General features: G+C 44.8%; 4 protein-coding genes and 1 long non-coding RNA gene across 8 annotated transcripts; 3 read left to right on the top strand and 2 right to left on the bottom strand.

Annotated features, from left to right (window-relative positions):
• Positions 1-1,273: 1,273 nt before the first annotated feature.
• Positions 1,274-6,359, top strand: pvalb9 (parvalbumin 9). 3 transcript variants are annotated; one of them, XM_029685101.2, is made up of 6 exons: positions 1,274-1,565; positions 2,419-2,486; positions 2,934-3,066; positions 4,330-4,439; positions 6,003-6,057; positions 6,215-6,359. In XM_029685101.2, the coding sequence occupies exons 2-5, from the start codon at positions 2,426-2,428 to the stop codon at positions 6,026-6,028; spliced, it is 330 nt and encodes a 109-aa protein (XP_029540961.1). In that variant the 5' UTR covers positions 1,274-1,565; positions 2,419-2,425; the 3' UTR covers positions 6,029-6,057; positions 6,215-6,359. The 3 variants fall into 3 exon arrangements, with proteins under 3 accessions (XP_029540961.1, XP_029540959.1, XP_029540960.1); XM_029685099.2 differs by having other exon boundaries at positions 1,276-1,565; positions 6,003-6,359; XM_029685100.2 differs by lacking the exon at positions 1,274-1,565 and adding an exon at positions 1,867-2,077 and having other exon boundaries at positions 6,003-6,359.
• Positions 6,360-10,488: 4,129 nt separating this feature from the next.
• Positions 10,489-27,199, top strand: LOC115144231 (vacuolar fusion protein CCZ1 homolog). Of its 2 annotated transcripts, XM_029685102.2 has the most exons (17): positions 10,489-10,632; positions 12,104-12,175; positions 12,256-12,352; positions 12,538-12,635; positions 12,751-12,844; positions 13,661-13,741; positions 13,873-13,920; positions 14,051-14,134; positions 15,297-15,472; positions 16,173-16,254; positions 22,327-22,388; positions 23,829-23,940; positions 24,453-24,486; positions 24,720-24,837; positions 26,536-26,694; positions 26,822-26,949; positions 27,056-27,199. In XM_029685102.2, the coding sequence occupies exons 2-17, from the start codon at positions 12,162-12,164 to the stop codon at positions 27,109-27,111; spliced, it is 1,443 nt and encodes a 480-aa protein (XP_029540962.1). In that variant the 5' UTR covers positions 10,489-10,632; positions 12,104-12,161; the 3' UTR covers positions 27,112-27,199. The 2 variants fall into 2 exon arrangements, with proteins under 2 accessions (XP_029540962.1, XP_029540963.1); XM_029685103.2 differs by lacking the exon at positions 12,104-12,175 and having other exon boundaries at positions 12,220-12,352.
• A 3,452-nt stretch (positions 27,200-30,651) lies between these two features.
• dlgap5 (discs, large (Drosophila) homolog-associated protein 5) lies at positions 30,652-44,983 on the top strand. The gene is given in 17 exon segments (XM_029685104.2): positions 30,652-30,787; positions 31,030-31,274; positions 31,521-31,696; positions 37,223-37,294; positions 37,497-37,536; positions 37,660-37,707; positions 37,850-38,008; positions 38,139-38,226; positions 38,229-38,426; positions 38,650-38,817; positions 38,938-39,026; positions 39,136-39,296; positions 40,117-40,480; positions 40,684-41,639; positions 43,916-44,093; positions 44,231-44,274; positions 44,464-44,983. Coding segments are annotated over 16 exon segments (3,099 nt in total). The 5' UTR covers positions 30,652-30,787; positions 31,030-31,033; the 3' UTR covers positions 44,581-44,983.
• A 162-nt stretch (positions 44,984-45,145) lies between these two features.
• Positions 45,146-46,961, bottom strand: LOC115144600 (uncharacterized). The gene is made up of 2 exons (XR_003865844.2): positions 45,776-46,961; positions 45,146-45,551 (listed from the first exon to the last, which is right to left on the bottom strand). It is a non-coding gene; the product is annotated as an uncharacterized LOC115144600 (long non-coding RNA).
• Positions 46,962-51,604: 4,643 nt separating this feature from the next.
• Positions 51,605-60,082, bottom strand: pms2 (PMS1 homolog 2, mismatch repair system component). The gene is made up of 10 exons (XM_029685105.2): positions 59,558-60,082; positions 59,278-59,417; positions 57,833-57,919; positions 57,619-57,721; positions 57,296-57,479; positions 54,809-56,346; positions 54,386-54,553; positions 54,196-54,296; positions 53,851-54,020; positions 51,605-52,076 (listed from the first exon to the last, which is right to left on the bottom strand). The coding sequence occupies exons 1-10, from the start codon at positions 59,569-59,571 to the stop codon at positions 51,933-51,935; spliced, it is 2,649 nt and encodes an 882-aa protein (XP_029540965.1). The 5' UTR covers positions 59,572-60,082; the 3' UTR covers positions 51,605-51,932.
• Positions 60,083-60,948: the final 866 nt, after the last annotated feature.

The following is a 60,948-nucleotide window of genomic DNA, read 5'->3' on the forward strand; positions in this document are numbered from 1 at the left end:
TAGCCCGAACCATGAAAAACCGCCCCAGACCATTATTACTCATCCACCAAACTTTACAGTTGGCACTGTGCATTTGGGCAGCTAGCGTTCTCCTGGCATCTGCCAAACCCAGATTTGTCGGTCGGACTGCCAGATGGTGAAGCGGGATTCACCACTCCAGAGAACGCGTTTCCACTGCTCCAGAGTCCAATGGCGGCTAGCTTTTGTCACGCCCTGGTCTTAGTATTCTGTCTTCTCTTTATTATTTTGGTTAGGCCAGGGTGTGACATGGGTGAATTATGTGTTTGTCTTGTCTAGGGGTTTTGTAGATTGATGGGGTTGTGTTTAGTATAGTAGTCTAGGTAAGTCTATGGTTGCCTAGAGTGGTTCTCAATCAGAGGCAGGTGGTTATCGTTGTCTCTATTTAGGCAGCCATATTCTTTAGGTCTCTTGTGGGTGATTGTTTCCTGTCTTTGTGTTTGTTGCACCAAATAGGGCTGTTTTTTTTCACGTTTCTTGTTTTGTATATTGTTCTATTTTCATCTTTCATTAAAAAGATGTATAAAGATAACCACGCTGCATTTTGGTCCGCCTCTCTTTCACCAGAAGAAAACCGTTACAGCTTTACACCACTCCAGCCAATGATTGGCATTGCATATGGTGATTTTAGGTTTGTGTGCGGCAGCTCGGCCATAGAAACCAATTTCATTCATCTCCTGACGAATAGTTATTGTCCTGAAGTTCCCTCCAGAGGCAGTTTGGAACTCGGTAGTGAGTGTCGAGGACAGACGATTTTTGTGCGTTACTCCTAGAAATTTCCACTACGCAATAACAGCATTTAACTGGGGCAGCTCTAGCAGGGAAGAAATTTGATGAACTGACTTGCTGGAAAGGTGGTATCCTATGACCAGGCCATTCTAATGCCAAAGTTTGTCTATGGAGATTGCATGACTGTGTGCTCGATTTTATACACCTGTCAGCATGGTGTGGCTGAAATAGCTGAATACACACATTTTTAAAGCGTGTCCACATACTTTTGTATATAATGTATCAAATAATCTGGCCCCATCAGCTCCCACTTGGTTTTTGATAGAATAGTAGGGGAATTAATATTTTGGGGCTACTTGGGAAATGCCCATTTTTATCTTCTAATGGATCTGTCAATGAGTGTTTCTATTGATGATTTGTTAATATTATTTATCAATGTTAAATACCTACATAATTTGTTACCAATAAGACTATAGGTCAAATATGTTTATTTACACGTGGTGGGGGGGAGAGCGGGTGAGAGAGAGAAGCGTGAAACACTTGTCTGCCTGCTATAGAAAAAGGGCGGTACAGGTTTCAGTATTTACACGCATCAACCAGTCAAGGCAAATATTTAAATAGTAGGTTAACGGTTAATTAGTTAGGTAAGCAATTCGAAAGTGGCCTGGCTGTGAGAATTTGATACACGGACAGGTAACTCAAGCATCGCAGATTTTCTGTTTCCAGTCCATATATAAATATTAATCGGCAGTCATCAGTCACCACAAAACCTGACATATTCTGGGTTGGACACCGGCGCGGGCAAGATCATCAAAGCGGTGAGTAGGATAAAGGACTGATCGAGTTTTTGGTGTGATGTGTGCGTGTGGTTACTTTGCCGACCGAGTGAGTGATGCTCAGGTAGCCTAGTGCGGCTCAGATCATACACGGCAGAGTAAATTGCAGGTCCATTTACCTGGCTGACACTCTTAGGTGATTTTTCTCGGGATTTGTGTTTTTAACAGGATTTTTGTTTTAAGGTTTTCCAGAAGTAGCAAATACATTTCTTAATCCACTTTGTAGTCACAGTTACGCATCTGCTTCCATAAATATTGTTGCGCGTTTATCGATAGTAACATTTTTGCCAGGTAATTTCAAATCGTTTACATCAGACGAATCGTATCGAGCAGCCAGATTACGCTAAAGCAGACAGAACAGGGACATCAACATCAGTCAAATTGACATCAACAGATTATCAGAGCAAGGAGAGGGAAGAGGTTGACAGAGAAAAACAAACTAAAACATTCGGTTTTAGAAATCAAAGTCTCCTAGGGAGAGAGAGGGAATTCAGGTAGGTTTGAACGTATTATGTGTTGTTCAATTCAGTACTGTGTTGTTTATTGTGGTTACTTGAAATTAATTGATTTGAGAAATATTCAGAAGAATATTCTTAAGAAATTGATGTGTAGCATTGTATACATTTTATTTTACGTTAAGATACATTTCGTAATAAGGCATTATTATTGGCATAGCCTACTGTACATCCTTACGTAATCCAGCTGCTTTTTTCAATGAATGGAGTCTGAGATTACTGACTGATATTCTCTAAATGAATAGACTGGACCTGACTCTTTTGAACAGCCTGTGTGTGTGTGTGTGAATAATTTACTCCGTTGTTCCTCTGTCCAATAGGATTAATATGTCACTCACTTCTATCCTTTCCGCGGAGGCTATTGAGAATGCCGTCAAGGAGTGCCAAGGTGGGTCTTACCTCAGGACTGCCTGATAGAGAGAGAGCCAGAAGGACAGAGAATGAGAGGAAAACAGAGAGAGGAGAGAGATGGTAGGGTTGTAACAGACTATGATCATGTACTGTAGAGAGTTATTGTTAGTCAGAAGAGAGTGCTTCCTACTCAGTAGTAGGCTGGCAGTCGCCCACAGACTATTGCACTAGAATTTAGCATCCTGAGGATGGGTTTAGTCCATATGCTGGGGTGAAAATTACTCTTTAAGAAGAGTGTCTGTGTGCCAGCCTGTAAAGAGAGAGACACGCAGGGATAAATCTCCAGTCTGGACTGCACCACGCTATCTTTTAAGCTCATCAGGGAGTCAACCTTGCCTGAACTCTAACCCGGGTGTGTATGCGCGCTGTGTGTGCATGCATTGGTACATTTATGGGTGCATGTGTTCTCCCTCACTCCCTTCAGCCCCAGACTCCTTCAGCTTTAAGAAGTTTTCCCAGCTGTGTGGCCTGACCTCCAAATCTCCCAAAGAAGTCAAAGATGTCTTCCAGATCCTTGACGAGGACAACAGTGGCTTCCTCGAGGAGTCAGAGCTCAAGTATGACATTTGGAGTAATCCTTTAGATGGAGGGACACTTTCCTGTGCTTCCTGTAATGATAATACATGGGCGTTTTACTGACTCCTTTATTCAAAGTGACTTACCGTTTAACACATAAATTCATTTGGCTATATGTGGCCCCCTGGTGGGTTTCAAAGCTACAACTGTTCCAATTAGCAGATGCTTTTACCCATAGCAACTCACAGTACAGTGAGCACATACCATACATTTTTATGAAGATTACTTGATCCCTGTGGGAATTGAACCCATGACCTTGGCTTTGTCAGCGGCACTCTCTTACCAGGGAATCCACACAGGACCACCAGCTGTGCTGGCGGCTGCCTGGTGAGCCATCAGAACCACAGAGAGCATTTCAAAATGTATGCTGAGTGACAGGAGACTTAATAATTTTAATACAATTACCTATTTTTGTTGCAAGCGCAACAAATGTCAATGAGATCAAATTCTACAATTCCACTCCCCTGTCATTTTAATGGAAGGCTACCATTAAGCCTTAGTATAATCCATGGGTAAAAAAAACTATAATTATTATATATTTGCATTATATAATGCACTGTCTACATTATATAAATGTGCCAGCCAGCTAACCTTAGGACACCAACTGTATGACCCAAGTGCATTTGAGTTCATGGATGGATGCAGTATAGCAGAGTTTTCACTCAATCCACTTTCCCTCACCTCCTATGAGAATGCATGTAGAGACTGTGCAGCAAAAAAAATACTATATTGTTACAAAGCTGTCAAGAGACCAGGGAGTAGATCATTTGAAGTTTCGGTTATAAAGCCTAGCAATATTACTTTCAATCCTTGTTAAACTGGAACCAAATAACCTTTATGCCTAAAAGGGCTGTGCTGGAACACAAGTTTGTGTGTGTGTGTGTGACAGACGCATGGTACAGTATGTGTAAGGCTCACATAATGCTTGTGTATATATGTGTGTATTATGATTGTGTGTGTGTGTGTGTGTGTGACAGACGCATGGTACAGTATGTGTAAGGCTCACATAATGCTTGTATATATGTGTGTATTATGATTGTGTGTGTGTGTGTGTGTGTGACAGACGCATGGTACAGTATGTGTAAGGCTCACATAATGCTTGTATATATGTGTGTATTATGATTGTGTGTACTCTGTTTGTGTGTGTGTGTGACAGACGCATGGTACAGTATGTGTAAGGCTCACATAATGCTTGTATATATGTGTGTATTATGATTGTGTGTACTCTGTGTGTACTTCCCTAGGTTCTTCCTGCAACGGTTTGTCCCCGGGGCGCGGACGCTGACGGACGCTGAGTGCAAAGGCTTCCTGTCTGCAGCTGATGATGACAACGATGGCAAAATCGGAGTAGAAGGTGAGTGGCTTTCTGCAATCACCTGCAGGCTAGGCTATTATCATGAGCCAATTGGTAAGGCTGTTAGTATTTCCTTGTAGGGATTTTGATGAGCAGGAGACCAAGACTCTCTGAGATCCACTATACATTTTGGGAGTCTCTTGGTTTTGACGGTTTTCCAAGAGAAAAGATAAAGAAGGCTAAAATTTGAATCAAATAGTTTAAAGTTCTTTCCTGACTATTGCAAATCCTGTTCTTGTGTGGAAGACTACTATTGAATCTAAGCCAACATTCACAAACTTGGCAATGGCCATGACTAGGCCTTTCTTCATATGTATGACAATGTATGGCTATGTGTATTTTGTAATGTGAGATTAACGTTATGCTCTTTAGAGTTGTAATCCGCCCTGACCACTGTCAACTCAGATGTATGGCTTTTAGTAAGGGCCCTGAGTTGGCAGAAGAGAGTATGGATAGAGGATGAGCGGTAGAGACACTAGATGTTTCAGGTCAAGAGGAAGGCATTGGGACAGCCCTTATAGAGTATACTGTATATAGAGCAGTGTTTGTGCGCTCATGTGTCTATATTCCCGTATGTCTTGTGCTAGGTTTTGAGGGTGACAAAAACTAATTGTGGAATTATACAGATGCTCTTAATGGCAATTCTAGTTGGCCTCATTGGCAAGTAGAGATCCAAAAGTCACAGCCTCCAGTAGACCTAGGTTAAAATAGTGTTAGAAACCTTTCATATACTGTTAGCGTTTGATTGAGCCTACATGGAGTGCCAGATGGGCAAAGTTTGCACTTTTGGGTCTATTCCATTGATCCCAATACCCTAGACAAGCTCAATCAAACACAGCTAAAGCAATCAAAAGATTTCAAATACTATTTGAACCGTGGTCTGGGCCTCCAGATGCTATATTAATGGCTGCCAGCCAGATTTGAGCAATATCTAGGGCTGCATAGACTGGCTGGGCTGGGATTGCATAACCGGATGAAGGAATCAGACAGCGTCTAAACATTATTACAATCTCTGGTTCCAAACCAACTCTTTGGTTCAGGGTAATTTTGTCATCTTTTTGGCACTTCCCTCTGTTGAAGGAATAACAACAACAACAACAAAAACATTTTTACAAGTGTTTGTATTATGTAAGGTTTGAATTCTATGTTGTTCTGCTTAATCCCACATATTTTTGACAAGGGAGCAAATTAATTCTGTGAAAACACTCATGTATGCACCTGATGGTATGCATAAGATGATTACAAGGTTGGTTTGCGAATGAGCTACAAACTGATTTACATTAACATTTTTGGTCATATTGCATATTGTAATCCAAATTGCGTACATTATGCTTTCAAACCAGACAAAACACAGCAACCAAAAAACTAATGGTGAATTCTCATTAAAGAACCCATACTGTTACATATGTAGGCCAAAGAGGGTTTAGTTATAGGCTGTCTGTTCAAGTGATTTAGATAATGAGCAACATTTCCAAAAGGCTGTTTTGATGTCGCTCATCTCTGAATGTTCATATTCTAATCCATATTTGGAACTCATCTCAGAATCTGTCTCTCCTGCCACAGAATTCCTGATCATGGTCCAGTCCTGAGAGTTCCATGGGAGCTGGGAGAGCAGCAGGTGTTCATTCTCCTCTCCTTCCTCCAGCCTCAGCCTCCAACTTCCAGACTGTAGTCAACTTCCTCAAGCCTACAGCAGCCTCCATTCCCAGGAATATGTTTTTCTTTGTCCTTGTGCTTGAATTGTGCCCTTAAATTGTTTTTTTCTTTTCTTTCAGAGCCCCTCTCTTATTCATCCATGAAACCATTTTTACTTGCCCTTTGATTACGTTCTAGGAGGTTGTATAGCTGCATCGCCCCATATTTCCTTCCAATGCACACTACATTGTCGATCAAAAAGATGAATAAACACATTGTAACTTATTGTGGCGAATTTCATTTTTCTTTCAAACACAATTGCTGAACATTTGCATCTGTTAAATTCCTGTATTGTAACCATACAACAGATGCCATGTAAGGAAGTGCTACATGTTACAATGAACTGAATGTGCACATAACCCTTGAGAGAGTGCATAATTAAATGTAGAATTTCTGCTAATCCTGACTGGAAATCAATTTCATGCACTATTACTTTGTTACTTAGTGTTACCTAAATGTTAACATACATGGAGAGCTGCTATGTTAGTTGTAACATTGTGTAACACCGTTCTGTCCATCCGAATCACATTATGAATACACTACAGCTTGTATGACCCGGCGGTCTGTCTTAGCTGTGTAAAGCTCACATCATGTTTACAATGGTTAGCTTCATCGCTAGCTCAGGTTGGTTTCCCAGCAACATCCCTCCTATACATAGAGCTACTTCACGTGAAACGAAAAACAAGATACCATTGAGGTGCCCATTCAGACAACTGGGTCGAAGGAGAAAGTGAAAACCTTGCCTGCTGTTTCTGGCAATTAAGTGTAAAGGGAGTTGTTCTGTTTTATTTTCCCTCAGTGTTTAGAGTAAGTATCTAGTAAAAGTGAGACGGTGACCTTACCAGTCTGTCTCTAGCTATATTGGGTAACACCTTGTGTCGGCTACACCACATTAGGTGTGGTGTGTGTGTGTTTTGGGGACAGCTGTCATAAAGGGCTAATGATCAACACTGAGCATAAAATTATTCCATTGAATTTACAAGATTGTTTTTATATATTCCTTTGAATATTTAATGATTAGGTTATTCTTGTATTAATAGTTTACTGAAAATACCCTTGTTTATTCTTCAGTTTCATCAGAACAATAGATAGAAAATTTAATAATTCATAAAGGTACCTTGCTCATTGTTTGTCCAGGAATAGGTCTGAAATAACAGTGCTAAAGGGGCAATCTGCAGTTGCTTCATCCATTTTTGGGCTTCTGAATTAATTAAATGTACCCATTGATCTTGAAGAATATAATTTATACAATAAATGCCCCATGAGCTTAGTTCACCTGTCATATCCCATCAGAATCCAAAATATAAGCCTGTTTCACTGGAATGTTTGTAAACAAAGTAAACATAAACAAAATTGGAAACATAACAATACATTTGACTATACATCATGGCTGATCATTCCTTGCATCCATCCCAATGTTTATGAATTTCAGTGTAGTTACACTTCTCCAGCCCTATTCCTCAGCTTTTTACCGAAACGGGTGGGGAGGACACGTTATTGTCTCAACTCCTGATTGACGCTTTAAAGAATTAAAGCAAATTGAGGTGACAAAGGGAGGTGACAGAGTTTAAGGTTACAGTATCCAGGGCCTCTCAATTTCTCGTTGGAAAGACTACCCCTCAGGTTTCTGTTGAATGAATTAAACTTAAAGTGATGAGAGAAAAATGAGACAGAGCCAGTTCCAAAATAATTAGGAATTAGAATACTAGAATGGACAGACAGAGCTAGTTCCATAGAATTAGGAATTAGAATACTAGAATGGACATGAACCTTCTTATGATGGTTTAAAGATCAGCCAATTGTTCAAACCATGGTTTGCCAGTGCTGTGATAACATATTGTGAGAAAATAAAGAATTTGAAGAATTTATCTGCACTGTTTTAGAGGAATGATTCCATTACTTTTTCAAATTAACTGCCAATATACCAGTATTTCATCCAAACAATTCAGTCAATTCACAACCATATACGGGCTGAAATCTGTTGATTATAGGACTTAGACAAGTTGTTAATGGAACAAGTACTGCAATTGTATAATAGCACTCACAGCTTTTGAAGAAAACAAATGTAGACATTTATAATCAGTATACATCAGGGGTTGGAACCTAAATTAGTTTCCAATTGTTTCATTCTGAACAGAACCCTAATTGTTTCAGTTTCGTGGCTCTGTCGCAGCCGGCCGCGACCGGGAGGTCCGTGGTGCGATGCACAATTGGCCTAGCGTCGTCCGGGTTAGGGAGGGTTTGTCGAGGGTTTGGCCGGTAGGGATATCCTTGTCTCATCGCGCACCAGCGACTCCTGTGGCGGGCCGGGCGCAGTGCACACTAACCAAGGTCGCCAGATGCACGGTGTTACCTCCGACACATTGGTGTGGCTGGCTTTCGGGTTGGATGAGCGCTGTGTTAAGAAGCAGTGCGGCTTGGTTGGGTTGTGTTTCGGAGAGAACGCATGGCTTTTGACCTTCGTCTCTCCCAAGCCCGTACGGGAGTTGTAGCGATGAGACAAGATAGTAATTACTAACAATTGGATACCACGAAATTGGGGGAAAAAAGGGGGTAAAATAAAAATAAAAGAAAGTAGCATTTTATATTGCTCCTTTTTCAACCGGTGAAATTTTTATTTATTTCGTTTTTTTAGATTTAGCTCAATGACTTTACCAGTCAGTGCAGATCGAACAGGCAAGCTAGTGGTTTACATGCGTGATGGACAGAAAAGTGTAGCCAATGGTGCAAGACACAACTGAAATTTTGTGGGTGGGGAGAGAGCAAGCGAGGCTTGAGGATACTTGAAGGGCTTTGTCTCTTATGACATGCATTATATGAATTAGGTCCACATAATTATACCTAGGAGGAGAGGCTTCTATGAAGGAATGTTTAATGTCCTTTGAGTTGACTAGCTAACAAGCTTGTGTGTGCAAAGCGGCACCAGAATTAAAAACACATCTTACCTTTTTGTAGTTAATAAATACGTGAAATGTGATAACCAGGCCTATAGTTTCTTTAACTAGCATTGAACAAGTGCATCCTTTCTTCTCTAGCTAATTAAAAATCTCTCTCCTTATCTTATGAATCAAGCTAGTAAAGTCAGGGGCAGGTAAAACACATTTGAAGGTAAGACAGACAATGTCAAAGTAACAAGTTTATTCATTCAAACACGGGCAGTCAAATGTACAGGACGGCAGGCAGGCTCAGAGTCAGGGCAGGCAGAGGTCGGTAATTCAGAGTAGCGGGGCAAAAGTACAGGACGTCAGACAGGCTCAGAGCAGGCAGAGGTCGGTAATCCAGAGTAGTGTGGCAAAGGTACAGTAGGCAGGGTCAGGGCAGGCAGAAAGGTCAAAACCAGGAAACCATGCACAAGCACCAGGGGAAAACCACTGGTCGGTATGAATGAACTGTCAACAGGCAAACAGAGAACATAGGTATAAATACACAGGAGATAATGGGGAAGATGGACAACACCTGGAGGGGGTGGAGACATTCACCAAGACAGGTGAAACAGATCAGGGTGTGACACAGGTAGCCTAATCAATCACAGGCAAGGATTTTCATCTTGCAGGCAAGGATTTTCATCTTGCAGGCAAGGACTGAAATACCTTTCTGAGTGACAGAGTGAGGGCTTTGTATCGGCGCTTTGTTGTGGGACGAGAAAAAAATGGCTGGAATGAAAAATAACATTTTTAACCAGTTTTCATGCTTTTAAAATAACGGTTCTGTTCCATTACAGTATGGATCACTTTCGTTCCAGGTTCTGTTTATGTTCCTTGAAACAAGTAATTATTTTCCAGTTGTTGGTTCTGTTCCCTGAACTTGTTTTCAGTGAACTGGTTCCAACCCCTGGTTTACATATATTTTAGAGGTTATTTATACAAAAAATGTGCATAAAACCTGGAAAATTGTATTTATAATTAAATGACAATATTCAGGCTGCAAACGCTTCCTGATGTTGCACCCCAAAATAAAAAATAAATAAAAAATGTTCAGTTGCAGCATTCTGTTGTATACCACTCGCTGAACAAGGGGTGCAACATCAGGACTTAGAATTCCTAGGCATTAGTCACTCTAGCATGGTGTTGGTAAATTAAGCCTTTATGTTTTAAGAACCGGGGGATGCAAATGTATTACCAGCTGTGCACATCATACTCAGATGACAGTGGAGATCCATAAAGCCCACCAGTGGCTGCTCAGGCTACATTTTCATTAAACAAAGACCAATCCATGATCATCAAGAACAATCAATGTTTTCCTTCAACGTTGTATTGGTATATAGGCCTGATTTATGCACAATCTGGAAAGGCACGGACATCACAGGAAGTTTTATTGTGGAACCATAGTTTAAGTACAATAAATCCCACCGATCAGTTTTTACTGTAACACATGAGATGCTGTCAAAGCAGGAAGTGTGCGCGGATTTTGTCATTGATCGCGGCTTTTCTACTGTATCTGTTACTAATGTTAACAACAAACGAGATTATCTGCATGTGCTGACTTTATACAGTAAAAGGTAAGTCGCGTCGTTGTGTTTATTGTCAAATTAATTTGTGATAAAGAAATAGTTTTCCGAGATCGATGCGAACACAACGTTAGCGGATTGTTGACACTGCTGCAGTGCAACCATACAAATTAGCCACCTAACGTCGGCTAATTGCTAGCTTGCTGTATCTAACAAATTAACGTTTTAACAGTATACATTTAGCTAGTTCGTTTGTTTTGTATCACATTTGTCTTTTCAGATGGCAAAACAATCCCTGTTGTCCCCACCTGGCTACTAAGGCCGATGTGCTAGCTTGTTAGCTAGCTGTGTTGTGGACTTGTTTGAGCGAGTTGGTTAACGTAGGTAGCTAGCTAGCATGCTAACTTGCACTGGGCCTTATTAAAAATAATAGGTTGTAGCAATGCCACCTAGAAAGCCACATAAAGGGAATCAATTAGCCATGCGCCTGAGGTGTGGAAGTTAAGATACATTTATACAGCTAACTAGTATAGCTGGTGTCAGTGGAAGGTAATAATGCTCTGTTCAAATCAGAAAATGCATGCTTATCTTTCAGCCTGATTTGAGACATTGAGCTTTTGATGCAATTTACTGCCTAAAGTTAACAGACCAAATTCCATGACTCACTGATTCTCTTAATCTGAAATGATCAAATCAAATTTTATTTGTCACATGCACCGAACACAACAAGTATAGACCTTACCGTGAAATGCTTACTTACAAGCCCTTAACCAACAGTGCAGTTCAAGTAGAGTTAAGAAAATATTTACCAAATAAACTAAAGGAAAAATGTACAATAAGTAACACAATAAAATAACAGTAATGAGTCTGAACAGGGGGTACCGGTACTGAGTCAATGTGCGGGGGGTACAGGTTAGTAGCGATCATTTGTACATGTAGTTAGGAGTGAAGTGACTATGCATAGATAATAAACAGCAAGTAGCAGCTGTGTAAAAACAAATAGAGGGGGTGGCCATTTGATTAATTGTTCGGCAGTCTTATGGCTTGGGGGTAGATGCTGTTCACAAGCTTTTTGATCCTAGATTTGGCACTCCGGTACCGCTTGCCGTGTGGTAGCAGAGAGAACAGTCTACTGGAGTCTTTTACAATTTTGTCGGGCTTTCCTCTGACACCGCCTAGTATATAGGTCCTGGATGGCAGGAAGCCTGGCCCCAGTGATGTACTGGGCCGTATGCACTACCCTCTGTAGCCGTTTACGGTCAGATCCCGAGCAGTTGCCATACCAGGCAACTGGTCAGAATGCTCTCGGTGGTGCAACTGTTGAACTTCGAGGATCTGGGCACCCATGCCAAATCTTTTCATTCTTCTGAGGGGGAAAAGGTGTTGTCGTGTCCGCTTCACGACTGTCTTGGTGTGTTTAGACCACGATAGTTCATTGGTGTTGTGGACACCAAGGAACTTGAAACTCTCAAATGTATTTGTAGCGTTTTTAAAGCTGAGCTGATATTCTTTTTGTCTGCAGCCACAAAGCATGCTAAATTCACTCTGGAACAGAGGACGTCCAGACACAAACCACACTAATGCTGATGATCAGGTAAAACCCAGGTCTCATTGTGATACATCTTTCCGTCTGTTCAGTCACAGATAGTTGATCAGCATCTTCCTCTGTTGCAGTCCGAGAATGGCTTCGGGAATGCAAGAGAAACAGTACACCCCATCACTTCTCAGCTTTTTCGTCTATAATCCTTCATTTGGGTCACGAGAGGGAGAGGTGAGCTCCATTTGGTTGTTTTTATTTCCTGTGTGTTTCACATGTTCTCACTATGAACTTCAAACACACTGTTCATCAGCTCAATGTTTACTGCTGTAAATGATCCAATGTGATTATCTGGTAATTTTGTGGTCTCCATTCAAATATGGTGCCTCGTGGAAACTGCCTCCTTGTGTGCATTGTAGGAGGAGAAGAAGATTTTATTCTACCATCCCAGTGAGGTCGAGAAGAATGAGAAGATCCGTAATGTCGGTCTTTGTGAGGCCATTGTACAGTTTACCAGGTACACGGGAACCACTAACTAATCAATTATCTTAAAGTAAAACATCTCACATCTGTTAGTTATGTGTATTGGATTCATATCCCCTATCCCAACCACCATCTTTGCTATATTCCAGAACCTTCTGTCCAACAAAGCCTGCTAAATCCCTACACACACAGAAGAACAGGCAGTTCTTCTTTGAAGCAGAGGACAGTTTCTGGATCGTTATGGTACATTAGATTTCCAACTAATTTACACTTAGTATATACAGTTCCTTCAGAAATGATTCATACCCCTTGACTTATTTCACGTTTTGTTGATAAAAAAACGTTCTCACCAAATCCGTGAGTGGTTTCCTTCCTCTCCAGCAAGTGAATTAGGAAGGACACCTGTATCGTGACCGGGTGTATTGATGTGTATTGATGCACCGTCCAAAGTGTAATTAATAGCTTCACCATGCTCAGTGGGATATTCAATGTCTGCTTTATTTTTATTTTTTACCCCATCTACCATAGGTGCCCTTCTTTGCGAAGCATTGGAAAACCTCCTTAGTCTTTGTGGTTGAATCTCTGTTTGAAATTCACTGCTCAACTGAGGGACTTTACAGATAATTGTATGTGTGGGGTACAGAAAATAGTCATAAAAAAAAGATGTTAACCACTATTATTGCACACCGAGTCAGTCCATACAACTTATTATGTGACTTTTTAAGCACATTTTTACTCCTGTACTTATTTAGGATTGCCATAACAAAGGTGTTGAATACTTATTGACAAGACATTTCATTTGTAAAACATTTCTTAGAACATAATTCCACTTTAATATAATGAGGTACTGTGTGTAGCTCAGTGACACAAAATCTCAATTGAATAAATACAGGCTGTAACACAACAACATGTGGAAGGGTGTGAATACTTTCTGAATGTGCTGTATAGAGCGGTTGAGCTCTCAGCACACTCATATATTTTTGACAAGTTATTAGGTCTCCTAGGATACTTTTGAATAGATAATACCTCTCCTCAACCTGTCGTTGTTTACTTCTCCAGGTGGTGCGGAACCCGATGGTAGAAAAACCTAATAAAGATGGGAGACCTCCCACAATAGAATATCAGGAAGAGGAAATACTTGTACGACTTAATTTGTTGCATCTTTTATTTGTGTATATTTCGTGTTTGTCTGGTCCATTTATGAGGGAATTCAACTCTTTTGTGCAGAACATTTATCACTTTCTCAGTTGTTTATTGTCTTATTTGTGTAGGACACAGTTTACGGTGCAGTATTACGGGAATGCTACAGTATGTACAAGGTGAGCATCCGGCTGGGACTCGGGAGTAAACCTCAACCAGCTCACATTCTCTAGTAAGGACTGTGTGATAGACTGACATTTAGAAAGGATGTGGTTTGCTGATGGATCTTTTCGTTGCTCTGTTCTCCAGCTCTTCAACGGCACATTTGGCAGAGCAATGGAAGCAGGCGGGGTGGAGCTGCTCATGCAGAAGCTTGACAAGTTCTTTTACAGGGTAAAACAGAACAAACACTAGGCTACATAGTATATACTTCAAGTCTCTGCAACTATATACATGATGATGGGTGGTACTAGGTGATGAGGTGAATTTTCATGTCTTATTGGATGCAGAACATCTGTTTTACTATTGTGCTTTATATACTTTGAGTAATGTAGCTTGATAGGACAGTTCAACAGAAGTCATCTATGCATATTTTCAGTCTTTTCTCAGCAAAGTTTTCCTAGGGGCAGGGCACTGCTATTTCAATGCCAGATTATTGACTACTTGTGAAATTCATTAGCAAATCTTTGTAAATATATATATATATATATTACACACATCGACTCTTACTTCTTAGTAGTTCCTACCTCTTCGATGTCCTTTTGTTTTTACAGTGAAAACGTTCACATCTGGTGTTGTATGCTATCCACGTTACTAAAGGTGTGGTGGTGGTTTCCAGGCCTGGCCGCCTGCTTGGCAGACAGGAATGCTACTGGTTCTTCTAGTCGTCTAGAGTGGTAGACTCTGTATTGAGTTTCTAGTGACTAAATGCAGGGTCAGATGTCAGTCATAAGTGACCTTCAAATATGACTTCCCCCACTAATTATCACTACTCAGAAATAGCGCCTTTCTCAAGGAGAGCTGGTCACAGCATCCTCCATACTAACAGGCCCAGCCCATTGGTCGCAATGACCTGTGTTCATTATTCATACCTAGACAGAGGAAACCCCCAGCTCTCCCTAATCCTATCAAGGGCTTCTCCTTTCCAGTATGTAACTCAGACACAGAGAAGGCCTATGGTGTCTGTATCGTATCCCAGTTTGAAATGTTCTTGCAATTCTAGTGTCCTCTCGTGTCTTTGGGAACAGCAATGTAAGCACTACGCAGGTAAACTAATATCTCCAGCTTTGACCTAACTGAGATCCACCTTGGACAGAAATATGGCTGCCATTGAAGCTGGATATAGGAGCATTGTGTTATCCAGGCATACAGTGTGCAGCCCTTTTGTGTTTCTTAATGAGGTTTCTCAGCATTGGGCTCCTGATCACAATGGGATGTGCGTATAACTTTGCTTTCTAAGCTAACACCTCACCTTCCCCACGTATCCCTGATGTCTATTAACCAAACGGAGACATGGCTGCATGTATAAGTGTCCTCTATCCCTGGTCTCCTCCAGTACCTGCAGACGCTGCACCTGCAGTCCTGTGACCTGCTGGACGTGTTCGGTGGGATTGCCTTTTTCCCCCTGGACAAGATGACCTACCTGAAGATCCAGTCATTCGTAAACAGAGTGGAGGAGAGCCTCAGCCTGATCAAATACACAGCCTTCCTCTACAACGACCAGCTGATATGGTACGGCTGGGGGAAGCAGACCGTGTGTGGGATGTGTGGGGGTTGTCTGCTGTACTCTGGTTTAAAACACCTGCCCACATGTAGAAACCAAATTTAGCCTACAATTTGCAAATGCTACCATAAATCGGTGAACAACATAAGCTCTGAATTGCATTCTTCCGTGATCTTGAGGCACAGGCTGCTTCACCATTCAACTGGCCAGGCCTAGTAGGCTGTTTTTTGGGATGCCAGGAGGAGAGGAGGGGGGAGGTTATTGGGCTTCCTGCAGGCCCTTGGCGCCTCCTTGCAGCCCTTTACCACTGCAAGGTGTGGGGGAGCCTGGCAGCAGTGGCAATGCTCCTTATCTCGTTAGGCTGGGCTAGGTATGGGGTTGTCTTGGGCATGGCTGGGAGACAGAAGATGCCTTAAATACACATAATCTGATTACAGTAATTAATACCCCGACATGTCTCTCTCACTTTTAACTGTTAGTCTGACCCGTTACAGTATGTAATCTGAGAATTACGTGATAATTGATTGATCCTAATGATTTGATTGATAGCTAATCAAATTATTTGAGCAGTTATGATAGCATTGGGCCCATGGTGAGCCATGGAGATGATGGGTTTAGTTCATCAATACTCCTGAACAGACTGAACATGAACAGGAAGTGTTTGATGCTAACAAAGGTGTGTCCCCTTTTTTTGTTGTCCCCATGCAGGAGTGGTCTGGAGCAGGATGATATGCGGATCCTGTACAAGTACCTGACGACGTCACTGTTCCCCAGACACTCTGAACCAGAGGTGAGAGAGGGTGAGAGAGGGTGAGAAGGAGGTATCGGAGAGAGGGATCAGGGAGAGAGGAGGGATCAGGGAGGGAGGAGGGAGGGATCAGGCAGAGAGGAGGGAGGGATCAGGCAGAGAGGAGGGAGGGATCAGGCAGAGAGGAGGGAGGGATCAGGGAGCGAGGAGGGAGGGATCAGGGAGCGAGGGAGAGAGAGGGGAGAGATCAGGGAGAGAGGGGAGAGATCAGGGAGCGGGGGAGAGAGAGGGGAGAGATCAGGGAGCGGGAGAGAGAGAGGAGAGATCAGGGAGCAGAGGAGAGATCAGGGAGCGGGAGAGAGAGAGGAGAGATCGAGGGAGCAGAGGAGAGATCAGGGAGCGGGGAGAGAGAGAGGAGAGATCAGGGAGCAGAGGAGAGATCAGGGAGCGGGGAGAGAGAGAGGAGAGATCAGGGAGCAGAGGAGAGATCAGGGAGCGGAGGAGAGAGAGAGGAGAGATCAGGGAGCAGAGGAGAGATCAGGGAGCGGAGGAGAGAGAGAGGAGAGATCAGGGAGCGGGGGAGAGAGAGAGGAGAGATCAGGGAGCGGGGGAGAGAGAGAGGAGAGATCAGGGAGCGAGGAGGGATGGATCAGGGAGCGAGGAGGGATGGATCAGGAGCGGGGAGAGAGAGATCAGGAGCGGGGAGGAGAGATCAGGAGCGGGGGAGAGAGAGATCAGGAGCGGGGGGAGAGAGATCAGGGAGCGGGGGGGGAGAGAGAGATCAGGGAGCGGGGGAGAGAGAGATCAGGGAGCGGGGAGAGATCAGGAGCGGGGGAGAGAGATCAGGGAGCGGAGAGGAGAGATCAGGGAGCGAGGAGGGATGGATCAGGAGCGAGGAGGGATGGATCAGGGAGCGAGGAGGGATGGATCAGGGAGCGGGAGAGGGAGGGATGGATCAGGGAGGCGGGGAGAGGGAGGGATGGATCAGGAGCGGGGAGGGGGGATGGATCAGGGAGCGGGAGAGAGGAGGGATCGGGAGCGGGGAGAGGATGGATGGAGCGGGAGAGGAGGGATGGATCAGGGAGCGGGGAGAGAGAGGATGGATCAGGGAGCGGGGGAGAGAGAGAGGAGAGATCAGGGAGCGGGGAGAGAGAGGAGAGATCAGGGAGCGGGAGAGAGAGAGGAGAGATCAGGGAGCGGGGAGAGAGAGGAGAGATCAGGGGAGCGGGGAGAGAGAGAGGAGAGATCAGGGAGCGGGGAGAGAGAGAGGAGAGATCAGGGAGCGGGAGAGAGAGAGGAGAGATCAGGGAGCGGGGGAGAGAGAGGAGAGATCAGGGAGCGCCGGGGGAGAGAGAGAGGAGAGATCAGGGAGCGGGGGAGAGAGAGGAGAGATCAGGGAGCAGAGAGGGGGGGAGAGAGAGAGGAGAGATCAGGAGCGGGGAGAGAGAGAGGAGAGATCAGGAGCGGGGAGAGAGAGGAGAGATCAGGGAGCGGGGAGAGAGAGAGGAGAGATCAGGGAGCGGGGAGAGAGAGAGGAGAGATCAGGGAGCGGGGAGAGAGAGAGGAGAGATCAGGGAGCGGGGAGAGAGAGAGGAGAGATCAGGGAGCGGGGGAGAGAGAGGAGAGATCAGGAGCGGGGGAGAGAGAGGAGAGATCAGGGAGCGGGGGAGAGAGAGAGGAGAGATCAGGGAGCGGGGAGAGAGAGGAGAGATCAGGGAGCGAGGGAGGGATGGATCAGGGAGCGAGGAGGGATGGATCAGGGAGCGAGGAGGGATGGATCAGGGAGCGAGGAGGGATGGATCAGGGAGCGAGGAGGGATGGATCGGGGGGAGCGAGGAGGGATGGATCAGGAGCGGGAGAGGGAGGGATGGATCAGGGAGCGGGGGAGAGAGAGAGGATGGATCAGGGAGCGGGGAGAGAGAGAGGAGAGATCAGGGGAGCGGGGGAGAGAGAGAGGAGAGATCAGGAGCGGGGGAGAGAGAGGAGAGATCAGGGAGCGGGGGAGAGAGAGAGGAGAGATCAGGGGGAGCGGGGAGAGCGGAGAGATCAGAGAGCGGGGGAGAGATCAGAGAGCGGGGGGAGAGAGATCAGAGAGCGGGGAGAGAGAGAGATCAGAGAGCGGGGAGGGGGAGAGAGAGGAGAGATCAGGAGCGGGGGAGAGAGAGAGAGGAGAGATCAGGGAGCGGGGAGAGAGATCAGGGAGCGGGGAGAGAGAGAGAGAGCGGGGAGAGAGAGGAGAGAGCGGGGGGAGAGAGAGATCAGAGAGCGGGGGAGAGAGAGATCAGAGAGCGGGGGGAGAGAGAGATCAGAGAGCGGGGAGAGAGAGATCAGAGAGCGGGGAGAGAGAGAGGAGAGAGCGGGGAGAGATCGGAGAGGAGAGATCAGAGAGCGGGGAGAGAGAGAGGAGAGATCAGAGAGCGGGGAGAGAGAGGAGAGATCACAGAGCGGGGGAGAGAGAGGAGAGATCAGAGAGCGGGGGGGGGAGAGAGAGGGAGAGATCAGGAGCGGGGGGGAGAGAGAGAGGAGAGATCGGGGGAGCGGGGGAGAGAGAGAGGAGAGATCGGGAGCGGGGGAGAGAGGAGAGATCGGGGAGCGGGGGAGAGAGAGAGGAGAGATCGGGAGCGGGGGAGAGAGAGATCAGAGAGCGGGGGAGAGAGATCAGAGAGCGGGGGAGAGAGATCAGAGAGGGGAGAGAGAGATCAGAGACCGGGGGAGAGAGAGGAGAGATCAGAGACCGGGTGGAGGGGGAGAGAGAGGAGAGATCAGAGAGCGGGGGGAGAGAGAGAGGAGAGAGCGGGGAGAGAGAGGAGAGAGCGGGGAGAGAGAGAGGAGAGAGAGGGAGAGAGGGGGAGAGAGAGATCAGAGAGCGGCGGGGGGAGAGCGAGAGGAGAGATCAGAGAGACGGGGAGGGGGGGTGCGAGAGGAGAGATCAGAGAGCGGGGGGGGAGAGCGAGAGGAGAGATCAGAGAGCGGGGGGGGGAGAGCGAGAGGAGGGGAGATCAGAGAGCTGGGGGAGAGCGAGAGGAGAGATCAGAGAGCGGGGGGAGAGCGAGAGGAGAGATCGGGGAGAGAGAGAGAGAGCGGGGGAGAGGGGAGATCAGAGAGCGGGGGGGAGAGGAGAGATCAGAGAGCGGGGGGAGAGAGAGGAGAGATCAGAGAGCGGGGGGGAGAGAGAGGAGAGATCAGAGAGCGGGGGGAGAGAGAGGAGAGAGCGGGGGAGAGAGAGAGGAGAGAGCGGGGAGAGAGAGGGGGGGAGAGAGAGAGAGAGAGCGGGGGAGAGAGAGAGAGAGAGCGGGGAGAGAGAGGGGAGAGAGGGGGAGAGAGAGATCAGAGAGCGGCGGGGAGAGCGAGAGGAGAGATCAGAGAGCGGGGGGAGAGCGAGAGGAGAGATCAGAGAGCGGGGGAGAGCGAGAGGAGAGATCAGAGAGGGGGGAGAGCGAGAGGAGAGATCAGAGAGCTGGGGGAGAGCGAGAGGAGAGATCGGGGGGGGGAGAGCGAGATCAGAGAGCGGGGGGGGAGAGCGAGAGGAGAGATCGGAGAGCGGGGGAGAGCGAGAGGAGAGATCGGAGAGCGGGGGAGAGCGAGAGGAGAGATCAGAGAGCGGGGGGAGAGCGAGAGGAGAGATCAGAGAGCGGGGGAGAGAGAGGAGAGAGCGGGGAGAGGGGGAGATCAGAGAGCGGGGAGATCAGAGAGCGGGGGGAGAGGAGAGATCAGAGAGCGGGGGAGAGCGAGAGGAGAGATCAGAGAGCGGGGGAGAGAGAGGAGAGAGCGGGGAGAGAGGGGGAGAGGGAGCGGGGAGATCAGAGAGCGGGGGAGAGGAGAGATCAGAGAGCGGGGGAGGAGGGAGAGGAGAGAGATCAGAGAGCGGGGGAGAGGGGAGATCAGAGAGCGGGGGGAGAGGAGAGATCAGAGAGCGGGGGAGAGGGGAGATCAGAGAGCGGGGGAGAGGGAGAGATCAGAGAGCGGGGGAGAGGGAGATCAGAGAGCGGGGGAGAGGAGAGATCAGAGAGCGGGGGAGAGGAGAGATCAGAGAGCGGGGGAGAGGAGAGATCAGAGAGCGGGGGAGAGGAGAGATCAGAGAGCGGGGGGAGAGGAGAGATCAGAGAGCGGGGGAGAGGAGAGATCAGAGAGCGGGGGGAGAGGAGAGATCAGAGAGCGGGGGGGAGGAGAGATCGGAGAGAGGGGGGAGAGGAGAGATCAGAGAGCGGGGGGAGGAGGAGATCAGAGAGCGGGGGGAGGGGAGAGATCAGAGAGCGGGGGGAGAGGAGAGATCAGAGAGCGGGGGAGAGAGGGAGAGGAGAGATCAGAGAGCGGGGGAGAGGGAGAGGAGAGATCAGAGAGCCGGGGGAGAGGGAGAGGAGAGATCAGAGAGCGGGGAGAGGAGAGGAGAGATCAGAGAGCGGGGGAGAGGGAGAGGAGAGATCAGAGAGGGGGGGGGAGAGGAGAGATCAGAGAGGGGGGGGGAGAGGAGAGATCAGAGAGCGGGGGGGGAGAGGAGAGATCAGAGAGCGAGAGGAGAGGGGGAGAGATCAAGCGGGGGGAGAGGGAGAGCAGAGAGGGGGGGGAGAGGGAGAGCAGAGAGCGGGGGGAGAGGAGAGATCAGAGAGCGGGGGAGAGGAGAGATCAGAGAGCGGGGGAAGAGGAGAGATCAGAGAGCGGGGGGAGAGGAGAGATCAGAGAGCGGGGGAGAGGAGAGATCAGAGAGCGGGGGAGAGGAGAGCAGAGAGCGGGGGGGGAGAGGAGAGCAGAGAGCGGGGGGAGAGGAGAGCAGAGAGCGGGGGGGGAGAGGAGAGCAGAGAGCGAGAGGGAGAGGAGAGAGCAGAGAGGGGGGGGAGGGAGAGAGGAGAGAGCAGAGAGAGGGGGAGAGAGAGGAGAGAGGGGGGGGAGAGAGAGGAGAGATCGGAGAGAGAGAGGAGAGATCAGAGAGCGGGGGAGAGAGAGAGGAGAGATCAGAGAGCGGGGGGAGAGAGGAGAGATCAGAGAGCGGGGGGGAGAGAGAGGAGGGATCAGAGAGCGGGGATCAGGGAGCAAGGGGGGAGCGAGGAGAGGTCAGAGAGCCAGGGAGAGAGGAGGGATCAGGGATCAGAGAGAGGAGGGATCAGGGAGTGAGGGATCAGAGAGCGAGGGAGAGAGGAGGGATCAGGCAGAGAGGAGGGAGGGATCAGGCAGAGAGGAGGGAGAGAGGAGGGATCAGAGAGCGAGGGAGGGGTCAGAGAGCGAGGGAGGGAGCGAGGGGAGAGAGGAGGGATCAGGGAGTGAGGGGAGAGAGGAGGGATCAGGGAGCGAGTGGAGAGAGGAGAGCGGGGGGAGAGAGAGGGGGATCAGAGAGGGAGCGAGGGGAGAGGAGGGATCAGGAGCGAGGGGAGAGAGGAGGGGATCAGGGAGCGAGGAGGAGCGAGGGGAGAGATCAGGGAGCGAGGGGAGAGATCAGGGAGCGAGGGGAGAGAGGAGGGATCAGGGAGCGAGGGGAGAGAGGAGGGATCAGGGAGCGAGGGGAGAGAGGAGGGAGCGAGGGGAGAGAGAGGAGGGAGCGAGGGAGAGAGGAGGGATCAGGGAGCGAGGGGGAGAGGAGGGATCAGGGAGCGAGGGATCAGGGAGCGAGGGGGAGAAGAGGGATCAGAGAGCAAGCTGGGGGGGGGGCGAGGGAGAGATCAGGGAGCCAGGGAGAGATCAGGGAGCCAGGGAGAGAGGAGGGATCAGGGAGTGAGGGATCAGAGAGGAGGGATCAGGGAGTGAGATCAGAGAGGGATCAGGGAGCGAGGGAGGGAGAGAGGGATCCGGGAGGGAGAGAGGAGGGAGAGGGATTACAGAGGAGCTAGAGCGCAAGCAACTGCCACTTCCTTGCCTCTGTTCTATTAAAACTCTGATCCTCTGCCTAAACCTTCCCTCAACGTTGCCAGAACTCTTCCAACACCTGCTCCACAATGGCATCATGCCACACGAAGAATGTATTGTGTAACAAGCACATTTAAAGTTGACCACACATTGATACCCCACAGGCTCAGACAATGTTGATAATGACTTAAGTTATACTAAAGCAGCTTCTCTCCAACATCTCTCTTCTAACTCTCTCCCTCCCCGTCTCTCTTCCTCATCCTCCCTTTCTCTCTCCAGCTGGCTGGTAGGGACTCTCCCTTAAGGCCAGAGGTGGCAGGGAATCTGCTTCACTATGGGAGGTAAGTCCTTAAACGCCCTCTCTGGTCCGCTGCCTCCCCCTCCCCTCCCTCCAGGTCTCCTGTCTAGGCTGGGCCAGGCTCCCTCCCTGGGGCTCTGGTCCGTTGCGATCTCGGAGCAGAAGGACAGGGATACCAGATCATCATGTCAGGCTGGAGCCTTCTAGCCATGCCACATCTGCTGCTAATCTGACTATAGCAGACTGATACATTTAACCTGAGGGGATGGATGGAATTACGACTTTATCGTGTTCATCCATGATGGTTTTTATTGCATATATTGTTATTTCAACAAAGCGGTGGAGGAATATGTTGTTTTAGATTATCAAGTGAAAGCAATAAAAATCAACAGTGATATCACAATAGGAGGTGTTATGTTTGATAGTTCTGGTATGATAGGAAAGCATTATTATGCTAACATTAGGTTGTAATTAGTAATTAGTGTGTTGGTGGTCCGGCATGTGCAATATCCAGTCTGATTGTTATAACAACATGGAGGATTACTGATCAGTGTTCCAACGTGATGTGGTCTTACCCCACTGACAATAATGAGATTTCTATCTCTACCATCCCACACACAGACACAAAGGAAGGGAAATTACACTTAACAGAGAGGAGGAAGGAGAGCCAAGTCTCTGTGTAGCCTAGTCCACCCTTAGAGGCCTCTGTGCCTGAGGTGGACAGAGTGGAGGAGGAGAGCGCAGGAGAGGAGGATGAGATTATTAGCAGAGGTGCTCTGTAGTCTCTGTATGAATACTCTAAAACACAATCCTTCCTGCATCCCTTCCAAGCACTGATTTGTAAGCATTTCACTGTAAGGTCTACTACACCTGTTGTATTTGGCGCATGTGACAAATAAAGTTTGATTTGATTCAACACGGCTGTAAAGAGGAAAGAAGGGGTTCCACTACATGGTTTTCATCTATCCTGTCTGGTCAGAGCAGCGATCACTTAATAGAAGGGAAGGTGAATAAATGATCTCAAAGAATGGGTAGAATTAAGAGGTTATCCTCTTAGGGCAAGTTGCTTAGCAGAAAGTAGTCAAACACACAGACAACCTTTTATTTAGATCTGAATACAAGCATAGAGAAGACAGAATACAAGCACTTAATATGAATGCATTGAAATAGAGCCATTGTTGGAGGAAGAGTGATCCCTGAGAGTGTGCCACTGCCAGGCCAGTGTGACTCCCGAGTGGGGGGGGCTGACAGTGCAAATTATGGAAGGGATACACACAGTATGCAAACTGTACATCCACATATACATTTACAAATTGCTAGATAGACTAGGGGATTTTTTTTTGTTTTTGTGTGAGGTAAAACAGTTTTTGATTTGCATCAAACTAAATTTGTTTTGTAATTGTGAAACACCCTTGTCAATCAAAATAATCGTGATGAGCTGTGATGCATACGCCGTCATATCCTGTCCTCTTTCCACCCTCAGGTTTTTGACAGGACCTGCTAACCTCAAAGACCCAGAGGCCAAATTCCGGTTCCCTAGAATATTTGTCAACACAGAGGACAGTTATGAGGAGCTGCATCTGATAGTTTATAAGGTGAGGAGAGGGCATCATTCTAAATGGTACTCTATTCCCTATATAGTGCACTACTTTTGACCAGGGCCCATAGGGATCTAGTCAAATGTAGTGCAGGGTTTTGGTCCAGAGTAGTGTACTACATAGGGAATAGGGTGTCATTTGGGACAGAACTGAGGAGCAGGGAACTGTGGTCTGGAGCCCTGCTGGGTTTTGTGGGAACTCTAAGCATCTACTGATGCTTTATTATTTTGTGTTTTTAAGAGAGAGACAGGCAGTACTCCCAACCCATTATTTGTTTGGCAGAAAATGTGGTAATCTGTTATTATTTCATTACTGAAGCACAAAGAGAAGGTTTAACCCGGGATATGACCTCTGATGTTGGGGGAATTGGCTTTGTTCGTTGGTATCTCAAATGGCTTCTTTTAAATTATTTATAAACTCAATGTATTTGGTAATAAGTTCTAAATTATAGTATTATTTTCTCTAGACCTATTATATTCAAACTGTACATCGTCTGCTCTTTATTTCAGGCGATGAGTGCAGCAGTTTGTTTTATGATCAGTGGTGAGTATCCTCTCATATCATTTGGTCAGTCCCCTCCCCCCAAACAGCTGGGCTGATGCTTATTACATAATTTCTCAGCATTCTCTGAGTCTGCCGTTCCAAATGTTCTGTGAATAATGCAATGGAAAATTCTAAGGCATTGCCATATGTGGACTGTGAAAGAAAAAACCTTAAGTTCCAAAGTCCATTCTACTAATTCTAACTACCGTGTGGTCATATTCTCTCTTTCCCAGCATCTGTGGAGCTGACGAGGGAGTTCTGTGAGCAGCTGGATGGTCTGGTGGGACCTCAGCTCACCCTGCTGGCCTCCGACATATGTGAACAATACAATGTCAACCGCAGGATATCAGGGTCAGTACTGTTGCTTTAATCCTCTAGCCTCCAGTTCCTGGGCCTGTGTTGTTCCAACACGCCATGATAGAAATCACGGTCCAAAATATATCATGCGTTTTTAAAAAGGTACTCGTTTATGCCACGACATCCTCTTGACGATTGGACCAATGAACTCAATGACCTGGATAAACTGATGATGGTCCTGAGGTGTAGTACTGCTTAAAGGTAGACTCAGTGATGCACAAAGTACACAGAAATATTGGGCCGATTTTTTTCCGCAACAACTAAGAGCGTTGAAGCACGAAGCTAACCTTTTCCCCTGTTTTTGTCCCAGAGCTACCGAGTGTAGCAGCGTGACACGCACCCGTGATCCTGCGCACATACTCTGTGAATGTGTGAGAGAAACGTCTTGCATCGCGCTCATCTCAATATCTGCAGTGCTCCTCATGGCAACGTCCTAACATTGTGCTGGCTCTGATATTTTATTTTCATATGGGCCTTTCCAGTATGGTTCCAGCAACTATTTGTAATGAGTAAGCAGGCTAGCGCGGTACAGTCCTAGTTGGCTCTGCTCATCTCGGCTCAGTAGTGTGAAATTGGCATTAGACTCTCCTCTCATCCTTGTAATGATCGTCATTAGAGGTCAACCGATACCGGTTATTGGAGGACGAAAAATGGCCGATACCGATTAAATCGGACGATTTTATTTATTTATTATTATTTTTAGAAGTCGACAATTACAATAATACCGAATGAACAATGAACACTTAATTTAATATAAGCTGCTGGCAAACGCAGGAAAGTGCTGTTTGAATGAATGCTTACGAGCCTGCTGCTAACTACCACCGCTCAGACTGCTCTATGAAATCATAGACTTAATTATAATATAATAAATACACAAATACGAGCCTTCGGTAATTAATATGGTCAAATTCTGAAACTATCATTACGAAAACAAAACGTTTATTCTTTCAGTGAAATACGGAACCGTTCCGTATTTTATCGAACGTGTGGCATCCATAAGTCTAAATATTGCTGTTACATTACACAACCTTCAATGTTATGTCATAATTATGTAAAAATCAGGCAAATTAAATACGGTCTTTGGTTTGGAAAAAAATGGTCTTCACACAGTTCGCAATGAGCCAGGTGGCCCAAACTGCTGCATATACCCTGACTCTGTTTGCACAGAACGCAAGAGGAGTGACACAATTTCCCTAGTTAAAATTGCCTGCTAAAATGAATTTATTTTTTAACTAAATACTAAAAATATACACTTGTCTATTGATTTTAAGAAAGGCATTGATGTTTATGGTTTGGTACATTGGTGCAACGACAGTGCTTTTTTCGCAAATGCGCTTTTAAAATCACCCTTTTTGGCAAAGTAGGCTGTGATTCGATGATAAATTAACAGGTACCGCATTGACTATTTGCAACGCAGGACAAGCTAGTTAACCTAGTAATATCATCAACCATGTGTAATTAACTAGTGATTGTTCAATTTTTTTTTTTTATACAAGATACGTTTAGCTAGCTAGCAACTTACCTTTGCTCCTTGCTGCACTTGTGTGGTCAGCCTGCCATGCAGTCTCCTCGTGGAGTGCAATGTAATCGGCCATAATCGGCATCCAAAAATGCAGATTACTGATTGTTATGAAAACTTGATTAAATCGTTTCGACCTCTAATCGAGATCCTCTCCCTCTGTGTTGTTGCAGGCCGGACAAGGAGCCCCAGTTCAAGTTCATCTACTTCAACCACATGAACCTGGCAGAGAAGAGCACCATCCACATGAGGAAGACAGCCAGCGTCTCTCTGACCTCGGTCCACCCAGACCTCATGAAGATTCTGGGAGACATCAACTGTGACTTCGCCAGGTATGCCCAATGAAATACCACAAAAACCCTGTTAGGGTTAGCACTCGGAGGCCTAGTTTTGGAAACTCTGTATGTAAACTATATTACAGTGTCTGTATGTTCATGTTATTTTTGTATGTTGCCTTAGGGTTGATGAAGATGAAGAGATCATTGTGAAGGCTATGACAGACTACTGGGTGGTCGGCAAGAAGTCGGACCAGAGAGAACTCTACGTTATCTTGAACCAGAAGAATGCCAATTTGATTGAAGTTAATGGTAGGTCCAACATGGATGGATTAATGAATGTTTCTTTGAGCTCATCTCACATGTTTTCTTGGTTATACTTACTGATCCCAACCCTGTTTTTTTTTTCAACCAACAGAGGAAGTGAAGAGGCTCTGTGCGACACAGTTCAACAACATTTTCTTCTTGGACTGAAAGAAATAAAGAAAAGAAAGAACTGCACGAAGAAGAGGGAGAGAAAGAGAGACGGTGAGAGGGCAATGGACTGTTTCACCACACTAAAACTGTCAGCATTGCAGGGTGTTATGACAGCATCAGTGTAATGCAATAATTGCATAGATTAGGTAAGAGTTCGACCAAAACCATGGAAACGCCACACACCCGTCCCCCCATGGGGGATAGGTCCAGAATCTATTTAGTAACCACATTATAGGCCTGTTAGAACACATACAGTGCCTAGTGAAAGTTACACAACACTTGCACAGTCTTCATATTTTTCTGCCTTAACATTAAATAAAATAAATGTAAAATAAAATTGGGGGGGTTTCCTACAGATCGACACAACCTACTCCACATGATCTAAGTGAAGGAAAGTTATAGAACATGTTCCAAATTAATGAGAAGTTAGAGGAAGACCTAATCCTGAGGTAGAGTTGTATTTTTCTGCGGGACAGTTGCACACATTTTAATGCCAAAGACACAACAGAATGGCGTTCTAAGAGGTGTTGAGTGTTCCTGAAGGGTCCAGTCTCCTTCCTGACTTAAATCTGCTTTAAAAATCTGAGACAAGGTTTGAATATTGCTGTCCATCAATGATTCCCAAACAAATGTACTAAGCTTGAGCAATTTGACAGAAACAATAGATCTACATTGCCCTAAGAGATGTGCAAGGTTGGTAGAGTCTTATTGAAAATGATGATTCACAGCTGTAATGGCTGCCAAAGGTGCTTCCACCAAGTATTAACTCTGGGGTGTGAAGACATAAGCATTCAATACATCCGCATTTTGTATTTCTTAGAACATTTTCCAAATGACTATAATTTTTCTTTCACTTTGAAAATGTGGAGTAGGTTGCGTAGATCGATATGAAAAAATAATTTACTCCCCTTTTAGATTTAATTAAGGCAAAATGTGAAGACTGCAAAGGGTGTGTAGACTTTCACTAGCGACTGCTGTAAATTGTGATTGATTTGACAAATATCAACTTTTTTTGTATCAGCTTTTCTGAATGGATGCCATTGACAGTGTCCTTGTGCTATCCCCTACGGGTGCGTGGCCATCGGCGCTCCATTGATCTCTTACCGTATGTATTGTAAACAATTAAATAAAGAAGCTTTTCACATCATGTCATTTCTTTAGATTTTTATTTAACCAATACAAAATGGTATTTTCATTTTTGTAATTAAATGTCAAATGATCAGAGTAATTTTACTGTACATGTACTTAATTTTTCTATTTCTTTGTATATAAAGTGCATTGTCTTATTGTTTAAGTTCCTGTCAGCTGTTTGTATTACAATTGACATCATTGGTCTACTGACTCTACTCGTTGTTGTTATTTTTAAGGACACAACATGACATTTATCACTATATTAATTTAAAAACAGACATTCACAAACATACTGTTTTCCTTCTATGGGTTCTGTTCATTGTCAAGTATAATTTTGAAATGAGATGCTATGATTCATGTCGAAAGTAATGTGGTTTGTAAAATGCAGCCCCAACTTTAAATAAATGAAGAAATTCTAATTTTCCTCCATGTACCCCATTTCTTTCTTTTACTGTAAACAACAGTCTAAAAAGGTCTAGAACGAACTGAGATGTACTTTAGGATCAGCCTCTAACCAGAACGAGAAAACAGCAAACCTTGATCAGCTGCTTTTGTACTTTCTAAATTTCCCCTGTAGGGACAGTCACATTATAACAAGGCATTGTTGCTGGTTACCCAGAATTTCCCAGTGTCCCTTGTTGTAGGCTCCTTCTAGACTGCTCTGGAATTAAGTTTCCCCTAGGAACTGATCTAGGATCAGCTTCTCCAATCCTATCTAACCTTAACCATTGTTGAGGAAAATGCTAAATTGACTTAAGATCAGCGTCTAGGGGCAACTTCATTCACCCTTCTCCGTCTGGCCTAGATCTTGCCACAAGTAGGTCCCAAACTAATTCAGGGTCAGATATTTTTTCATAGGGTGGCGCATAATTGGCCCAGTCATTGTAAATAAGAATGTGTTCTTAACTGACTTGCCTGGTTAAATAAAAGTTCATTTAAAAAATGTAAAATCTGACTGGTGCAACTTCTGCCATAAAGGCCCTTAGCTCATAAATTAAGTGCAGTCTTTTTAACCTGGGAGATATGGTCTGTCTCATGGGTGCAGTGCTGCCAACTTAGCGGCTTTGTCGCTATATTTAGCGAGTATTCGGACCCCTCTAGCGACACATTTTCAATAAAGTGACTAACGACAAATCTAGTGACTTTTTCTGGTGTTATTGGAGACTGACGTGAAAGCACGTATCATTCTTACTCTTCTCAACGAGCTCTTCTCTCCCAAAGCACTCACCACTCACCGGTGGCCCAGTCCTCACGCAGCAGTCCCTCCCAGCTGCAGACAGAGCAGGAGATGTTCACCCCTCCGTGTCTAGACTGCAAATTAATCGCGCATACGCCGCCGCTGACTGACCCCTATGGCTTACATAAAAATAACAATTAACCTGAATTAGGGCCAGACTAGTTACTATAATTTTCTCACATTGCCATTGAGACAGTTTTTTCTATTGTCTCTTTTTGGTCCTTTTAGACTTAATGTAGATTGTATACAACTTTTTTATTTTATGGTTAAAAATGTTCATGTTTTACTGTGACTTGTTGTAGGCTCCTAAGTGGACAATAAGGTTAAAAACAAAAACTAATTAAGAAAACTAAACTAAAAAAACAAAACTAAAATATAAGATTAAAAACGAAGTAACTCCGCCAAAATGTCTCTTTTGGGTCACTTTTGCCAGTCCCAAGCCCGGATAAAGGAGGAGGGTTGGAATTGTGACATAAAAAAAAAAAGAATCGACAGAAGAAAGTTCATTTGTAGTTCTAAACATATTTAGGGTGTTTTTTGCTAACTTTTTGTCTCTCCCACGACGTTATTCATATCTCCTACAGCTCCATCACAGGTAGCCTAGTGGTTAGAGCATTGGACTAATAACTGAAAGATTGAAAGATCGAATCCCAGAGCCGACAAGGTACAAATCTGTACTTCTGCCCCTGAACAAGGCAGTTAACCCACTGTTTGCCTAATTAAAAAATAAATTAAAAAACATGCACATTGTCAATTATGCGATTACGTCATTTGGCGACTTTTAGGACAGCCAATAGCTACTTTCCTTACTGAGGAGTTTGGCAACAGTGCATGGGTGTGCTGTGCTTTGAGAGTAGGCTATGATATCACATTACAAGGTGAATTTTGAAATGAGCTAAGTGGAGAGAAGATGAGTGTGAGAAACAGTCAAATTCCATAGGACTAGGACATAGAATAACCTTTATGTTAAGTACATTAAATGAGAATAATAACCCGCCAAGGTACTTACAGTTGTATATTTTTTATGTTTGTTTTCTTCGCCTACAAATCAATGAATACACATTTCATAGCACAGAAGAACAACTTCGAAATCTCTAGCCTATCAGCGCGACGCTCCTGACCGGAAATATATAATCAGCCAATCAGCTTTGAACGGCAGAATTTTCAAAACTGACCCGCCATGTTGTTGTTATTTTTAGTTCTAACTTGGAAGTCGTTTATCCGAGTACTTCCATCCATAAAGGTTGCTAGATAGTTGGACTGCTAGAACTTGGATATCACCAATAATAATTACATTTTAAACAGGTAAGAGTACACATTGATAAAATCCTATGTTGATTAATATATTTCATAACTAGGTAGAGCATATTAAGCGTCAGTGACTAACCGTGACTGCTACTAGTAAGATAGCCAGCTAGTTTGTTTGGCTCATCGTGTGCTAACTAACGTTTTCTAAATATACAACCACACAATAATCAATATGTATTTGTCTGTAACAGCGTGTTAATAACTAGTAGTTTAATGCATTGTATGTATATTTGTCACAGGATCATGGACTCAATGGAAGCTCGTTTCGGCCACATGCGTCAGCGTGACACCAGTGTGGACATGCTGCGGGTGAAGATGTCTCGGAGACGGTCGCAGTCCCAAAAGGAGAACCGAGACAAGGCCCTGAACAGCCGCAGACAGCTTGACAAACTCCCCGAACTGGAATGCTCTCAACTGGACATGTCTGTTGCTGAACATGTGTCAGTAATTCAGGAAAAAGCACCGAATACAAAACAAGTGAAAAGTGAGTGTGTGCTTTTGTTGTGCATTCGTGGATCACTTATTTAGCTACCTAACAGTATTCTCTAGGTAACGTTACTGTAGTCAGGTTAGCTGGCTTGAATATTTTCTTCTCTGAAACTGTGGTGTCAAAAAAAAAATGTGCCTGAGCCAACTTCGCCCTCATGCCTCTTCATCCTCCACGCCCACTAATATTATGTAATCCCACACTGATCTATTTTCTCTCCAACTCCCTCATTCTATTTCTCAGACACTGCAGTGGAGGAGCGAATTAAAAAGCTTGCACGCTACAAAGAGAAGAAGGAGCTTGTGAAGGAGAAAGAGAAGAGGGCAAGGGAGAAGAAGGGGGTGTTTAAAGTTGGGCTATACCGGCCCCAGCCCCTGGCCGCTCTACCTCAGGCCCCAGCTGCCACGACCAAAGCCATGGTGAGGGGGCACAGCTTAACACGGAGTCTGTATACTGCTGACATATCTTTAGATAGTATATCCATCGTCCTTGGGAGTCATCGTTCAATCGTTGAGTTGATGATGTACTTGACTCATCACCAGAGGGTGAACTTGTTGTGCTCAAAACTCATAGGGATATAAGACAGTGGCGGTCGGTGCCGTTTTAAGTTGAGGACAAAATGTTTTTTTATACACTTGGCCTTATTTCTATTACATCATATTTGCTGACTGTCGTTCATCTTCCATTCACCCAGCTCAATGTAAAATTGATAGGTTTAGGCTACAACCTGATAATACAATTTTCCATATACCCATCATGAGGTTGCTACAGCAGGTCAGGAGAAAATTGAGTAATCCAGGCAGTGACACATTCTATACCTCCTTGCACATGTACCTGTATGTGGCGGCAGGGTAGCCTAGTGGTTAGAGCGTTGGACTAGTAACCGAAAGGTTGCAAGTTCGAATCCCCGAGCTGACAAGGTACAAATCTGTCGTTTTGTCCCTGAACAGGCAGTTAAACCCACTGTTCCTAGGCAGTCATTGAAAATAAGAATTTGTCTTAACTGACTTGCCTAGTAAAATAAAGGTAAAATAAAAATCTAGCTGATTTGGGGTGTAATCATTAGTCCAACAGTTGCAAACGAGTTTCTATTGGACAAATTCAGGTATGTTTATCCCTGTTTTGTTCTGTTTGCTTCCTTTAAGAAATGTTTTCAAGCAGAATTGGCGCAATGAATACACCCCTGATCACAGTTCACTTTCATAGCAGCCACATACAAAAACAGCATAATAATTTGCTCATTGTCAAATTTTTTGGCAGCTATACGTGGACTTCAGTGCACAATACAACAGCTGCCTATGACCAGGTCAAAAAAAACTTTCCATACCATAACCGCTAACTGCTACACACAACTTACATCGTTGTCCCCTAATGTCTAGTTAACTACTAGAACTAACGCGTTAATAAACCCGCTACATTCGTGCAGTTTAGCAGTTACACCGCCAGGCCACGATGGCAATAAATTAATAAAACCAAAAGCTTACGTTGACTTGGAAGAGTTCGTGTTGGATAGCCAGTCCGTAAACATAGCACCCATCTCTGTTTGAGTAGGCTAAACTAGCTAGCTGCATTTGCAAGCTAGGTAACATTTACTAGCTCGGTAAGTGAAAGTGGAGAAAAAAACGCAATTACTTATATTAGTACCTTCAAAAGTATTCACCCCCCTTGGCATTTTTCGTATTTTGTTGCATTACAACCTGTTATATAAATAGTTTTTTGGGGGGGGGTTTCATGTAATGGACATGCACAAAATGGTCAAATTTAGTGAAATGAAAAAAATAACTTGTTTAAAAAAATAATGTAAACTGAAAAGTGGTGGGTGCATTTGTATTCACCCCCTTCGCTATGAAGCCCCTAAATAAGATCTGGTGCAACCAATTATCTTCAGAAGTCACATAATTACTTAAAAAATGCCACCTGTGTGCAATCTGTGTCACATGATCTCAGTATGAGTGTATATGTGTCTGTTCTGAAAGGCCCCTGAGTCTGCAACACCACTGAGCAAGGGGCACTATGAAGACCATGGAGCTCTCCAAACAGGTCAGGGACAAAGTTGTGGAGTACAGATCGGGGTTGGGTTATAAAAAAAACATTGAACAGCCCACGGAGCACCATTAAATCCATTATTAAAAAATGGAAAGAATATGGCACCACAACAAACCTGCCAAGAGAGGGCCTGCCCACAAGAGGCGCAACAAAGATAACCCTGGAGGAGTTGCAAAACTCTAATCTCCGCTGTGGAGCATCTGTCCATAGGACCACTTTAAGCTGTACACTCCACAGAGCTGGGCTTTACGGAAGTGTGAAAAAAGCCATTGCTTAAAGAAGAAAAATGCGAACAAGTTTGGTGTTCGCCAAAGGCATGTGGGAGACTCTCCAAACATATGGAAGAAGGTACTCTGGTCAGATGAGACTAAAATTTAGCTTTTTTGCCATTAAGGAAAACACTATGTCTGGCGCAAACCCAACACCTTGCATCACCCCGAGAACACCATCTCCACAGTGAAGCATGGTGGTGGCAGCATCATCCAAGATGGCGTAGCAGTCGGATGTGTGTTTTGTCTTGTACCGTCCTGTCCCGTGTAAATATCGTATTCCCTCCCGGTATATATTTTAATCTCACTTTCCATCTACGGACTGAATATACTCTCCTGCAACCCGCCTCACCCTATGTGGTACGGAGCTGCTATTTTTATGCCTAAGAACCGGTACCCCAATCAGAAGCTAGCCAGCTAAATAGCTAGTAGTCAGTCAGCCACTGCTAGCGGTCTTCACCGTTAACTCGGACACCAGCCAGCCTCAGCTCGGTCAATACCTGCCAGTCCGCCAATCCATCACGACTGGTCTGCCGACGTAATCGTCCGAGGTGGTTTCAACGGGCCCTTTCGTTGCGACGACGCCAAAGGCCCATCTGCTAGCCCCGGCCCGCTAGCTGTCTGAATTTCTGTGTCTCCAGCTCACCTAGCGTAGTAGCGACTACTGAATCGGCTCCCTGACTCACCTATTGCTACTCGCTGGACCCTATGATCACTTGGCTACACATGCCTCTCCCTAATGTCAATATGCCTTATCTATTGCTGTTTTGGTTAGTGATTGTCTTTTTCACTGTAGAGCCTCCAGCCCTGCCCAATATGCCTTAGATATCCCTTTTGTCCCGCCTCTCACATATGCAGTGACCTCATCTGGCTTAACTGTTGCCTCCAGAGACACAACCTCTCATCGTCACAATGCCTAGGTTTACCTCCACTGTACTCACATCCTACCATACCCTTGTCTGTACGTTATGCCTTGAATCTATTCTTCCGCGCCCAGAAACCTGCTCCATTTACTCTCTGTTCCGAACGCACTAGATGGCCAGTTCTTATAGCCTTTAGCCGTACCCTTAGCCTACTCCTCCTCTGGTGATGTAGAGGTTAATTTGTTGACTTTCGTAACCGTAAAAGCCGTGGTTTCATGCATGGCCTCCTCCCTAAGTTTATTTTATTCACTGCATTAGCACACTTCGCCAACCCTGATGTCCTAGCCGTGTCTGAATCCTGGCTTAGGAAGGCCACACAAAATCCATAAATTTCCAACTACAACATTTTCTGACAAGATAGAACTGCCAAAGTAGGCGGGGTTAGCCTGCAGAGTTCTGTCATACTGACCAGGTCTGTGCCCAAAAAATTCAAGCTTCTACTTTTAAAAATCCCCCTTTCCAGAAACAAGTCTCACCATTGCCGCCTGTTATAGACCCCCCTCAGCCCCCAGCTGTGCCCTGGACACCATATGTGAATTGATTGCCCCCCATCTATTTTCAGAGCTCGTACTGTTGGGTGGGGTTCAATTCTCGTGCTGACTATTTTCTCTGTATACATCAATGATGTCGCTCTTGCTGCTGGTGATTCTCTGATACACCTCTACGCAGACAACACCATTCTGTATACATCTGGCACTTCTTTGGACACTGTTAACTAACCTCCAAACGAGCTTCAATGGCCCTCACTTCATATTCGTCGCCAAACCAACTGGCTCCAGGTCATCTATAAGTCTTTGCTAGGTAAAGCCCCACCTTATCTCAGCTCACTGGTCACCATAACAGCACCCACCCGTAGCACGCGCTCCAGCAGGTATATTTCACTGGTCAGCCCCAAAGCCAACACTTACTTTGGCTGCCTTTCCTTCCAGTTCTCTGCTGCCCATGACTGGAACGAATTGCAAAAATCATTTAAGCTGGAGACTTATATCTCCTTCTAACTTTAAGCATCAGCTGTCAGAGCAGCTTACCGATCACTGTACCTGTAAATGGCACAACCAACTACATCCCCATATTGTTATTTATCATCTTGTTCTTTTTCACCCCAGTATCTCTACTTGCACATATATCACTCCAGTGTTAATGCAAAATTGTAATTATTTCACCTCTGTGGTCTATTGCCTTAACTCTACATTTGCAGACATTGTACATTGTTAGAGGTTTTCTATTGTCTTATAGCCTGTACGTTTGTTTATGTGTAACTCTGTTGTTTTTGTCGCACTGCTTTGCTTTATGAGAACTTGTTCTCAACTGGCCTACCTGCTTAGATAAAGGCGAATGTATTTTTTTTTGTTTTTTTTTGAAGATTGCTGTACACCAGCGGAATCCATCCAACTTGAAGGATCTGGAGCAGTTTTGCAAAACTCCCAGTGGCTAGATGTGCCACGCTTACAGAGACATACCCCAAGAGACTTGCAGCTGTAATTGCTGCAAAAGGTTGCCCTACAAAGTTTTGACCCTGGGGGGGATGAATAGTTATGCATGCTCAAGGTTCCTGTTTTTTGTGTTTCACAAGAAAAGTAGGCATGTCTTGTAAATCAAATGATACAGCCCCCCCCCCCAAAAAAAACAAAAAAAAAACAAATATATTTTAATTCCAGGTTGTAAGGCAACAAAATAGTAAAAATGCCAAGGAGGTGAATACTTTCGCATGCCACTGTAGCTAGCACTGTCTTTCTCGCTCAGGCAACTATTCACCACATTTTATGCACTGCAGTACTAGCTAGCTATAGTTTATGCTTTCAGTAGTAGATTCATTCTTTGATTGCGTCGACATATGAGTTCGTACTGCAAGAGCTCTGATAGGTTGGAGGACGTCCTCCGGAAGTTGTCACAATTACTGTGGAAGTCTGTGGTAGGGGGTGAGAACCATGAGCCTCCTAGGTTTTGTATTGAAGTCAATGTAACCAGAGGAGGACGGAAACTAACTGTCCTCCGGCTACACCATGGTGTTAAGGCTGCTGTAGACCTTTGTTGCTAAACTGTGTGTTTTAATCAATTATTTGGTATAGTTTTATCTAAAAAAACAGGATCACTTTTTTGTTTCACTATTTTTATGAAAGTCCCCATTCTCCTCTGAGGAGCCTCCACTGATATAAGAACAGAACTGGTGTTCTTAAGCCACGTTTATACCTGGTGCTAACATGCGTCCTTTGTCCCGATTGTGTCCACATCCTGATAGTGCCCATATTTGTAGACTGGTGTAGACGATCAAAAGACACATTGTGGTCTGATTTTGATCAGATCTTCCTGACCACCACCGGAGGTAGTCGGGCACGCATTGTCTGTGTATCTCTCAAGTGTAGACTAATCTGGACAGTGACACCATTTAAATCCTCATTTTCCTACCTTCAATCATTGACAGCTGGCACAATTGACTTATGACAGCAATATGTTTTAAAATAAATATTATTTTTGAAAGAATACCTGTCACATTTGCATACAGGGAGGGACCAGGAAATCTGGTCACAATGTGGACACAGGGGCTGGATGAGACATTTTACTACCATGTGTAAACACATTTGAAAATGTGGTAACAATCCGATTGTGGACAAGACCAGGAAAAAGGATGCCAGTTAGCACCAGGTATAAGCAAGGATTTAGTGGTGTTACGTTGTCATAACGTGGCCTTGCCTTTTCCTCCTACCAGGCAACAACGACAGTGGTCCTGCCCCAATCCACCAGAGTGACGCGCTCAACCATGAGGCAGCAGGCCCCCAAGGTGATTAAAAAAAAAATGTATAAACAAAATGTATAAAAAAACAAACAAAAAATTGCCCTACATTGCCTCTGCATTTTGTTCTGCACACATCTTTTATATAAGATGTTCTATTAGATTATTTAGTCGTTAACTATAATAGCAGCTTTTTGGAATAACCATATAATTGATTTAGTGCTGTATTTTCTCTGTTCCATTGACTTAGGCACCACAGACTATTGACACTGTCCCTGCTTCAAGAAAAGGTTGGTGTTTGTTGTTGTTTGAAAAACATTTTCCCACCCTGTATAATCATTGAATGGTGTGCTTAGTTCAACACCTGTATGTACTGACTGCTAACCCCTTAACTTGACCTGGTTCTGTCTTAGTTGAACCAGCTGTGGTCAGGTCAACCAGGAGAACCAAGATCACTTTAGGTAACACTCGTAACCATGACAAAAATATTGTCAACTGTTCTATACATTACGCCTCAAAACCTTTTTGTTTAGCCAATTATTTAACCCCAATAAACATATCCTTGACTTCTAACGTAACTGTTATTTTTCCACTTTCCTGCAGGTGAACCAGTCGTCAGAGCCCCATCCACAAGGTCAGCTAACAGGCCTCTGGTCTCTGTGGCCCCGGTGGCAAAGGACAAACCTGCTGCAGCTCCCAAGACCAGATCAAATGCCAAGCAGTCTGCATCACCACCTGTTGGCAGAGGGAGGAACACCAGGGGTGAGCTTTGGCAGCTGACATCCCACGCTTCATATGCATTATTCCTCTACAGCATTTTATGTGGTTTCCCCCATTTTATTTCTGCATTAAAAAAAAGAAAGAAAAAAGTACGTTTTGACATTCTCTTTAGGAAATACTGAAAGCAATAAGCAAACTGCTGTAAAAGTGAAAAAGCCAGTGGAGGAGCCCAGGGCTGCCAGCCCGCCACCCCCAGTGTAAAGGAGGAGAAGATGGTAGAAGACCCTTCCCCTGCTGATCCAGAACCTGTCCCAGCCCAGGCCTCCTCCCTCCCCCTTCCAGCCCCTACCCCGTCCTCCTTCGCTCCTCAGGGCTTTGTGTTCCAGGCCCCAGCAGGCCTGTCCACCTTCAAGCCCACCCCTCTCACCCCCCGCTCTGCAGACTCCTTCTTCAAACCCAGGTAACACATTGTGGGTTTCTGATCAGTCTGTATCCCTCTGACATATTTTAGATGCCCTTGTAATATTTATTAGGTGCATTACAGATGCATTTTTTTTCTGCTTGGGGTATGAAAATCTGGTTGATATACTGTTACTGCTTATTAAAATATGACTGGCTGTCATTTCTTACTGAAAATATATTGTCATTTTCTATGTTTTAAATCTTCATCCTCCTCTCTGCAGTGTCCCTGCCTTTGTACTACCACCTGTGCCACTCTGGCTCTCTGACTTGGTGCCCAAAATGGAGCTCAGTGCTCCCTCTCCTGCCAAGTCCCCTGTTCAATCCCTGCCTTCTCCTACTCTGGCCCCTCAGTGTCCCCAGGAACCAGAGCATGATGTGCCCTACTTTAGGTGAGGGTTACATTTTAGCTGACAAACTTATCATGCATATTATATGAAACCAAGTCAACAGCGAAGTTCCTGACCTAGACAAGTGTTGTGTCATGTGATATGTGAATGTGTGTCTGTCAGGTTGGTGGTGGTCAGTGAGACCGAGAGACTGACAGCATTTTGTCAGCAGTGGGAGCCCAGGGTGGATGATGCCTCTATCCCTGAAGAGAGTGAGTGACTTGACGTGTTTTAACCATCTTAAGTGGTCGATTTGGATTTCTATTAGCGAAATGCATCCTACAACATTTCCTCAATGTTTATATCCATCCCTTTGTGAAGTGCGGGACCGTATGCGTACTGCGGTGGGGCAGGCCAGGCTGCTGATGAAGGAGAGGTTTGGTCAGTTCTCTGGCCTGGTGGATGACTGTGAGCTTGGCAGAGGAGAGAAGATCACCACATGCACTGACTTGCAAGGCTTCTGGGACATGGTCTACTACCAGGTGGGTTAGTGACTAGAAGGACATGGTCTACTACCAGGTGGGTTAGTGACTAGGAGGACATGGTCTACTACCAGGTGGGTTAGTGACTAGAAGGACATGGTCTACTACCAGGTGGGTTAGTGACTAGGAGGACATGGTCTACTACCAGGTGGGTTAGTGACTAGGAGGACATGGTTTACTGCCAGGTGGGTTAGTGATTATGAGGACATGGTCTACTACCAGGTGGGTTAGTGACTAGAAGGACATGGTCTACTACCAGGTGGGTTAGTGACTAGGAGGACATGGTCTACTACCAGGTGGGTTAGTGACTAGGAGGACATGGTCTACTACCAGGTGGGTTAGTGACTAGGAGGACATGGTCTACTACCAGGTGGGTTAGTGACTAGGAGGACATGGTTTACTGCCAGGTGGGTTAGTGACTCGAAGGACATGGTCTACTACCAGGTGGGTTAGTGACTAGAAGGACATGGTCTACTACCAGGTGGGTTAGTGACTAGAAGGACATGGTCTACTATCAGGTGGGTTAGTGACTAGGAGGACATGGTTTACTGCCAGGTGGGTTAGTGACTAGGAGGACATGGTCTACTACTGTGTGTGCGTGTCAGTTTGTGTGTAGAATTAGATGAACAGACACGGGTGTTTAGTCTGTTTATGCTTGACTGTTAACACTAAATGTAAGCTCTACTAGCTACCTCTAGGAAGAATTGCCACCTAGATTGGTACAGCATTCTAAAAGGTAGAACATTTGGAAATGTGGCAAGCTTTCTAAAAAGGCATCCCCTCTTTCCTCACTCACCTTGTTCGACGCTTCCTTTTTCAGGTAGAAGACGTGAACAATAAGTTTGGTGCTCTGAAGGAAGCAGAGTCTAAGGGTTGGCAGGAGGAGAGAAAGCCCCCACCACGACAGAGGAAGGTGGTCAAGAAGCCGGCCTCTGCGCCGGTGGCAAAGCCTGTTGGTGGAGCTGCCGCCAAGTCTCGTCTGGCTGCCATCAAGGCTGCTATTAAGGTCAGGCGGCAGGCTGCAGAGGCAGAGAAGGCAGTCCAGGCTGCAGGGCCAGGCAGTGCTGTGGACGACCCTGCTCCAGCTCCTCAGGACCCCCAGGCAGAGATCTTGGCCCCAGAGTCACCGGTGGTGGTGTTCCAGGGAGGCTTCTTCCAGGTGGAGAGTCCCGCCAAACTCACAGGTGAGAGTCATACCTCTGCTGTTCTTCTCCCATGCCTCCCCTCAACTGCTGTGATGCACAGAGATATGGATGGAGGAAGATGCATAGAATGGCAGGCTGAAAGGACAGAGGGTTTGCGCGGGCCTGGAAGACCGCTGACATCTCCCTCTGTCAGTGTTAGAGTTGTGAATTGACTGACTGCTGTGTTGTCTCTGTCTTTCTAGGCTCTATGAGGAGATCAACCCGTGTAGCTGCCAGGCCGCCTCAGGCATCTCCGTGCTCTGTCACCAAGTTCTCCACCCCCGTCAGAACCCGCCACTCCAACGCTGCTGCAGCTGCACAACCCTCTACTCTCCCCTGTCTCACCCCTGCTCGCTCCACCCTCACCCCTGCTCGCTCCACCCTCACCCCTGCTCGCTCCACCCTCTCCCCTGCCCGTCTGTCTGATGCCACCCCACTCTGCACCCTGGCCCCCGCCCAGAATAGCCCCACCAGAGTCTCTCTCTACTTCTCACCAGTCAAAGAAGCTTTGATAGACGCCCAGTCAGAGGAAGGCCCCAGCTACCGACCAGAGCTAGTCTCGGTCCAGAATGAAGTCACTCCTGACCAACCAGAGCCCGAGAGCATGCAGGAAGCTTGTGACCAATCGGAGGTTGTCACAGAGCCCACTGTTTGCCATGAGGAGCACATTGAGAGCTCTGAGTCTGAGAAAATGAGCCAATCGCCATCCAACACGCAACAGCTGACCAATGACGAAATGCCCCAAGAAGTCTTCAGCCAATCGGTGTTGGCCGCAGAGGAGCCCAACCAATCGGAGCTCCTGGCCATGCCTGAAGTGAGCAGCACTTTGGCTACCCAGTCAATCCTATCCTCTCCCTCACTCCAGGACAGAGAAGAAGATTTAGAGGCCTACGATATCAGCCTACCCATCTCACCAAGGCTTCCCCTCTCTCCTTCACTGCCCCACACTCCCACCTATGGAGCAGAGTTCTCCCCAGTCAGGAGCCCTGCCTCCAGCTTCACCCTCTCCTCCAATCCAGCCAGGCCAAAACCTACCGAGGACAGCCTATCTCCCCTCTCCTCACCCTGCCTGGTGCCCTCCTCTCCTACTGTCCAGGTCTCCCTCAGCGTCTCAGCTAATGCCGATGTGACAGTGACTCCAAACAGTTATATCACTGAGGTAAGTTTTTTTTTTTGGCAAAGGAGATGCGTGTGTGTGTATATAAACTCAGCAAAAAAAGAAACGTCCTCTCACTGTCAACTGCGTTTATTTTCAGCGAACTTAACATGTAAAAATATTTGTATGAACGTAACAAGATTCAATAACAGACAAACTGAACAAGTTCAACAGACATGTGACTAACAGAAATTTAATAATGTGTCCCTGAACAAAGGGGGGGTCAAAAGTAATAGTCAGTATCTGGTGTGGCCACCAGCTGCAAGTACTGCAGTGCATCTCCTTCTCATGATTTGCCAGTACTTGCTGTGAGATGTTACCCCACTCTTCCACCAAGGCACCTGCAAGTTCCTGGACATTTCTGGGGGGGAATGGCCCCATCCCTCACCCTCCGATCCAACAGGTCCCAGACGTGCTAAATGGGATTGAGATTTGGGCTCATTCGCTGGCCATGGCAGAACACGGACATTCCTGTCTTGCAGGAAATCACACACAGAATGAGCAGTATGGCTGGAGGCATTGTCATGCTGGAGGGTCATGTCAGGACGAGCCTGCAGGAAGGGTATCAGATGAGGGAGGAGTTCTTCCTTGTAATGCACAGCATTGAGATTGCCTGCAATGACAACAAGCTCAGTCTGATGATGCTGTGACACACCGCCCCAGACCATGACGGATCCTCCACCTCCAAATCAATCCCTCTCCAGAGTACAGGCCTCTGTGTAAAGCTCATTCCTTCGGCGATAAACGTGAATCCGACCATCACCCCTGGTGAGACAAATCCGCGACTCGTCAGTGAAGAGCACTTTTTGCCAGTCCTGTCTGGTCCAGCAACGGTGGGTTTGTGCCCATGGGTGACATTTATTGCCATGGTCACATCTGCAGTCCTCATTTCTCCTTGCAGCATGCCTAAGGCACATTCACGCAGATGAGCAGGGACCCTGGGCATCTTTCTTTTGGTGTTTTTCAGAGTGTGTAGAAAGGCCTCTTTAGTGTCCTAAGTTTTCTTAACTGTGACCTTTATTGCCTACCGTCTGTAAGCTGTCAGTGTCTTATGGTTCATTCAACAAGCATGGGAAACAGTGATTAAACCCTTCACAATGAAGATCTGTGAAGTTATTTGGATTTTTATGAATTGTCTTTGAAAAACAGGATCCTGAAGAAGGGACGTTTATATATGTATGTATGTATATGTGTGTGTACACCCCTTCAAATTAGTGGATTCCGCTATTTCAGCCACAGCTGTTGCTGACCGGAGTATAACATTTATCAAACAGCCATGAAGAATCTCCATAGACAAATATTGGCAGTAGAGCTGAGTGACTTTCAACGTGGCATCGTCATAGGATGCCACCTTTCCAACAAGTTAGTTTGTCAAATTTCTGCCCTATTAGAGCTGCCCTGGTCAACTGTAAGTGCTGTTATTGTGAAGTGGAAATGTCTAGGAGCAACAACAGCTCAACCGCAGTGGTGGGCCACACAAGCTCACAGAACGGGACCACTGAGTGCTGAAGCACGTAATAATAGTCTGTCCTCAGTTGCAACACACTTTACCGAGTTCCGAACTGCCTCTGGAAGCAACGTCAGCACAAGGAACTGTTCATCGGGAGCGTCATGAAATGGGTTTCCGTGGCCGAGCAGTCGCACAAGACTATGATCATTTTGTGAAATACCAAGAGTGGTGTAAAGCTTGCCGCTGTTGGACTCTGGGGCAGTGGAAACGCCTTCTCTGGAGTGATTTAATCACGTTTCACCATCTGGCCGTCCGACAGAAGAATCTCGGTTTGGCGGATGCTTGGAGAAAACTACCTGCCCCAATTTTATATTGGCAACTTTGAAGTTTGGTGTAGGAGGAATAATGTTCTAGGGCTGTTCTTCATGGTTCAGGTTAGGCCCCATAGTTCTAGTGAAGGGAAATCTTAACGCTGAAGCATACAACGACATTCTAGATTCTGTGCTGCCAACTTTGTTGAAAACCTTTTGGATTAATTGGAAAGCAGACTGCGAGCCAGGCCTAATCGCCCAACATCAGTGCCAGACCTTACCGTACTCATGCTCTTGTGGCTGAATGGAAGCAAGTCCCCGCAGCAATGCTCCAAAACCAGTGGAAAGCCTTCCCTGGAGGCTGTTACAGCAGTGTACGGGGGAACAACTCCATATTAATGCCCGTAATTAAGGAATGAGATGTTTAAGCAGGTGTCCACATACTTTTGGTCATGTAGTTGAGCTGATCTCTTAATGTATGACTGGCAAGAGGTAATTGTTTTCTCTAAATACACTAGAGTCTTCTGGGGTTGGAGTTTGAGCGTTACCTCCAACCTGTAGCAAGCTGCAGCCTGTCGCCACGGGAGCTGGCTGTTGCTGAGGAGATGCTGTCGCCCATGGCGATAGACGTAGAAATGGAGAGTCCGATGGCTCAGTCTGGAGAGCCCACTTGGGAGGAAGCGTCGTCTCCCACAGGTAAGTGGTGTGTGTGTGTGTGTACACCTGGGTTTTGGCACATGGATAGGCTTTGACCTGGATATTTGTATTCCTTATGGTGGATTTGTTTTCTTTTTCAATCAAGTCATTTTTGTATTCCCTCACTCCCATCACAGCGTTTCCCAGTTTGGCACAAATGTTCACCCCTCGGACCACAAAGGTTAACTTCCTTGTTTTACCCCCTTCTTTCTCACATATATAAAGTATGATTTCATTTGTTGTTGGATCACTTTTCACTATGGTGTTCTGAAATACGTCATTTTACTATTAGGCATACATTCTTCTCAATTAATCAACTGACCCATGCTGTCCCCACTTCATTCTCCTAAATCTCTTCTCTCTCCTCCAGCCAGTTGAGTCGGACATGTTGCTGTTCACCCCTGATCAGATGGACAGAGTGAGACAGTCAATGTGCCCCAGTGACCTCATGTCATTCACACCTCCATCTAATAGAACGAACAACTGATGTGACCGATTTGCTTAACTGCTGTTTTTTTCCCTCCATTTTGCTCTAGAGACTAGTTTTTATTGTCTCAAGAAAATAATTTGTTTATATGCATTGTTACTTTTTTCTAAACTCCTCTAATTGTCAGACAAGTGTTTTTATGTAACTTCAACAGATTTTCAAGAAGTTTCCTTAAATTCTTTGTGCTATGTCTACTACAACTTTTTTATTGAAATACCAAAAAGGCTCCAGGTAGTGTTTCCTAACTATTAAGCACATTTTCTATGGTGCCCAGGTGTGTGCAGTAAAAAATAAAAAAATTGAACCAAGCGTTTATATATACCGGTAGCCTAAATTCTTCTATGTTGAATATGCATTCTGAAAAACTTTTTGGTTTGTGTAAATAAAATGTTGATTCTTCTAATTGGCCTTCAACAGACTTCTTTTTTTAAAGGGTTCCTCTCCTTCAAGCACTATTGAAGCAACGCTGCAACGTGTTCTATTTTACAGTGAAGGCTGCAGGAGCTAACTGGTTTGTCAGTGCCTCTTTCTACAACTATAGCATCTATACCAAACAATGACTGAGTCATGAAACAATATTTTATTATCAGAAGAATTGTGTGAAATGCATGTTAATATGGAGTTGTTCCCCCCTACACTGCTGTAACAGCCTCCAGGGAAGGCTTTCCACTGGTTTTGGAGCATTGCATTATTGATCGACTTATGATTTGATAGACCATGATCTGAAAATGTCTGTTTTTAATCTGGCACTAGCAAACAGGTCTTACAGTCCTATCTCTCCCAAACCCCAGGGTGATCTGGGTAGTCTATTTCCTCTTAGCCGCTGCAGGCAGGCGACTGTTTGGTGATGACCACAGAGGTGGTGGAGGCCACCGTTATCTCAGCCACTGGAGACAGGTTAAAGTCACTCTCTGGCCCTTTGCCTTGCTCCTCCCTCCATCTCTCCTCTGCCTCCCACTGATTCCTCAACCCTGAAAAGGACAGTTTTATTTGTTGTGGAGTTACCATGAAGAGCTTGTGTTGGACCAGAGTTTGACATCAGCATTCATTGTGCACACCAAGGCCAGCTTTCCTAGACTAAAAAGCACTTCAAAAGGGTTCTCTGGGTTTTAATCTTGGGACATTTGACTGTCCCTTAGGGTGTGGTTAGGATTCAAACTGGATGAAGGGGCCTCTTCATAATGTCTCTCAGTACCTGGTGTCTTCCTTGGCCTTAGCCAGAGCGATGCAGTGCTAGTGCAGTCTGCGTCAGCCTCTCGTCCTCTGGTGAGTCTCGGACTCTGGTGAGTCCCCTCTGGGTCCAGCTTAGTGTCCGCAGGACAGGAAGTCTTCCCTGCTCCTTTAGCTCCTCCTGCTCCACTCCTCTTAAACAGGCTCGGGTTAGGAAACACAGCAGGAGTGAGATTGGGATGAGCACACCATAGAAGAATGTTATAATTAGAAGATACATCTGTATGAAATGTTATTTCTGAGGCTGAATTCCAAATCACCCTCGCTCCTACATTTGGCATTCACCATTTGCACAAGTGTCCCAAAGCTGAGGGTGTAGGAGCAAATTAGACCCTACAATCGCACCTTCGACAATGTCAGCAAGGCTGCAGGCTCCAGAGCGACGTGGTATCCCAACAAGCATAGTGATGGGTTTGAAGTTTGTGCAATTTCATACAGAAGAATGGAGGTATGCCTAATTTATATGCCACGTGCATTTACCAAAAAAAAAAAAGAAGATATACACACAACAAATGCCGCCCAAATGAAATGTTTAACTGTCAGATGTTTATCTTGTAAAATGACGGGGAATTTGAAATTCATGTTATTATTTGAATGTAGAGCAAATTGCTTAACTCGAGTCATGAGTCCTGAAGTTGATGTGTTTATTGATCCCCTCACCACTCTGAAAGTTTCATCAACACATGACAAGAGGGCCCTCGGAGCGAGCTGCTATGGGTGAAGGGGTGGTTGGGGATGAACCGTGATTTTCAGAGGTCATCAAATTAGTTGTGTAATATACTTGTGTGTAATCTACCTGTGCTGGGGGGATGATCATGGGGAGGGTGATTTGACACTAGCTTCCACTGCTGATAGAGGTGGGGCTACCATGGTGATCCCTGAGTCCTCAGTGTCTGATGAGTGGGTTGCTGACCCACCACCTGACTCTGGAATACACTTTCAACAATGCCGCAAAGATGTGACCATCTTAACAATGTAAATTGGGCTATACAGACATGTGGGTACAGTAAAAGAGGACCCCTCAACCGATCTGTGATTTGAGGTTGCCTGCTGCATTGAGACGGCTCCACCTCTGCAGGTGTAGACAGCTGAGGACTCCTTGGATTTTCCCATCTGGTTAGAAAAATATTATTGAATTAATAATTTTTGGACATGGGTTTGTCTCAATTGCTCGAATTTGCCATGTGAGATTACCTGTAAACGTGGCATTTGACTGAGCTGATTATACCAATCAGCTTTCAGTTCAGTTGGACGACTTTACAGTAGGTTCAGCCAGAGGGGAGGCCCGCTGTCTCTTGTCCTCTCCCCAGGGGAAACCCTCCTGGTGTCAGCAAGAGTGCAGCTCTTCAGCTGGTGGTCTGACCATCCCTCTGATCCCTGACCTCTGCACAGCCCAGCAATGCCTCAAAGAACTCCAGGAATGTAATCTAGAATCAGGTCCACCATCATGAACGTTCACTTAACTTATTTATTTTTAAAGCGTCTTTGAGATTCTTATTGTAATGAAAATAAATCTATTATGTATTAGACCCCTAAACAGCTTCTATCCACTGGCCATAAGACTGTTAAATGGGTAACAACTACTGCTCCCCACCATACCTACACTGCTGCTAAAATTACTATTGATTATTACTACCACTATGCTGCTGTTTGTTGATTGCCATTAGTACCCATTTATCCTGCTACTGGTTACTATTACCCCTGTTTTGAAGTATATACAGTTGAAGTCGGAAGTTTACATACACCTTAGCCAAATACATTTAAACTCAGTTTTTCACAATTCCTGACATTTAATCAGAGTAAAAACTCCTTGTCTTAGGTCAGTTAGGATCACCACTTTATTTTAAGAATGTGAAATGTCAGAATAGTAGAGAGAAAAATTTCTTTCAGCTTTTATTTCTTTCATCACATTCCCAGTGGGTCAGAAGTTTACATATACTCAATTAGTATTTGGTAGCACTGCCTTTAAATTGTATAACTTGGGTCAAATGTTTCAGGTAGCCTTCCACAAGCTTCCCACAATAAGTTGAGTGAATTTCGTCCCATTCGTCCTGACAGAGCTGGTGTAACTGAGTCGGGTTTGTAGGCCTCCTTGCTCACACACGCTTTTTCAGTTCTGTCCACAAATATTCTATGGGATTGAGGTCAGGGCTTTGTGATGGCCACTCCAATACCTTGACTTTGTTGTCCTTAAGCCATTTTGCCACAACTTTGGAAGTATGCTTGGGGTCATTGTCCATTTGGAAGACCCATTTGCGACCAAGCTTTAACTTCCTGACTGATGTCTTGAGATGTTGCTTCAATATATCCACCAAATTTTCCTCCATCCCATCTATTTTGTGATGTGCACTAGTCCCTCCTGCAGCAAAGCATCCCCACAACATGATGCTGCCACCCTCGTGCTTCACGGTTGGGATGGTGTTATTTGGCTTGCAAGCCTCCCCTTTTTCCTCCAAACATAACAATGGTCATTATGGCCAAACTATTTTTGTTTCATCAGACCAGAGGACATTTCTCCAAAAAGTGCAATCTTTCTCCCCACGTGCAGTTGCAAACCGTAGTTTTGGAGCAGTGGCTTCTTCCTTGCTGAGTGGCCTTTCAGGTTATGTCAATATAGGACTTGATTTACTGTTGTGTTTAGATACTTTTGTACCTGTTTCCTCCAGCGTCTTCACAAGGTCCTTTGCTATTGTTCTGGGATTGATTTTCACTTTTCGCACCAAAGTACGTTCATCTCTAGGAGACAGAACGTGTAAATTATAAGTGAAATAATCTGTAAACAATTGTTGGAAAAATTACTTGTGTCATGCACAAAGTAGATGTCCTAACTGACTTGCCAAAACTATAGTTTGTTCACAAGAAACGTGTGGAGTGTTTGAAAAACGAGTTTTAATGACTCCAACCTAAGTGTATGTAATCTTCCGACTTCAACTGTATTTTCAGAGGGACTTGGTGTGCTTACCGTCCTCAGAACAGGGGAGTGTGTGTTCTTATCCCACTCAGATCAGGGGTGTTTGAACCTTCCAGGCAGAACGCTGGGAACTCTGCCGTGTGGCCGTCCACAAGCTCCCCTTCAAATATGCACCCATTTTTTACAATAAACTTGAACCAGAATGTTCAGAGATCTTATTTCCACTCCACATTAACATCTACTCAATTAGAATGATTGCTCTATGGAAGTAGGAAGTGTTTTCCCCTCTTCACCTGTCCATGTTTTGTGTTGTCCTTCCACTCTCTTGTGAAGAGCTGTAGTAGAAGCTGCCCTGGCCATGCCTCAGCCCCTGGACAGTGTCCCCATTGTACTCATTCCTCAGGGGGTACTGAGAGCCAGGCACTCTCCTCAGGAATCATGTGTGGATCCCCTTTCCATGCTTAGAGACAGAGGAGGATTTACTAGCCAGTCATTTATCAGTTTTACGTGAAGTTACACTAACCATGTCTTTCTCAAAGCAAAATAATGGGTTTATTCATCTATCATGTCATGGCAGATGGGGATGATATGGTATACTACCCACCACTGCGACCTGTATGCTCTCGTTGGCTGGCCCTCGCTTCATATTCGTCGCCAAACCCACTGGCTCCAGGTCATCTATAAGTCTTTGCAAGGTAAAGCCCCACCTTATCTCAGCTCACTGTTCACCATAGCAGCGCCCACCCGTAGCATGCGATCCAGCATGTATATTTCACTGGTCACCCCCCAAAGCCAATTCCTCCTTTGGCTGCCTTTCCTTCCAGTTCTATGCTGCCAATAACTGGAACAAATTGCAAAAATCACTGGAGACTCATATATCCGTAACTAACTTTAAGCACCAGCTGTCAGAGTAGCTCACAGATTACTGAACCTGTACGTAGCCCATCTATAAATACCAAATACCTCATCCCCATATTATTATTATTATTATTTTTTTTTGCTCCTTTGCACCTCAGTATCTCTACTTGCACATTCATCTTCTGCACATCTATCACTGCAGTGTTTAAATTGCTAAATTGAAATGATTTCGCCACTGTGGCCTATTTATTGCCTTACCTCCCTTATCTTACCTCATTTGCACACGCTGTACATACTTTCTTTCTACTGTGTTATTGACTATGTTTGTTTATTCCATGTGTAACTCTGTGTTGTTGTGTCGCACTGCTTTGCTTTATCTTGGCCAGGTCACAGTTGTAAATGATAACTTGTTCTCAACTAGACTACTTGGTTAAATAAAGGTTAAATAAACAAAATAAAAAATTCTTATATCCTGAACAAAAATGCAACATGCAACAATTTCAAAGTTTTTACTGCATTACACTTCAAAAAAGGAAATCAGTCAATTTAAATAAATGAGGTCCTAATCTATGGATTTTACATGACTGTGCAGTAGCGCAACCATGGGTGGGCCTCAGAGGGCATAGGCCCACCCACTTGGGAGCCAGGTCCACCCACTGGGGAGTCAGGCCCAGCCAATCAGAATTAGTTTTTTCCACACAAAAGGTCTTTATTACAGACAGAAATCCTCTTCTGCACCCCCCTCCCCCCAGACGATCCCACAGGTGAAGAAGCCGGATGTCCTGGGCTGGGGTGGTTACATGTGGTCTGCGATTGTGAGGCCGGTTGGATGTAGTGGCAATTTATCTAAATCAATGTCGGACACCGATTATTGATCGAGAAATTAACATTTAATTCTCTGGCAACAGCTCTGTTGGACGTTTGCCTTTTACTGTCTCCAGCACAAAGTGCACATGTGTAATAATCATGCTGTTTAATCCAATTTTTGATATGCCACAGCTTTCAGGTGGATGGATTATCTTGGCAAAGGAGTAATGCTCACTAACAGGGATGTAAACAATTTTGTACACAATCTGAGAGAAATACTCTTTTTGTGCATATGGAACATTTCTGGGAATTTTTATTTCAGCCCATAAAAAATGGGACCAACACTTTACATGTTGCGTTTATATTTTTTATATTTCAGGATACAATGTGATATAGACACAATATGGAAATGGTCTTTAAGGTATTTCATTATGCATGTTCTCCCTGAAAATATGCCACACCTTCACCATGGAACTGCTTTTGATACTTATCATACTCGAGTGAGCAGATTGTTTTCATTGATCATGTAGTTAGCAGGCTGAGCTTAATTTATTATGGGAAAAACAAACAATATGGAGGCATTGTTTCATGTTCAGAGAGAGAGGCGAATGATGAGCAATGGTTTACCGTTGGACAATAATATTAGGAAGACCAGGGACCATCACTTCTCTCAAATTGTTTGTCAGTGAATGGTGGTTGTCATTAAATGTGTCCTATCCCACTCTTCATCTACAACACAGGTGTCAAACTCATTCCACGGAGGGCAGAGTGATTGCAAGTTTCCTCCCCTCCCTTGTACTAAAAAACTCTCCACACCTGGTTGTCTAGAGCTTAATTGGAAACAAAAACTTGCAGACACTAATGCCACGTTCATGTTAGTCGGAACTAGGAAACTTTTGTTTGTTGTAGATATACACGTGCCGCAACAAATCAGCAAGTCGATTAGCATTTGAACACGGCATAGGCCCTCCATGGAATGAGTTTGACACCCCTGATCGACAACGTGTGGTTCCAAGACAACACCAGCTTGGGAGCCAAATGCCAAAAGTTGACTTAATTACCGTTTGTGAGTCATTATCTCAGGTTTTTTTGTTTAAACCCCTTTTGCCATTTCACTTTGTCATCCAGCCGATGCAGTTCAGTAAACATACCATGCTAAAGAGCTCAGTATGGAATCCTTAGTATGTCAAGAAAGTATTCACAGTAGAAACACAAATATTGTTCTATTCAAGTTGGGTTTATGTACTGAAATTGTCAGAGCATTTGTGTTTGTATTATTTTATTGAATGCGTACTTAAAATAATAAAATTTGTAGAAATATAAAACAAATATGGAGGCTGAACATGAACATGCTGTGTCAAATTGATGAAAAAAAAAAAATGAAAAACCTAACAGTGCTTGGTTTTACATAATGAGTTAGTCAATGTTTTGGGGGTGAAAAGCAACCTAGTGTCTATTCAGATAAGAGCAGGCCAACACTGTTTAGAGAGGTATTCAGTGTATCTGTTTGAGCTGGTCCAGCTGAGTTGAGAAACCAATGTAAACTTCAGTCTTCTGAGATGATATTCAAGTTTGCAAGGTGTCTCATAGTGGGTCTGCCATGTGGACAGTTCCAAGGCTGCTCTATCTCCCCCATATGAACCACAAGCTTCTTCATCTCACTGGTGCTCAGAGCAGTCCCGATCATCACCTTATGTGGGAGACAGAGTACATAGCATCATTGGACCAGGGCACAAATTAAAATTGTGTCGTTGGAAAACTAGCGCAAAAGTATGTTTAAAATACCAAACAAACATTTACACTTTCAATCACTGCATAACATACAATATAACTGGAGTATTTGTACTAATAATTCTTATTTAGTGGTTAAATCATATAGCTCATTAAATCACAAGTCAATCACATTAATACATTACAAAAACATATACAGTTGAAGTCGGAAGTTTACATACACTTCGGTTGGAGTCATTAAAACTCGTTTTTCAACCACTCCACCAATTTCTTGTTAAACTATAGTTTTGGCAAGTCGGGTAGGACATCTACTTTGTGCATGACACAACTAATTTTTCTAACAATTGTTTACAGACAGATTATTTCCCTATAATTCACTGTATCACAATTCCAGTGTGTCAGAAGTTTACACTAAGTTGACTGTGCCTTTAAACAGCTTGGAAAATCCCATAAAATGATGTCATGGCTTTAGAAGCTTCTGATAGGCTAATTGACATAATTTGAGTCAATTGGAGGTGTACCTGTAGATGTATTTCAAGGCATACCTTCAAACTCACTGCCTCTTTGCTTGACATCATGGGAAAATTTTAAAAAATCAGCCAAGACCTCAGAAAAACAATTGTAGACCTCCACAAGTCTGGTTCCTCCTTGGGAGCAATTTCCAAATGCCTGAAGGTACCACGTTCATCTGTACAAACAATAGTACGCAAGTATAAACACCATGGGACCATGCAGCCATCATACCGCTCAGGAAGGAGACGCGTTCTGCTGGAGGAAACAGGTACAAAAGTATCTATATCCACATAACCTGAAAGGCCGCTCAGCAAGGAAGAAGCCACTGCTCCAAAACCGCCATAAAAAAGCCAGACTACGCTTTGCAACTGCACGTGGGGAGAAAGATTGCACTTTTTGGAGAAATGTCCTCTGGTCTGATGAAACAAAAATAGAACTGTTTGGCCATAATGACCATTCTTATGTTTGGAGGAAAAAGGGGAGGTTTGCAAGCTGAAGAACACCATCCCAACCGGGAAGCACAGGGGCGGCAGCATCATGTTGAGGGGGTGCTTTGCTGCAGGAGGGACTGGTGCACGTCACAAAATAGATGGGGAGGGAGGAAAATTTGGTGGATATATTGAAGCAACATCTCAAGACATCAGTCAGGAAGTTAAAGCTTGGTCGCAAATGGGTCTTCCAAATGGACAATGACCCCAAGCATACTTCCAAAGGTGTGGCAAAATGGCTTAAGGACAACAAAGTCAAGGTATTGGAGTGGCCATCACAAAGCCCTGACCTCAATCCCATAGAAAATTTGTGGGCAGAACTGAAAAAGCGTGTGCGAGCAAGGAGGCGTACAAACCTGACTCAGTTACACCAGCTCTGTCAGAAGGAAAGGGCCAAAATTCATCCAACTTATTGTGAGAAGCTTGTGGAAGGCTACCCGAAACATCGGACCCAAGTTAAACAATTTTAAGGCAATGCTACCAAATACTAATTGAGTGCATGCAAACTTCTAACCCACTGGCAATGTGATGAAAGAAATAAAAGCTGAAATAAATTATTCTCTCTACTATTATTCTGACATTTCACATTCTTAAAATAAAGTGGTGAGCCTAACTGACTTAAGACAGAGAATTTTTACTAGGATTAAATGTCATGAATTGTGAAAAACAGTGTTAAATGTATTTGGCTAAGGTGTATGTAAACATCCGACTTCAACTGTAACAGACACTTACCGACTTCCTGCAGGCCCTGGAGGCGAACATCTGCCTGACACGAGACGGCCGACACATGACCCCTGGGCTGTCACTCAACATAAAGATGAGCTCCTCGATGTCCCCCGGACCAAATGTCCAGTTCTTACTGGTTGGCAGGGACACCAGCTTCACCCGCTCCATCACCTGGGCTGGAACACAGAGCACAATGGAATTCAGAATCAGAAAACAGACAGGCGCCATACCCATGCATGCTAGTTTGAAATCTACCTTTTGGAGAGTGTTATTGTAATTTCTTATGGCAAGGTATATTTTACCCCACTAAATATAGGAGTGAGTGAGCGTGTTGTTTTACATTTTTCTTACCCTCCTCATCTATGAGGAAATCAAAGCCATTCTTTCTGAAGATCTCAAGGTTCTCCATGAGAACGTTCTCACTGACCGCTGTGAGGTGGAGATTCTGTGGACTGAGAACACCATAAAAACAAATACGTTTAAACACAAAAGGAGTTAAGTTACCTATATAAAGTGGTGGTGAATGTCAGTGATTCCTTACACAATGAGTCTCTGTCCTTGCAGTGCAGTGTGTTGTTGAAGCATCTCAAAGTTGTACTTCTCGTCGGTGGCGTGCTGGTCTATCATGAAGATGTCAGAGTTGAGCTTAGTTATGATGAAGCCCAGGTTAAACTGGCCGATTATCTCCATGTCCTTAAAACTGTCTTTGCTATGGGGATTACAGATGGGAACATTTCAACAGATTTAAGTATAATAACTCGATAATAATCATATCGTTATGTTATGTCGACCCTGACGAATGCAGCGTGCACCTAAAAATTGGTTCAGAAATGCAATAGAAAAAATAATATTAAATTGTGCCACTTTCTTTTATGGAGATAAAAGGTCAAATATAGTGGTCAGGAAAAAAATATTGTCCTTACAATTAACCAACAATAACCAAAAATATAAGTTAAATTCCCACCATATCTCTTTCTTCAGCTCATCCTCAGCACTCTGATTCTCTCCAGGGCTGATTTTGGCTCTGAAGCGTCTGTAGCGCAGCCTGTCTTCAGCCTTCTCTCTACGCTGTTCCTGAAGCCTTCTCACCCTCCCAAACAGCTCCTGTACAGAGAACTGCAGTGGCACTGTCCTCTTCTGTACACAGACTGGTGCGTCCACATTAGACCCAGAGGATCCTTCAGAACCGGCTGAATGTGTGGTCTTGTACTCTAAGGAGAACTGACCATCCTCTAGTTTGGCCTTCTTGGCGTTGGGACTGAAGCTAATTTCCTCAGACATCTCTGAAATACGTGGTTCAATCGGCCGGTCAAAGTGCTTAGCAACTGTGCGTTCCTCGTTGAAAGGTTCATTGAGTGCCTCGCTTTTTATAATGGGTTCGTCATCTACTATGTTGTCTGGTGAGTTGAAGTCTGACCCTGTAGTAGCACAGAGACTCTCTGGGGTGGCTGTGGGGGAGCTGTGCTCCGACAGGACGCTCTCTCTGCCAGAGTCTATGTCGCTGTCTGGCGTCATTCCATACCTGAACCCCTCCAGCACAGACCTCCCCACAGGGGAACATTTCACTGCACCTCGACTGATTTTCAAAGGAGATTGTAAACTTGGCCCGTGTGTGTTCTGACTCTTGTCAGAGCCTCCGAAGAAAGACTGCAGTTTCTTCTGGGTTGGACCAGTGTTAGCAGCTTTAGCAGTGCTCGACTTGGACCTACTGCCTGGGCTGTTGTGCATGGAGAAAGCAGCCTTCAATCCAGCCAAGTTGAGAGAAGACTGGGGGCTTAGTATAACAGATTCTGAATAATCTCCAGCTTCAGGAGCCGTCTCAGATGATGGAACCTGGCATCCTTCCATATCAGATGGAGGCTCTGCTGGTCTGTAGGAATCTTGTAAAGTGTGTTTACTGGTGGTGGCGAAGGACATGTGGTTGAGGTTGATCTTGTTGACTCCAGTCTCGTACATGGCGATGAGAGAGCTCTTCATGATGGCTAGCAGGAGTTTCTCCTCCTGGAGGAAGATCTGACGCTTGTCTGGAGTGACGTTCACATCCACACACTCTGAGGCAACAGTGATGTTCAATGCAACAAACGGATACTGATGTCTGTTAAAGGTGTGATACACTTCATTCACAACCTTGGAGACCTTAGAAGGATCACACGGGCGGTTGTTGATGTAAAAGAACTGTCTGTCTGTGGCACTTCTCCCGACACCATGATCCCCTCGCGACACAAAACCGGAGATTGCGAAGAGGTCTTTGGGTAGGTCTGCATTACTCAGTCCATAATCCTCCTTGATGTTGTCTGTTGGCGAACGCTGCTGGAATAGAAGCAGACTCTGCAACTGTTTGGGGCCAAATATGGCTCCAATGTTGTCTCTCATGCTCTGCCTGCCGCTGGTGCAGAGGACCGGGGTGCGTTTGCCCTGTCCCGTCTGGTTGGTGCAGGTGATACGAACCCCTGTTGAGACGATGCAGTAGGACTGGAGGATGTGAATCATCTTGGTGTATTCCTGCACACATACAAAGTGGGAGCACAATACTTTATGCATTCCCTAAACCAGTTCTGAAGAAAATACAAACAGTAGAATAAACCAGTCAAAGTAGTGTGTTGACATTCCTTTTAAAGGAGTGCTGTTATTTTAGTAAATTGTGTTGTGGTTGAGTAATGTACTGTCCAACCACAGCATGACACACCACTCAGTGTAGATCCAAACGAATATGACTGACTAGTGACTAATAACCTCCAGTATTTATGCTGCAATAGTTTGTGTCAGGGGGCTAGGGTCAGTCTGTTATATCTGGAGTATTCTCCTGTCTTATCCAGTGTGTCCTGTGTGAATTTAAGTATGCTTTCTCTTATTCTCTCTCTCTCTCTCTTTCTCTCTCTCTCTCTCCCGGAGGACCTGAGCCCTAGGACCATGCCTCAGGACTACCTGACATGATGACTCCTTGCTGTCCCCAGTCCACCTGGCCGTGCTGCTGCTTCAGTTTCAACTGTTGTATCTGTGGCTATGGAACCCTAACCTGTTCACCGGATGTGCTACCTGTCCCAGACCTGTTTTCAACTCTCTAGAGACAGCAGGAGCGGTAGATATACTCTGAATGATCAGCTATGAAAAGCCAACTGACATTTACTCCTGAGGTGCTGACCTATTGCACCCTCGACAACCACTGTGATTATTATTATTTGACCCTGCTGGTGATATTTGAACATCTTGGCCATGTTCTGTTATAATCTCCACCCGGCACAGCCAGAAGAGGACTGGCCACCCCTCATAGCCTGGTTCCTCTCTAGGTTTCTTTCAAGGTTCTGGCTTTTCTAGGGAGTTTTTCCTAGCCACCATGCTTCTACAGCTGCATTGCTTGCTGTTTGAGGTTTTAGGCTGGGTTTCTGTACAGCACTTTGAGATATCAGCTGATGTAAGAAGGGCTTTATAAATACATTTGATAATAACTGACCTTTTTGATGTTGCGTTGGAACTCCTTGTGTCGGACGGGCAGGGTGTAGAAGAGCTGCGACAGGCTGACCGTGGTGCCCTGCTGCCTGGGGTGGGGCGACTGTTGGGTCAGGTGACCGTTGTGGTCAAACACCAGCTTGGTGCCCACCTGTGCAGCCTCATGACAGGTAACAACACTGAGGTCACTGGGGAGAGAAGAGAGGAGGTCAGCTGATAATACTGCAGAGGAGAGTAGGTAACTTGCATCTGACTCTTAGAGTAAGTACAACTACGTTATACTCTCCATCCATCCAGGATATCTAGAGAGATAGAACACAGCTTTACCTGAGGGCACAAAGAGAGCTGAGGGCTTCCCCTCGGAAGCCAAATGTTTCCACGTGGATAAGGTCAGAGAAATCCTTCAGCTTCGATGTGTGGTGCTTCAAGGCTGTGGGCAGGAGGATAAAATCAAGGACCTGAGTACAGTGTCCTATAAAAACAGTATACTACAGTATGCAATATACAAACATACAATTGGCAGATAAATGGTGTTACTCACTTAGTCCTTCAAAATTAGCCTCTTCCACTCCTTTGCCGTTGTCAGACACTTCCACAAGCTCTGTTCCGCTGTCCTTCAATTTAATGTCTACAGATATGAGGTGGAAACAACTCTCCATATTTGGGATTTGTGCAACAACAACAACGCATTTCCAAAACAGAAACCATACTACATCCACAGTCGATTTACAGTACAGTATTTGCAATAGAGGACGACCGATTAATCGGAAATTAGGGACGATTTAAAGTTTTCATAACAATCAGAAATCAATATTTTTGGGAGTCGATTTGCCCATTTTTAAATGTATTTTTATAACTTTATTTAACTAGGCAAGTCAGTTAAGAACACATTCTTATTTTCAATGACGGCCTAGGAGCGGTGGGTTAACTTAACTGCCTTGTTAAGGGGCAGAACGACAGATTTTCACCTCGTCAGCTCGGGGGATCCAATCGTGCAACCTTACAGTTACTCGTCCAACGCAATAACGACCTGCCTCTCTCGTTACACTCCACAAGGAGACTGCCTGTTACGCGAATGCAGTAAGCCAAGGTAAGTTGCTAGCTAGCATTAAACTTATCTTATAAAAAACAATCAATCATAATCACTAGTTAACTACACATGGTTGATGATATTACTAGATATTATCTAGCGTGTCCTGCATTGCATATAATCTGACTGAGCATACAAGCATACAAATATCTAAGTATCTGACTGAGCGGTGGTACGCAGAAGCAGGCACGTAAACATTCATTCAAACAGCACTTTCGTGCGTTTTGCCAGCAGCTTTTCGTTGTGCGTCAAGCATTGCGGTGTTTATGACTTCAAGCCTATCAACTCCCGAGATGAGGCTGGTGTTACCGAAGTGAAATGGCTAGCTATTTAGCGCACGCTAATTGTCATTGTGTTGCTGGTTCGAGCCCAGGGAGGAGCGAGGAGAGGGACGGAAGCTATACTGTTACACTGGCAATACTAAAAAGTGCCTATAAGAACATCCAATAGTCAAAGGTTAATGAAATACAAATGGTAGAGGGACATAGTCCTATAGTTCCTATAATAACTACAACCTAAAACTTCTTACCTGGGAATATTGAAGACTCATGTTAAAAGGAACCACCAGCTTTCATATGTTCTCATGTTCTTAGCAAGGAACTTCAGCTTTCTTACATAGCACATATTGCACTTTTACTTTCTTCTCCAACACTTTATTTTTGCATTATTTAAACCAAATTGAACATGTTTCATTGTTTACTTGAGGCTAAATTGATTTTATTGATGTATTATATTAAGTTAAAATAAGTGTTCATTCAGTATTGTTGTGATTGTCATTATTATAAATAAATAAAAATTGGCAGATTAATCGGTATCAGCCTTTTTGGTCAGCCAATAATCGGTATCTGCGTTGAAAAATCATAAATCGGTCGACCTCTAATTTGCAAAGCACTTACCAACATTGGTGGCCCCTGCATCAATACTGTTTTCAACCAGTTCCTTGACAGCTGTAGCCAGGGTCAACACAACTTGTCCAGAGCAGATCTGATGCACAGAGTGCCTGTCAATGGCCTTGATGATTCCAGCTGGTTCAGAGCTGTTATGAAATATAATCATCATGACACAAATGGCTTTGGTACATGTATGCAGGTGTTTTCATTCTACACAATTATGGTTCCTTGCAGTTGAGTGTAACATCAATGAACAAGGAAACATGTAGATGGGTACTCCTCTCACCTTGCATCCGTCATCTCGACTGTTTGAAGAAAACACCCTAGCTGGTGCACTGTCTGTCTGTATAAGGTCTATATTCTGTTTGTTGATTCTGTTTTCTCTGGTAGCACCATTTCATCAAATCAAATTCCGGCTACAACTAGATGGCTAGCGTCTGACAAACAAGCTAGCTAGCTAGCTGTCATACATGTTGTCAGCAAGTAAGAAAACTAACGTTCAGTTCACAGAATTCAGTTATCGCAACAACAAAAATCAGTAAACCGTGATTTAGAAGGAAGTGGCTGCAATGAAAACAAAGGTAGACCTCTTCCTCCTCATGTTGACATCCATCTATCCGCGCGCTTGTTTTGGATTAATCACCATAGATTCTGCGCAGAGAACACGAGCAGAGCTCTTGCTCTTCCTCGTATCCATCTTCTTCGTCGGGGTTTGTTAAGCGGATCGCATCCAACTTTAATGTGCATACATTGCCACCTACTGTACTGGAGTGTGAGGCCAGTCACGGCCTACATTACATTAAATTCTCTCCATTCGTCCTGTAATACTATTGAAATAGACCTCCCCACCCCCACTACACCCTCCTCTCTAGACCGCTGCGCCACTCGGGAGACCCCGCAAATAGATTTTAACAAACAATTAGTCCCCCCAAAAATGCGGCCCTCCGTTGAATTTCAAAATCCCGCCGTGGAGCTCGAGCCAAAAAGTTTGCCCACCCCTGCGCTAGTGCCTACATTATATTAAACCCTCTTAGACAGTTTGTGTGCCTGTGTTATGACGTTCTCTTACTGTTAACTGTTAATGCGCATTGCGCACCAACAACTATCTCGGTTTCGCAGGGTCCAAGCAGGGTCATGGCTAGAAAGGATTTAAATTTGGTTAAATCAACGTCAAAAGTTGTTTGACAAAAGCAGTATCCCGTCTTGCCAAGACCATCCAGCGGGCCAATCCCTTGCTGTCTGCCAGTCAATATAACCATTAAATTATGTTTTGCATAGGGTAAACCAAAGCCATAGAATTTTGACTAAATATATGACTCTGGGGTGAACTATTGAACAAGTCAGTACTTGTAGTTTTCTTTTGAGCCCATCTCTAAAATGTGTATTTTTTTCTGATTAATAATATTTAAAAAAAACATGTATGTCACCAATAAAGATTTGTAACATTTCATCATCATCCTTGCCAGGATTAGGGACGAAATGAGATGCTGCAGGGAATGTCTGACTTGTAGCGCAAAATAATAAAGCGAACAAGACCGCGGTAATGGATTACATGAATGGATAGGGTTACGGTTTAAAAGTGAAACAATCTCATCAATAGATAATGATACAAATGAAGTCAGAATTGATTCACAATTCTCCTCACAGTGGACGTGAATTGATTAAACTGAACGTAAT

The sequence above is a fragment of the Oncorhynchus nerka genome, linkage group LG16, assembly GCF_034236695.1.
Source record: "Oncorhynchus nerka isolate Pitt River linkage group LG16, Oner_Uvic_2.0, whole genome shotgun sequence".
NCBI lineage: Eukaryota > Metazoa > Chordata > Actinopteri > Salmoniformes > Salmonidae > Oncorhynchus > Oncorhynchus nerka.

Excerpts from the sequence above, each read along its gene's own strand:
- pvalb9 (XM_029685101.2), top strand. The coding sequence starts at position 2,426 with ATGTCACTCACTTCTATCCTTTCCGCGGAGGCTATTGAGAATGCCGTC. Across the intron at positions 2,487-2,933 it reads TGCCGTCAAGGAGTGCCAAG|CCCCAGACTCCTTCAGCTTT; the intron begins GTGGGTCTTACC and ends CACTCCCTTCAG. Across the intron at positions 4,440-6,002 it reads TGGCAAAATCGGAGTAGAAG|AATTCCTGATCATGGTCCAG; the intron begins GTGAGTGGCTTT and ends CTCCTGCCACAG.
- LOC115144231 (XM_029685102.2), top strand. Across the intron at positions 23,941-24,452 it reads TGCATCTGATAGTTTATAAG|GCGATGAGTGCAGCAGTTTG; the intron begins GTGAGGAGAGGG and ends TCTTTATTTCAG. Across the intron at positions 24,487-24,719 it reads AGTTTGTTTTATGATCAGTG|CATCTGTGGAGCTGACGAGG; the intron begins GTGAGTATCCTC and ends TCTCTTTCCCAG.
- pms2 (XM_029685105.2), bottom strand. Across the intron at positions 54,297-54,385 it reads CAAGGACAGAGACTCATTGT|TCCACAGAATCTCCACCTCA; the intron begins GTAAGGAATCAC and ends TGGTGTTCTCAG. Across the intron at positions 52,077-53,850 it reads CCAGGGCCTGCAGGAAGTCG|GTGATGATCGGGACTGCTCT; the intron begins GTAAGTGTCTGT and ends CTCCCACATAAG.